This window comes from Prunus persica, chromosome G6 (assembly GCF_000346465.2).
Source record: "Prunus persica cultivar Lovell chromosome G6, Prunus_persica_NCBIv2, whole genome shotgun sequence".
Classification (NCBI taxonomy): Eukaryota; Viridiplantae; Streptophyta; class Magnoliopsida; order Rosales; family Rosaceae; genus Prunus; species Prunus persica.
In genome coordinates this window covers 22,805,113-22,876,576 of record NC_034014.1, presented here as the reverse complement: position 1 = coordinate 22,876,576, position 71,464 = coordinate 22,805,113, and the positions used below count along the sequence as shown (strand labels likewise).

Genomic DNA, 71,464 nt, shown 5'->3' with positions numbered 1-71,464 from the left:
CAAGTTCTCTTCCGAAGGTCCTTCGGAAGGGAATTTAGTTCTCTATGGCAGTTCGGAGGTTACACTGCCGTTCGGTAGGCTCATTTGGGGAGAAGAAAGGATGCTTGTGTCGATCCTTTCGGAAGATATCGTTCGGGAGAGACTGACCTGGGCCCGAGGGGTCGTCGATGCTGAGAGGCGAGAGGGCAGAGAGACGCTTCATCTTCCATGCCTGGCGTGCAGTCGGCGGCGCCATTCGTCGGGTGACGCGTGGCCAGCAAAAGCACGTCTAACGGCGCATTAAAGAGCCGTTTAGTCTTTCGAGGCGTACCGTTACAGCTCTCTCCCTATAAATAGAGGTCGCTCCGGTCGTAAGGCTCACTTTGCAATTGTGAGTTGACGCGAGAGCTCTGTGCGGGCGATTTCCGAAGAGAGTGGACGGCAATCAAGGCGATTTTTACAGCGGTTCTCGGCATACAGGGCGATTTCAGAAGAGAGTGAATGGCAATCAAGGCGATTTTTACAGCGGTTCTCGGCATACAGGGCGATTTCCGAAGTCTCTGATCGGCGATCAAATCATCCCACACTACTCAAGGTAAGATACCGTTCGGTACCCCCAGAATACTCTCTTTTTATGTAATTATACGTCTTTCCATGGCATAGGCTAGCCGAACGTTAAGTAGGATTTTCCTTCGGTAGTCTAGTGGTCATAGGTAGCGATGTAGGTATCGGTAGGGTAGTTTGTGGCACGGGCCTTAGCTTTCCTTTCTTTGTTTTGTAGATGTCCGAACGCCGAGGGTGGAGAAGACAACAATGTTGAGTTATTCGGTGAGGAGGTGAACTCCATTCCTACCCATGGCATCGGCAAGGGGCTTATGACGGGGCAACCGCTACCCTTGGCCGTGGTGCACAAGGACGGTACCCGCGTCGGCCCGTTTGAGCATCAGCCTGAGGCCTCCACCTCCGGTCGTGGTGAGGGCATTGCCGGTCCCTCCCGGCCGAGGGTGACGATCGTTCACCGAGAGCAGCCTAGGATACCGGTGGGTGTGCCTAGGAAGACTCTGTTCGGGGTTGACTACTTGGAGCCCAACAAGATCACCGAACGAGAGCTGGAGAGGATTAGGGCCGAGTACCTCATTCCGGACTCGGTGAAGATGAGGATACCGAGCCCTGTCGAGTCCCTCAGCGACCCAGCGAACGGCGAAGTGACCTTCTTCACCGATGTTCTTTAGCAAGGGGTTCGGTTGCCGTTGCAACCTGCCGTGCAGAAGATCCTTGCCCAGGTCGGGTACGCTCCTGGCCAGTACAACCCCAATTTCTGGGTGACCTTGATGGGGGTAATTGCTGCGTTCGGGATTGCGGAGGAGGGGGAGCCTTCCTACGAGCAGTTCTCGTACTTATACAGCATTACCAAGTCCAAGAGCGCCGATCACGACGGCTGGGTTCAGGCGAACTGCCTGAAGGCTTCTGAGCGGGGGCACTTCATCAGCTCGGTGCCGACTTCTCAAAAGTCGTGGAGGAATCGGCGGGTGCTACTCTCCGGCGATTGGGAATCGCCATCGGGAACTCCCCCCACTTCTCGGTCCCCACGACATTTCAGATTGCCGGTAGGTTCCCGAAATACCGATTGATAGGCCGGCTTCTCTTCTCTCTTCTTTTTCCTTGCTTTATTTTACTAATTTTCCTTCTTCTGACAGGTAAACTCAAGCAGCCGAGCCCAAGCAGAGTGAGATCCAGCAGCTCGACAGAGTGAGGCTGAGAGTACCTGCTGCCGAGCGAGTTTATCCACGCTTCCTCTTCACCGACAACCTCGTCAGAGCCGGCCTCGTTAACCCTGCCGAGAGTAAGTATATCTTTCCTTCTCCCTTTTTTGTTTTCGTGTGTTGCTTTTGTTTGTCGATTGACCGAACGCTTTCGATTAGTGACGGACGCCAGGAAGGCTGCCGAGGCGAAGAAGATGAACGAGTCCTCCAGGAGGCGCCGAATGATGGGCCTGGAGGGCAAGAAGAAAAAGAGGCAGCCCGAAGAGGCTTCCGCTCGGCAGGCGGCGGTGGATCCCGAGGATCAGACTCTCGCCGATCGTATGCGGCAGCTGGGTGCTGAGCCTGTGCTAAGGCGGGTCGGCGATGAGGACTCCGCACCGAGGCAGATGGGTACTGAAGCCGCTGCTTCCAAGGCTGCAGGCAAGCGGCCGGAGACAGTCGATCTGGAAGCCGAGCCAGTCCCCAAATGCCCCCGCCAATCGGAGGTCCTAAGGGCTGTCCTTGCGGTGGAGGACGAGGAAGGTCCTTCCGAAGCCGTCACCATTGCCTGCCCAGCGAAGACGGTCCAGTTCGTCAACCATATGATCCTCGGTTCTCAGATGGAGCTACCGGAGATCGACGAACTACCGAAGAAGTTTCTTCGGGAGGAGGCTGGACGCGCCTTCCGGCTTCAGGCCTCGGTAAGATTTTCTTTCTTCCTTCGTCCCTTTATTTTTTTAAGTGGGGCGTGCTTCTGACTTTGTTTGTTTTGTGCAGGCGTCCATGGACATGTGGCTCTGCGTCAAGCGGGCCATTGCTGCTGCCGAGCGCGCCAAGAAGGCGTACGAGGACGGCAGGACCAAGGTTGCTGAGGCTGGCAAAGCGCTCCAGGACCATGCCCATCTGCTGAAGGAGAAAGAGTCTGCCGAACGGCAGGTTCTCGCTTCGGAGGCGAAGGTGGAGGAGATGAAGGGTCTCCTGGAGGCAGCGCTGGCGGCAGCAAGGGATGCCGAGGCTGCCAAAGAGGCGGTGCAAGTGGCCTTGGAGGAGTCGGAGCGGGCCAAGGCTGCGGAGATCGAGGCTCCCATTCGGTCAGCTGTCCGGGGGTACCGCTCGTCTGAAGAGTTCACTGTTCTCCTGGATAAGGAAGTGGGCTCGGAGATGGCGGACCTGTTGTACCAGTTCAAACGGTACAACCCTGGGCAAAAGCTGAACCTGAACTTCATCGCCGACCCTCCCCCCCTACCGGAAGGGATAACCGAGGAAATGATCGAGGAGTACGAGGGGGAGGACGCCGCCGAAGGCTCTGGTTCTGCTGATGCTGCTGCCGGCGACGAAGCCTGAGGGCCTCTTAAATTTGAGCTTGTACTTGCAAATCTAGATTTTAAACTTTCATGTACTCTGAACGTATTAGTGCCGAGGGCATCCTTAATTTAAAAGTTTATTATTATTTTTATCATCTGTTTCGACAATCTTAGCTTGTTTCAATCGCCGAAAGGCTCCGTATAGGATTTATAACGTTAAAGGGACACTTCGAAATTGATAAGTTCCGATGGAATCTGTAGGGTAACAATTTCGAAAAACATTTATTGCCGTAGGCTAATAAAGATGCCTTAGAACGTTAACTTGCCACTATTGGCTGCCATGGACTAGTAGAGTAATTTTAAAAAGAAGTTCTGAAGTAATAGTGCCGAAGACTTTCTATTAATCTCTGCCGAAGGGCAAATACATTCTAATCGGTTACAACTTTGTCCTACCATAGGCTAGATTACAACTTTGTCCTACCGTAGGCTAGGTTACTTGAAATAGTATTTGAGATGTTCCACGTTCCAAGGAATGACCGAGGGTCTTGCCGTTGGAGTCTCTTAGGCGGTAGGTTCCCGATCGAAGGATACCGATGATCTCATAGGGTCCTTCCCAGGAAGGTCCGGGAGTCCCTTCCGTGGCATCCTTGGTTGCTAGGGATACCTTCCGCATGACCCAGTCTCCGATTCGGAATGAGCGGTGTCTGACCCTAGAGTCATAGTACCGAGAGACACGTTGCTTGTAGGCTTCATTCCGAAGGTTGGCATGTGCCCGGTGCTCTTCAAGAAGATCGAGGCTTAGAGAAAGTGCTTCTTCATTCGGCTTCGGTGCGAAGGTTTCCGTTCGGTAGGAAGGTTCGCCAATTTCCACAGGCACCACAGCCTCCGAACCGAAAGCCAGGGAAAAAGGGGTTTCTCCAGTGGACGTTCAGTAAGATGTCCGAATAGCCTAGAGTGCTTCGGGAAGCTTTTCTGGCCAGGTTCCTTTGGCCTTGTCCAGCTACCGTTTCAGTAGTTTCTTGATGATTTTGTTTATTGCTTCGACCTAACCGTTCGATTGGGGATGAGCTGGTGATGCGAAAAATAAGTTGATTTTCAGGCGGGTGCAGAATTGCCTGAAGAGTTCCGAATCGAAGTGCCTGCCGTTATCGGTAATGATAGCATATGGGATACCGAATCTGCAACAAATGTGAGTCCAGACGAAATCCTCCTTCTTTGCTGCCGTTATGGTTGCTAAAGGTTCGGCTTCTACCCATTTGGTGAAGTAGTCAACGGCAACCACTGCGTATTTTACCTGGCCTTTACCTTGCGGCATCGTACCGATCAGGTCTATTCCCCATTGTGCGAAAGGCCAAGGACTCACAATCGGTGTCAGGGGTTCGGCAGGGATGTGCGGTATGTTACCGAAACGCTGGCATTTATCACACCTTTTTACCAGTGGATTAGCGTCCTGGTGCATGGTCGGCCAAAAGTATCCCTGCCGAAAGGCTTTTTGGGCGAGTGATCGGGACCCGGAATGGTCGCCGCACACACCATTATGGATCTCCCGAAGGACGTAGTCCCCCTGTTCTGCCGTAAGGCATTTGAGATATGGAGTTGTGTAGCCACGTTTGTACAGGACGTCGTTGATGATGGTGTACCTTGCTGATCGGTACCTAAGCTTTCGGGCCTGGGCCTTGTCTTCTGGAAGGGTGCCGTTGGTCCGGTACGAGTAGATAGGAGACATCCATGTATCTTCGTACCGTACGGTACATGTTTCGGCGGCTACTGTGCTTGGTTGGGCAAGAATCTTTACTGGCACCTTTCTTTCGATTTTGTCGTTGATTGCCGAAGCCAGACATGCCAATGCATCGGCATGGCTATTTTCGCTCCTGGGGATCTGCTTGATCTCGTAGGCTCGGAAGCTTTGGAGTAGCTGATGGGTAGACGAAAGGTAGGCGTGCATGGAGGCGTCTCTGGCCGCGAAGTCTGCCGTTACCTTGTTCACAATGAGCTGGGAGTAGCTGTGAATTCTGATTTGTTTGGCATTCATGCTCTTGGCTAACCAAAGGCCGGCCAAGAGAGCCTCATATTCCGCTTCATTGTTGGAGGTTCTGAAGTCGAATCGGAGGGCGTACTCGATCTTGAGTCTGTCCGGTGTTGTCAGTACCAAGCCTGCTCCACACTCTTGTTGGTTTGCCGAGCCGTCGATGTGCAGAATCCATACGGGAATTGAGACGTCAAAGCGTTCGGCGTCTAGTTCCTCCGGCAATCCGGTCTCGGTTACCGACTCGGGTGTTGGCTGTGCTGTTGATGGGGTGAGTTCGAAGATGAAATCGGCAATAGCCTGACCCTTTTCGGCGGGCCTTGGAATGAACTGTATGTCGAATTCTCCGAGTTCGATTGCCCATTTGATCAATCGGCCAGAAGTCTCTGGTTTTAGGAGCACTTGCCGAAGCGGTTGGTTAGTCAGGACTTTGATTCCGTGCGCTTGAAAGTATGGCCGAAGTCTTCGTGCCGAGACCACAAGGGCTAGTGCAAGCTGTTCTAATGGGGGATACCGAAGTTCGGCACTTTGAAGTGCCTTACTGACATAGAAAATCGGTAGATCTGCCTTCTCTGATTTTCGGATCAATACCGAACTGACGGCAGTGCTAGATACCGAAAGGTATAGGGAGAGAATCTCCCCAGGTAGTGGTTTTGATAAAAGGGGTGCTTTGCCCATGTAGTCCTTTAAGTCTTGAAATGCTTTATCACACTCAGCAGTCCATATGATATTCCGTTTGCCCCCTTTCAAGGCTTTAAAGAACGGTACACATTTGTCGGTAGCCTTTGATATGAAGCGAGTCAAGGCCGCCACGCGTCCGGTAAGGCTTTGAACGTTCTTCGTCGTCTTCGGCCTTTCCATATCGATGATTGCCTTTATTTTTTCAGGATTCGCTTCGATACCCCTGTGACTAATCATGAATCCGAGGAATTTCCCGGAAGATACACCGAAGGCGCATTTCATCGGGTTCAGCCTCATCCGGTAGTCTTTCAGTATGTTGCACATGATTGACAAATTGTGCAGGTGGCTTTCGGCAGTTCTGCTCTTTACCAACATGTCATCAACGTAAACCTCCATGATGCTCCAGATGTATTTGGCGAAAATTCTGTTGACAAGCCTCTGATATGTTGCCCCCGCGTTCTCCAGGCCGAACGGCATGACATTGTAACAGTATAACCCCCTGTCCGTTATGAAGGCGGTGTGTTCGCTGTCGGAAGGGTGCATGAATATCTGATTGTATCCCGAATAAGCGTCCATGAAGCTGAGCAGTTCGTGTCCGGCGGTGGCGTCCACGAGCTGGTCTATCTTTGGCAACGGAAAGCTGTCCTTCGGGCAGGCCTTGTTCAGATCGGTATAGTCTTGGCACATTCGCCACCCGCCTGTAGCTTTTCGGACCATTACCGAATTTCCCAACCATACTGGATATGTAGCCTCCCTGATGAAGCCGATAATTTGAAGTTTGTCAACCTCTGTGTGCATGGCTTCGTATCGTTCAACATCATACGAACGGCACTTCTGCCTTACAGGCTTATAAGCGGAGGGAAATGCGGAGTTTATGGCTGATGATCTCAGGATCTATGCCGGGCATATCCTCGTAGGACCACGCGAACACTTCCGAATGGTGCCACAAGAAGTCTATGAACTGCGTTCGGAGGGCAGGGGTGAGTTTGGTGCCGATTCTAACCTGACGATCAGGCTGCTCCTCGCTCAAGGTTATCGTCTCCAGTTCTTCAGCGGGTTGTGTGTGTGGAGTCGGGGACTCATCTCTTGGGTCATCAACTGGTCCACCGTTCGATACCCCTTGGACAGACATGGTCTCGTCGGAGAGTTTGAAAGAGGTTGAATTCAGGGCAGTGGCGTAGCAAGTCCGCACGCTTAGCTGATTTTTCCGGACAGCCCCTGTGCCGTTGGGGGTAGGGAACTTCATCAATAGCATGTGGGGGGAAAGATGTGTCTTGATCCTGGTGAGTGCCGTTCGTCCAACTATAACGTTGTACGCTGTCAGGCAATCAACGATCAGGAAATGATCGTATACCGTTATTTTTCTCGGTACGGTGCCAAAGGTAATTGGCAGTCTTACACTACCGACTGGTTGGACCAGATCCCCAGAGAAACTTAACAAAGGGGTCAATTGCCGGTTGACCTGACTGTCGTTTATTCCCATTTCTCGGAAAGCTTCGGCAAATAGAGCTCACGGAGCTCCCGGTATCGATCAGTACCCGTCCTACATCGTAGTCGGTAATTTCTGCTCGAATGATCATCGGGTCGTCGTGGGGATAGAGGATGCCCTCTTCCTCCTCTTCGCAAAATGTGATTGGTTCCCAATGAACTTTCGGTATTTCATGGTGCCGATTCACCTCTATGCCGAATACCTGTGAAAATTGTGCGGCGCGCACGTATTACTTCATTGAACGGTTGCTCATTCTTGCGATGGTGGGGCCACCGCTGATAGTGTTTATCATGTTTATCTGCTGAATTGGATTCAGTACCGGCGCCGATGGCTGCCAGGCGATGTACTGATCTAGCTTCCCCTCTTTGATCAACCGTTTGACAATTTTTCTTAGGCTTATACAGTCTTCCGTATTATGGCTGTTATGCTGATGGTATCGACAGAATTTACCGGTATCCCGGTTGTCTTGCAATTGGGTCTTCGTAGATTCGGCTTCGGTATTATTTCTTGTTCGTTCATCAGGATGGCCTCGTAGGTAGTGTTTAATAGGGTAAAGACTTCGTTGCCGTGGTCACGATTCGGCAGGGGCGCCCGGTTGTCGTTGCGTCTATACCTCCCTTTTCCCTTCTTCGGGTGTTCTCTTCGATCGGCACGGTCGTCTTTCCTCTTATGACCTGCCAAATATGGGTCGACTCTCTCGTAGGGTAGCGCCTTTGCCGGATAAGCACTTGGTTCGGCATCTCCTCGCCGTGCCGACACCCCGGTTTTCGAGTTGAAGTATTCGGCCTTGGCGTGGATTGCTGCCTGCTTCATCAGTTCGTCGTACGTGCGCCAGTTGCTGCTGTGTACTAGGTATCGGAAATGCGAGGACCGAAGGCCACTCTTGAAGGCGCCGTAGGCTGCCCTATCGTCTGTTTCCGGACATCTTGAGTACTCGTGACTGAAGCGCGCCGCGTATTCTCTCAAAGGTTCGTCCTCTCTTTGCCGAATCGTGTACAGATCATCGGCAGAGTAAAGACGGTCCGTTTGGATCATGAAGTGATTGAGGAAAATCTGCTTCAGCTCGTCTAAAGAATCTATTGTCTCCGGCTCCAACCGATAGAACCAGTTCAGGGCTGCTTCGGTAAGGGAAGACGGGAATAGCAGGCACTGCCCTTCGTCGCTCAAGCCCTTGCATCCAATGGCGGACTGAAATGAGTGGAGGTGTGTTAAGGGGTCCTCCGTTCCTGTATAGAACGGTATACGCAGTTGCTGCACTTCCCTGTCTTGCCGAGAGTCCCGGATGCGCCTGGTGAATGGTCCGGGCCGAAGCTTTCCCCATTCCGGTTCTTGAGAGCGAGCTTTGTCGTTTTCCATTTTCTGGACTTTCTGAAAAAGGAGTCGGACAACAGGGTCTCGGCTAGAGATTTCCTCGAAACCATAATCTTCCGATCGTCTCTGTAGGCTTAATGAATTAACCCCCGAGTACCGTGTAGGCGTTGCCGAACGGTAGGTGGAATCTTGCGTCCTGGAAGGGATATATTCGGATTCCGACTCCTCTGCGGAGTCCAGCCCTCTGACCTTCCGAATAGGCGACTTGCTTCCTAGGATTTTCATCCGTGAGTCCCTTAGTCGAGCGCTAATCCTGATTGGAGACCTCCGTCTCTCTGCTTCCCGATCGTTAATCCGATGTCGACAATCGGAGTAGACTTTCTTGGGGATGTGCGGCTGATCCCTGGGTGCCGGAACTACCAACTGTTTGGAAGGTGCGGGCGTTACCCTCGCTACCTTCTCGTGTTTCTTCTTCCTATGGGGGGTCTGTAAGCTCTCGGAAGAGTGAGTTGTCTGGATGTTCTGCGTGTGCTGCTGGTGGAGCAGCTGCTGGGTTTCGTCCACTTTGGACAAAAGAAGGTTGTTGTGTTCCTGAAGCCTTGCCATGTCCTTCCGTAGGGACGCGATTTGGACTACCAGCTCGGCTTCGGCGGTTGTTTGAGTTGCTGGGGCGTTTCCGAAGGGAGTGCATGGGGGTAGCGCTGGGCTAGCTCCGCATTGCCTACCGAACGGTAGCCCTTCTTCCGATAGGAACGTAGGTACTGAGGTGGTCCCCATATGTTTTGGAGATAGTGGGTTGATGATTTTTCTGGTTTCCCACAGACGGCGCCAAACTGTTGATGCGAAAAAGTGGTTCGGCACGTATTTCGTCAACTTAGTTATATTATGTCTTCGGCAGGTGACTACCTTCGGAAGACGTCTTGCTTCGGAAGGGTGAGTACCTGCAAAAGGACGCGTTCGGTAAGTCCTGGGGTACCAGTGTGGTACCGGCCGAAGGCTCTCCGATGCTTTAGTAAGTACGGTTTTAGTAATGTTAACTGACATATCAATCGGTAGCGTACCGTTAGTTCTGATTTCTTCCTTTTGGGGATAGGGGTCTTCTTATATAGGCCTTGAGAGGTGTGCATTGTGCTCATATTTTCGATGTGCGACTGTGGACGCGGATTGTGAGCATGACACGTGTCCGGTAGTAAAAGTGTCAAGATAGACAGCTTCGGTAGGCAGCATGCCGAAGGGATTCTGCGATCAATATCGATCCTGTCCACGTGTTCAGTGGTCATAGGTCGTTTGTTTCCGATATAAACAAAGAAGAAAATAACTTACTTGCGCTTGCAGCTGCTGCGAATCTTCAGTTGCAGACAGTTGCTGTGCGAAGAAGAGGCAGCTAACTAATGAAGAAGATGATGTTAGGTGCCCTAATTACAATACGCACCGTTTTAGTTGTTAGGTGGCCTATGTTAAAAAATTGTTTTATACCTTTTTAAATCTGATGCATTCATTTGGGCCCAGCCCAAAAACTGAAAAAAGGCATATATGGCCTAGAAAAACATAAGGAACCAGAAAAAAAACCCCAAAATGCTAATTATATATATATGTTTATATTATTTTAATCGCCGTACCCGTATTCTAATTTTTAGAGATTTGCCGTATAGGTGTATCGTATCGTATCGTATCGTCATATTTGTATTTATATCCATATCCGTATCGGTGCAACATAGCTCTCAACAAAAAGCACTTCCAACAAAACTTCTATTAAAAGCGCCTCCAACAAAAGCGTTTATAAAAAGAAGCACTTCCAAATAGACCAGATACGATGCACCACAATCAACATGAGTGTGAATCTAAATTGTGAAAACATGCATGCCTATCTCAGATGTTTGTACTGGATAAAATTGCTGCTGAGCCTCACTATTCATCATTCTCTCAAACTTTCAGCAAAGTAGTGAGGGTGATCAGGTCAGGTGAGTACAGTATGTTACAAGATTGTAGCAAGATTTTCTTCCAACATAAAATGGGTTTCATTCTGTGGCACCTTGTTACATATATATATATATATATATATATATATATATATATACAGACACATGACACAGATTAGGATCGATATAGACGGGATTCGGGATGGTTGTATTTAGCAGTTAATTATTTGCATTTGGATTATATACGTGCATGAATTCCATGACATAAATGAATGCTGAGAATTTTTAAGAAAGTAGGAAATGATTCATCACATTGTAGTTTAGGGACTCCATGTTTCAATCTTCTAATGAGAGCAGATACATTTTATTCTGTTCATCAATTATTGAGTCAAATCTCCTCTGTTTTTATTTCATATTCAACCTCCTCACATGTGATGGGGTAGTCTCTTTTATCTATGGTCTTACTCAGAATTAATGGTGTTTCTCTTAAAGAAATGTCACTCTTGTTTTTGTGGCTAAAACTTCCCCAGACATTTATATATAGTCTTACTCCGAATTAATGGTGTTTGTTTTATAGAGAAATTCCTTTCAGTTTTGTGGCTAAAACTTGTAAGTCTTTTCAAAGCGCCCAGTGAATATGGACACCCATGTTGGTATAAAGTGACAGGTCCAGAACAGCAAAATCCCCAGAGGACAGGTTTTGTTCTGAAAGGTGCAAAGCTAAAATATTGTTGGTTTGATCATGGCCCTTGTAGTAATTTCATATGACCTTGTAGTAATTTCATATGATCACATCTATTAGTAGGTGCTGAGTGTGCAAATTATGTTCTTCCAATAGACCTTCATTTTATTTGTGGCCCCCACTCAAGAACCTTTTTAAATAAAATCAAACACTTCTGTTAGTGTAGGTCTCACATCTTGTCATCTTTCCAAGGCATTTTAGGCTTTTAGCTGCTGCATATAGCTCCACCATTGTCCTGCAGTAGCCATTCTGTCGTGTAGCCCAAAGGGTATACCAAAATTCTTTGGCCCTTTGGCATGTGTTTTCACTTAACCTATTTGTGCCAGGTAGGTCAAAGGAAAAACAGAAAACATGGAAAGCTAGAGGGCAGGGCTTGCTAGCGAAGAAGAATGCCAAACAGAAGAGGGGTGCAGCTGGGTAGGCTGATTGAGGGGCCAGCAAGACTTTATTTGCTGCATTATTTGATATCAGAATCCAATGAGATGATGGGCATGAAATTATTACATAGATTGAGATCAGTTTTCTGCCTAATGATCCATCACCATGGTGAAGGGGCCCTTAATTTATATGATGTGAAGCCACATTCTGTGTGGAGCCCTTTGATGTGTGCAGGTGCTATTGTTTTCTTTAAGTTATGAAGCATCATTTATTGCAGAGGAAATCTATTGACAGTTCCACATACACACACTCTCTCTGTGGAACTGTATAATTCCACTACATGAACTCCCAATTCTATTGTTTGCAAGCAGGTGATGGTGAGGACAGAGTTCTTCTTCCTGATATGCTTAACTGGTAAAATTTACCATTTCCCATGTAGCCAGGAGGGAAAAATAAAGAGCGTCTGTCTGTCTGTCTCTCTCTCTCTCTCTCAGATGTTTTTGTTTAGGAAGTACAGGATTTGATGACAGTGAGGGTTCAAACTGTAAAGGCTCTATACTTTGTGCTCTGCTTTACATTGAAAGAGTTAGAAAGTAAAAAGAAAAAAGAAAAATGATTTTGTCAAAGTCTCCAAATTGCCATTAGTTGTTCTTCTATATCCATCTTTGTCTGAGGTTTCATCTAATTCTTATTTTATGTCAAAACCCACCTAGATTTTAGCAAAAAAGACCCAACAAAAGCCGATACATTAGGCAACTAATCCTCAAATTCATCTACTATGGAAGGCTTCTTACTGTTAAGCCTCGTGGATTTAGAAAATTTTGAAGTAAAATGAAGTTGGGCACCTTTTTTGTGGATGGGAATGTTTCTTTCCCACGTGGATATCATACCTTTAGCCGCCACTTAACATGCAAATCATCTCATCCTTTCCATCCAACTCCCCTATGCCCACACACCACACACACACTATAAGCTACATCCTTGTGTTCTTTTCTTTACCCATGTGCCTGCCAATAATATCACAAATGCCATTGATTTTCAGATCCCTCCTTCTACTTTTACCCCTTGATTTGTTGTCTTCATTCTCTTATTTCTCTTCCCAAAAGAGGAGGCCATTTTCGGTAACTCATGCAAATGTGAAGATTACTTGTGAGGCTGAAGATGGATACTGCAGTTTTGTTAGAGCAACATTGAAAGCTTGAGCTTCAATTTCCTATTCTCATTATTGTAGAATGAGGGCCTAGCTAGCTTAGCTTGGTCAGCTTCTTTACATATTGAAAGTTTGAACGGGGGTCAAAAGAAACAAAAATGTACTCAAGATACCGTACGTACTAGTAGTGTCATGAGCCTTCAGTGTTGCTTCACTGAAGTAATCAATCTCTCTCTCTCTCTGCTATTATTTGCTTCAGTTCACTATATAATGGAGGTTTGAACATGATAAAGATTTCACAATCACTGACATGGCGGATATCGATCGTGGGGAAAGTACTGCTGCACCCACCACTGCCAACATGACTTCTAAGAAGAAAGAGCTTCTTTCTTCTGCCTTGAAGAGAACCAGTGAATGGTTTGCTTCATGAATTTTCTTTTCCCTTTTTAATTACTTCTGTGGGTTTTAACTTTGAAGTGTCCTTGCTAATAAGATAACTTATTTCTCTCTTGTAGTTCCCATGATTTGATTTCTCCTAAATATAGGGAAAAACAATAATTATTGCACTTGAAACTTGCAGGATTTTTTCTCAGGAGATACCCAGTGATGTTAATATTCATGTTGGAGGAGTTTCCTTCTCATTGCATAAGGTATTTTTGTACTTTTGATTCATGTATCAAATTATGTGACCATTAACACCAAAAACAATTATTTGGTACATATAATGAATATATATATATATATATATATGTATAAAGAACAAATTTTTGTTCTTTTAATGTATGGATAAATCAAACAAGCATGGAGAGGCTAAAAAATAATCTGGCATAAACTAATTAAAAGTAACTGATATTGGATTTTAACATCACCTGCCACAACTGCAGTTTCCTTTAATTTCGAAGTGTGGATATATAAGGAAACTGATATCAGAATCGAGTGATGCTGATCTATCTGTCATTGAACTACCTGATGTTCCGGGTGGAGCAGAAGCATTTGAACTTGCAGCAAAATTCTGTTATGGAATAAATTTTGAGATAAGTACAGAAAACATTGCAATGCTGCGATGCGTGGCAGAGTATCTTGTGATGACTGAGGACAATGCAGTTGGAAACCTTGTGGGAAGAACTGATGCCTACTTGAATGAAGTGGCGCTAAAGAGCCTAGCAGGTGCAGTTTCTGTTTTACACATTTCAGAGAGCTTTCTCCCAATGGCAGAGAAAGTGAAATTGGTCAGCCGATGCATCGATGCAATTGCTCTTATAGTCTGCAAAGAGAACCAGTTCTGCGTGTCTGGTATGGGAGATAGTGTAAATGAAAGTGCGGTTTCTTCAGCAGTGTATCATTCAAAACCTGTTGTTGATTGGTGGGCTGAAGATTTAACTGTTCTTAGAATTGATATCTTCCAAAGGGTTCTTATTGCAATGATGGCAAGAGGGTTTAAACAATATGCTCTGGGACCAGTACTCATGCTCTATGCACAGAAATCTCTACGAGGTTTGGTGAGATCTCACTCCACAAAACAATATTTTTCAGTTTAGTAGTTCACATCTTTACTTGTAAATTCTCTTTTGGAATAGGAACTATTTGGAAAGGGGAGGAAGAAAATTGAGCCACGACAAGAGCACGAGAAGAGGGTTGTCTTAGAAACAATAGTTAGTCTTCTGCCAAAGGAGAAAAATGCAATGTCAGTCAGCTTTCTTTCTATGCTGCTTCGCGCTGCAAAAACTCTCGAGACAACAGTTGCTTGCCACCTAGATTTGGAGAAGAGAATGGGCATGCAATTGGCTCAGGCTGTTTTAGATGATCTCTTGATTCCCTCATATTCCTTTACTGGGGACACGTTGTTTGATGTGGACACTGTGCAAAGGATCATGTCAAATTACCTTGAGTATGAAACGGAGGGAAGCCATTTGCTCTATAATGCAGAGGATGAGTATGTTTCCCCTCCACAGACCGACATGGAACGAGTTGGAAAGCTAATGGAGAACTACCTTGCTGAAATCGCCACAGACCGTAATGTATCTGTCTCAAAGTTTATTGGCATTGCTGAACTTGTTCCAGAACAATCGAGGGCAACAGAAGATGGGATGTATAGAGCCGTAGATATCTACCTAAAGGTGCACATTCTTGTATATAATTTTTTTAAACAGTAATGCTACATCTGCAATGGTTATTTAGACTTTCTATATTTGACAGGCTCATCCTGCTCTAAGTGACATGGAGAGAAAGAAAGTCTGCAGCATGATGGATTGCCAGAAGCTTTCCCGTGAAGCCTGTGCTCATGCTGCTCAGAATGATCGCCTTCCTGTTCAAACCGTGGTCCAAGTTCTATACTATGAGCAGCAACGCCTTCGAGACGTCATGAATGGCAATCTCATAGGTGGTGAATCCTCTGTTCTTCCTTCCAAAGGGAACTTGTACTCCACTGACATCCACCCAGTTCCTGATGAGCTCTCCATCTTACGTAGACAAAACGAGGAGCTGAAAATAGAGTTGGTGAAAATGAAAAAGAGACTGAAAGAACTTGAAACATCAACTGTGAGAACATCAATAAGCAGTCCAATGGGAAACATTTCAACATCTGCTGATAAACCTCCTCTGCCTCGAAAATCATTTATAAACTCGGTGTCAAAAAAACTAGGGAGACTTTCTCCTTTTGTGCGCACAGATGGAGTGACACCTTCCATTCCCAAAGGCCGCACCAGAGCTGCCAAAGATCGGCGGCATTCCATATCTTGAGGCATTGGTTTGTTACTGAGCTCTATAATACCTTATGAGGAAATCTAATGCCTTTGTTTGCTTTGTTTCCAAGGCTTGAGAAAATTAGTAGCTTCAATCTATATTCTACCTTTGATCTGCTTGTGTGATGTCAATGTAAATAATATTGTCATTGTGATTTGAATAAGATTGCATGATTCAAAGGCATTGAGTATAAAAGAGTGGAATGGCTGAGTGTAATATTCTTTTAGTTGATGTTTCTCTCCATCCAAAACTGGTAGCCACAGGAATGAGTTTGATGTAATCTCCAACTAGTATGGTCCATTAGATCATCAAGAAGACACTGTAGAGAGATAGCGAGAGAGAGAAAAGAAAAAGAAAAGGTCATAAACTTTAATTCCCATTACATGAGGTCTCCAGGTTATGAGTGTGTCAAGGCCATTCCATTTCTGGAGGAACAAAATAGAGATGAAATATGATAAAATAGCATCCAACATCAGGAAATTACCCCTCTATCAGTACCTTTGAGAGATTTTGTAATTATCAACAATCTGTCATATGCATATGCTTCTGTGAAGATTAGGGTCTTATTGATCAGAAGAAGCCAATTTGATTGAAAGAGTTGCTTCTGTTTTTAGCTACGCAAGTAGGTTGACGTCTTAAGCAATGAATGATGGAGTCATTCTATAGTGAGGGCCTTATCTAAAGTCCTTAGATGAGGCCCTATCTCTTAACCGTTGGATCAAATTAACCAATTTAATCCAACGGCTAACTAATTTGATCCAACGGTTAAGAGGTAGATGATCCAAGTAGGGCCTACCCTCAAACCAAAACTAGAGATTCTGGGCCTCCCAGAGGTGCAGTACCAGATCATTGCTGTTTGTGGGGTCTGCATTGAAATTATTAACTCCTTTGTGATAAAGAGACTTTGAGAAAGTAAAGACTAGCTACAGCAGACAGAGTAGCAGTATAGCATGTTGATCATGTCGGAGGGAAATTATCATGGAACCCAAAAGAGATACTTTCCAATATATGTGACTCCACAGAAGGACTCTGATGACTTTAGCAGAATCTAAAGTTTCACATTATTGTTTACTTTGAGTGTTTGTGGCTTGAAGCCTTAAATGGGAAGGTATGAATCATTGAGAATGTTCGTGTTGTTTAAATTGTTTAAATGACTCTGTTTGCAGATAATATTCCTCCAAAACTTTCTAATTTGATGCCAACTAGGTTTCCCTGCAGAACACAATGAAAGTTGAAATCCCCCAAGTCAATCAGAATTCAAAATTTCAAATTCCATGATGAAATAAATAGCACTCAGAGAAGTCAGACTTTATCACTTCAGTAGCATAGGACTTTAGATTCCTTAGATTTTCACATCATTATTTTACCAATAGTGGTGCTGAGGTAGGTGCAAATGCAATGCAACAAAAAGGAAAGTCAGTAACAGAGAGAATTCTGCATTTGGTCTCTTCTTGATCTCATCATGAATAACTTATAACTGCATTCTGATGGAAATCTACTTAAGAACCCTTTCTGATGAGAACTTTTTCCATGTGATTAGTTATAGCCAGAAGATCTTAGCCAAAAGAAAAGCATGCAAGATGAACAGCTTTATTTATTTATTTATTATTATTATAGAGAATTTACTTCCTTTCAACAAAGGTTGGAGTTCCTCATGGAACATTGATAAGGTTTGACAAGACAATTTCCTTTTATCAGTTGATATTTAACTACAAGATAAATTTCTCTTGTCTAAGTTCAAAATCTTAGCAACAAGATAATTTTCTGTTGTCAGCAGCAGCTGTTTGTGCACAGCATATTGAGATGAAAAGATTCCCCTTATCTGAAAGGACAATCAGACTTATTGGTACACAACAGCAATTGTCCTTGAATCATGATGGAGTTCTACTTCTAATTGTGTTGAGTCTCTTTGGTCAAGTGACTATACATCTCCAAATCATGATTTTCATTATATTTCTTTTAGGCGACTAAAATAAGATAAAAATGAGAATAAAGCAAGGGAGACAAATGATCTTTATACAAAACGCCACCCATCATCACACTAGAAACCAACTAATTAGAATCCCACCCAAAACATCAATCACAAATTAGTCAATAAGAAGCAGTCTAAAATCTTATCATATCAGCCTAGAAGATTTTTTTTTTTTTTTTTCAAGTCATGTTCAAGCTCAAAACTTGGAAAAACCATGGAGGCAGTTGTAGCCTCTCATCCTGTCTCAATTGTTCTTCAACAGGATCAATATTGCTGCTGTTTTTACTTCCATTTCTGTACCCTGAGGTCATGTCAGGCACCTGGCCATGTTTTCTCTGATGGGTCCTGGAACTACTTGTCCTGTTTACATGGCTTGATCCAGTGGAAGAAGAAGAGAAACTTGGCCCTGAATCTGATGTTAGTGGTGCCTCTCCTCTCTTCCTTCTGTTGGTGGTGGTGATGGTGTTGTTGTTGTATCTAGTGGGGCCCAGAGTCAACTCAATCTCACTCTCATCTATGATCTCTAACACCCCATCATCTCCATCTGTCTCTGCAATGTACTCTTCTGCTGCTGCCGCAGGCTGTTCTAAATCTAGTTTCCTTTGTGGGTTAAACTGTTGTGCCTCATGCTGATGATAATTCAACTGACTGAAGCTGGTTTCATTCTTTAAATTCCAACTCTCTTGTTTCTGTCCCTTTGGCCTACTTTTACCAATGGAACTCTTCATCAATATCTTCTGGATATGATATAGACGATGAAGTTCATATACCTGCCGTACACACTCAAGTCTAAGAAAACAATGCTACAGAAACTGATCAACTATAATTATATGTCTGAAACAATGGCTAGAATTATTACCTGCTCTTTGAATGTTTCTTCATGCTTTAAAATGGCCATCCTCATGCACTCCTTATCATATGGCTTAAGAAGCTTCTCCATACTGAAGCTAAATTTGGCTAGCTTGTGCAAATTGCTGATTTCTGACCCCAATATCTGAATTGTGAAAGTCTGACACTTAAATTCCCGAAACTTGTATGCTCAGATCAGATATGCAGCTTGATTTGAATATCCTATCTGACAATGCTTCTCCTTCTCGCCTAGTGTATCTGCCAAATGAAGAAAAAAGGCAGCAAATATATTTAGAGAGCTAGGATTTTAATGCCCTACAAATATGATGGTTTGTGTTCTGCATAGAAACAAAGAGAGCACTGGTATGATGAGTTTCAAAGGATGATAGCAGCAACTGCTTTTGGTATAATTTGTCTGCTTGTTTCCCTATTCTCCCTCCCTCAGCCATTTTGGACCACAATAATAATTTCTTATGCAAAAATATCTTACAGCTTGACAGGCCATACATATCACTTATACCATCACAGTACCACCCTATTATATGTGGCTAATTCTCTGTAAATATTTATGTTCTTCTGATTTTTCCTGCATCTCAGCTTCCTACTTTGGATTTTTATTTTATTTTTCCATTTTGACTTGAGAGGTAATTAAAATTCTTTTCTGTTCATATTTATTCCCGACTTCCCAGATGATGATATCACAATGTCATATACAGTTGCAAATAGGAATTAATTTTCATAAATGACAGTAGTATTCAACACTTTGTGATAAATGGTTTCTGTTTTCTTTACATTTGAAATATGATATTCTTTATCATTTTCAAGAAAGATCAATTAATTCTGTTGTTGAATCATTTTGTCTTATTTGTCCAACTGAATTGTCAAATTGGAAGAATAAGATGCTCTTTCCTTGTGCTGTCAAAATAAATTCACTCTCTTTTATGTGTATATTTCATGTTACTGCGTTATACAGTTTTGACATAATTGATGTTAAATTTAACATCTGAGAATTCTAAAAATGTGCAGAACCAATGAAGTGATCATGAGCTGCAAGCTGAATTACTTTCTTGATAATCAAGCAGATGCAGATATATCAAAACCAGCCTCCAAAATTCAACATGTTTTATGCATTCCAAACAAATTCAAAACCCAAATGCATGATTTTGCACAAGACTGAAACATAAAAAGAATGATCAAGTTTGAATTTCTGACCTGCAGGCTGCAGTAAGAGGTTCAAGAGCTGAGGAGAGAGATGAACTACAACTTGTGTTCTTTTGAAGAAGAAGAAGCAAAAGCCAACAGAAAAAATAAAAGCACTGTTGAAAGAAAGGCAAAAAGCTCCTCACCACACACACACACACACACACACACACACATGTACATACAGTTAGCTCTGTTGGATGGAATATGAGCTTGCCTTCACATTCCCCATCAGTATATACTACAACAACTGCAAGTACATGAATATATATGCGTATATATATATATATAGTTTTGAAGAATTTAAGAATCTCTCTCTTTCACACACACAGAAACCAAAGCTGCTGCTGCTGTTGTTGTTGTTGCACTTGGGTTTTGAGGCATGCCAAACAAATCCCAGTGTCTTAGCCAATGTGATTCAAGGTTTGTGAAAGAGATGCCTCCTCAGACAAGTCCAGCAGTGCAAAACATTATTAAATTGAAATGAATATAATAAACAGATATTGATCAGTTTATATTCTATCTTAATTAATTATATATAATTGCTGTTGAGGATCACAAAACAAAGGTACATAGCTCAACTCAAGACAATGATTAGAATAACAGCTTAAACCTACAACACAGTGAATCACATGCACCCAGGAATTATATATATATCTCAAGCAACAGTTGTCTCGATTAGATATGCACTAATTCTATAATTTTGTGTACAACAGTACAGGGCATGTTAATATGAAAAGGAAAAGACCGTGGTGGCCTGGCCTGGCCTGGCCCGCCGACAATTAGATCACGACCGTACGATAATTGGGTACCTTTCAAACACTCCATCAAGAACAAGGGATCTCAAATCAAACACATACACATATAGAAGCTTAATTGATTGTGATTTTCTATCTTTCTTTTTTCTTTTGGCTTATAATTTGTCCATTTTATTTTAATTGAGGAAGGGTGGAGTTTAAGAAATCGTGCATGTATTCTGTGTATGCTTACATTGTAATGTATGATGGGTGGGTTGAGTTGTCAAAATCTGAAAATGCAAGTATGCTGAATTGAGATCTATAACAAAAAAAATACAAAAACAAAAATTAGGTGGAATCATATGGAGGATGGTCATTTGGTTTAGTGACAGTCAGTCTCCATTTTATTGCATGAGATTATGTATTCAAATTTTATAAATGTCACTAGCATATTTACTGAGGGAAGTCATAAATCGAGCAAGTTAAGAATAGAGAAGATAATTAATAAGTAGACTCAACTACCCCTAATCATACAGATTGTAAAATGGAACTTGCATACTCTTTGATTTCATATGTGTTAATAAATGAATGAAAAATCAGGAATCAAAATAATTTTAATATCAATTTTCAGTAATTTTTAAATAAATAAACATGTCACGAGTGCATACAGTCCTCATCTATTATTTGACATCATAACATTCAACTCATATGATTCCTCATTATATACCCACAAATGTGTACATTCATAAAATAAAAAATTGTTTAAAACATTATAAGATTATTGCTATAATTAAGAAATCATTTATAAATCAATAATGACTTCCAGACTAGTTATTCTGCATGATATAAAATATAAAATCCTGGATAGATATCTAAAAATGAATTATAAGAAAGATATGTTTACAAGTAATGTTGGATATATACCTAAAAAAGAAGCAGCAAAGACCAAGACCCACAGCACAATGATTGATTATAGCCGTTCGTTGAACATGTGAGTGGGGGTGTAAAGAATAATCAAACCGTCCAGATAAGTGGACCCAAAAATACTGAATATGTGCAATGACTATAAAACACAGAGCATGAAAATTTGATGGCAGAAGAAATCAGAGATGGATAAATAATAATATGTTTCTGTTTCTGGTGGAGTGGGTTTTGTCATTTCCTCAATATTCTTAAATATATATTGCAGAAATAATGCAGAAGACAGATTGGAAGAGAAGATCCAATCCTATTATCCAAGGCCATGAAAAATTAGGAAATTCATTCATTACAAAAGGATGGAATATGGATTGGGTTGCATGTTAAGTTAAAACAAAATAATAATATTATTATGTAATTATATGAAAAATAAAAAATGAAAAACAAGTGCGAGTTTTTTAAAGTCGTGATTTGAGTGCCAACGGAGTCTAGATCAGTTGAAAAGGATTTTAACTTGTAGTTGCCGACCAATAATCTTATATTTAAACTCACATGGCACATTGACAGTGTATGTAAGAAAATCTTCATTCCCCATTATCGCTTTTATAAAATAAAATATATTAAAAAAAGTCGTGGTTTGTGTGGAGTTTCGTGATCTCCTCCAGGTATTTTGTACTTTTCTTTATGATCTCGTGATGTATTATTTACTTTATTTTTTTTATTATTTATATGAGAGAGAGAGAGAGAGAGAGAGAGAGAGAGAGAGAGAGAGAGAGAAGTTGGTGGTGGGTGACACGCAAGCACGCGTTGCCGGGGAGAGGAGGTGCAGTCGTATGGGGCGGTGGGTCCATTGGGTTTGCTGCAAAAGCCTGAGCCACTTCCTTGCGCTGTTCTTTGGTCCCACGAGTACTGGATTCATTCATGCTCACAATTTGAAACTATTCACACAAAATATAATTTCATTTCAATTCAAAGAGGAGGGTAATATTTTTCAAACTTATGTTACTAAATAAATAAGACTTGTATAGTTCCGAATGTGGCAGAGTCATTCTTTTTTACAAACAAATAACAATATTATACCCAAAAAAAGCAGTATATCGCGAATGCAAAGAATTATTGTATAATAATGAAGTACGATTCGTAGAATTTAAAGTTGATTATATCGTGTGACTATATTCTAGTATGACACAATATTTACTCCACATGTGTAGACCTTAATTTGCAGGTAAAGAGAAATAACAACATAAGAAAGGTAAAATACAGATGGTTGCGAGCGATGAGGGAAGGAAAGGGTCCCAGACTTTAGAGTGTGTCTCAAGTTTTCAAGACTTGACTCAGCGAAGGAATCTAATGGCTGCCATGCCATGTCGGTGTCCACTGGATCCTCAACCAACACCACCATCTATGATCTATGCCACTTCCAGTTTTTAAGTTCTCTCCGTACGGGAAAAATTAGTTTTTAAAAAACAAAACTATTAACTTGTAATCAGGGTTTTTGGCCAAACAAAGAGATTGCGATCAGGTTCAAATTTGAGTTGTGCATCATCATCATTCATGGATGTACGGACACTTAACCATAGAAAAAGTTATTAATGGTCATATTCGAACTTTTTATTTATTTATGGGCAAGTGTTCTAATTTTATATTTTGATTTCATTTATTAAGAAATTCAAATTTGCGCTTCTACATCTTATCCCAAATGAGTAATTACAGTATATTACGATAGTATGCTATGTGGTGTAATTTGTCTACATGTTATAATATAAGTGAATATTTATTGATACTATTTTCTAAAATTAAGAAATATAAATCATATGTTGGTCACTCATATTATAACACAAGTTATACCACGTGGTCATACTACTGTACTATTACTTATGATTTATTATTCTATCCAGCATGGAAAGAATGAGATGAAAGAAAGATCCTCGTTTCCGATTTAGTATTCTCATTGCAATTAAAGCTATAAAATGTGTTTTATATGTGAAATATGAAGGTAAAATTCATCAAATTATAAAGAATTGAAGAAGATTTTACAAATGAAAAAGATTTCTATAGGAATTATAACAAGAAGAAGACTATATTATAGGGCCGGACCTCCTTGAGTGAAGGATGCATTATCATATGTGCATGCAGCATGGCTGAATGAACCACATGGTGCATGTGTGTTTTGAATGCGCACGTACGAACCTACATTATGAAAGATGAACCAAACATTTATGGAATCTACCTAAATATGTGAAAAGACATTACTACGACTTTGGGTGCAATGTTCTCACATCTCCTCTATACTAGTAAGTTGTAACTATAAACAATTGATGCTCTACACCGATATCCTCTAGTAGGGCGGAGCTACAAGTCAACCCGAAGTGACCGTGGTCCTCTCGAACTCTAGCAGTCATATAAAATTTATGAATTTTCGTAATTATTGGTCTTCTCAAAAAATGAAAGTTAGTTTCGCTACTGTCCTTAATGGCGTGTACAAAATAATCTAATAATTTGTATGAAAAATGCTATCATCAATTGCATCTAAGTTCGTGAGGTATTCTCAGCCATTGATTAAGTAGTATTACCATCGAGTTTTCCTAATTTGTAAATGAAGATTTTATTCTTATAACTGTCAGCGAATCACAAAAATATTGGTATATTTTTGCTGCTTACTGACTTATTTTTTTGTTTATTTTTTTGTTTTTCGTCGCTGGCATGTCTTAATCACACAAGGATGTGAGGTTAATTTGATCCATAAACTGCTAATATTCTTTTGGCTTATTAGGCGTCTTCTTTCAACCAATAAAACGATAAGTAATAATAGTGCAAGATTTCAAAGTGCAAGTGGATTATGTAAAAACAGGGAAAGACAAATTATGTAAAGCATGCGTGTTTGACTTAAGATGCCAAAGAAAAACACACACACACAAAAAGTTATTTTTCTAAACAATTATAAGATACAACAACGGCAAAAAGATAGCTAAATGATCATCTATCTTTTCTCCTTTTACTTTTTCTCCTTAATTTTTTCTACTCAAGCCAACTTTTTCCATAAAGATTAAAAGTTTTTTTATTTAAGTATGGGAGAGTGAAGTTTCTCACATATACACAATTAAGATGTCATGATGGTTCGAATTTGAGACTTCTTATCTACAAATTAAGATATATTTCTATGGGGTTAGACCGTGTTGATAAATTTTTAGTCTACTTTTTTCTTGAAAATTTTAATCATAAAGGTAACTAATAGATAAATTAATTAAGATTCTTCTTGAGACGTGGGCATGTCATGGTTTTGATTTTAATTATTTTGTCATCTGTTGAGAAGATTAATTAGGGTGACGACCTTCTGTCAATGCAAATTATTGGTTGGATTCATTATCACGGGCTTAATTATAAAACTAAAGTGCCAAGCAAACAATAAACTAAAGAGTAATAGTTTTTCCTTTCCATTTTCCGGGGAACCAAACAGAAACAGTCGGGGTTATAAAATTGTTTAATGCTAATGATGATCTATGGTGGAATCTTCGATCTAAGGTAATGTTAAATTATTGTTATGGAAAGCAATGCGTGATTTGGAGTTAGTGGTTGTACACGTGGCGTTTTATCTCCCACATAGCTCACGGCACACCTTCCACTTTTAGGCATTTGTGGAGTTGCTAACTTGCTGGGTACAGTGGCTAGATGCAGTGCATGGTGTGATTGGACCGTACAACCACATGTATGGTATGGGATTGCTTGTCAACCCACCAAGTAAATCTTTTCCTCGCTATGAAAATGAATGTTCAAAAACTTCAAGTTCACTGTATGTACGGCTCTGAGTTCATTGTAAGTTACATGAGTTGTGCCCACCGTCATCAATGGTTCGGAACCACCTTCTACTGACAGTATCAAATCCTTAGCTATAATGTTTTTAACAGCTTGAATTAATAACATGTTTACTTATGACGGGTGAGAATTGGAATTGTTTTAATTTTTACTTTTTTTGTGCGTTTACATTAATACTGGTATTTGAGTTATTTCAATTTCTGACTTTTTATACGTTTATTAACACGAATTACGTTAGTATCTCGTATACCCTGAAACTATGAAACGAGTCAATTAGAGGAGTAGTTGATCAATTCTAATTAGTTAATTCTCCTATTTTTAGAATTTCCCGCTTTAAGTAAACATACCCTAATAGGAAATGAAGCAATAATGTAGGGAGGGCAGCGGGGTGGAATTTCATCTCAACAAGCAAAGAAAAAGGCCCCAGTTACATGTTGTTTCTTGATGCCGACCTTTGGCCACACCCATCATAGCATGCCTTCAAAATCTTCCAACCTCAAGACTTGGCTTTTAGCTATGTATTCCATGAAAATAAGCTGAGCAAAATGGTCCAAATGTCATCACCATGATTTTTCACACACTTCCTTTTCAAGTTTTCAACAGCATCCTCATAGCCTACATACATATAAAATAAAAGACAGTACACTAATAATTCAACATCCCTGACTTGCATCGCAGTGGGAAGGAACCCCACCAATACCTTATCAAACCCGAAATATCTATATCACATAATTATAAAACAAAACGTCACAACGGAATTAATCGTACTGCCCTAGCTTCTAGTGGTAGAAGCACCTATTTTTCTTTTTTCTTTTTTCTTCTTCTTTTTCTTTTTAACGGATATGTGATATATTGGTGTAGACAAATAATTTAATTCCAACCCCTGCTCTGTCTGCTTCTCTAAATTTTCCACCCCCACCATAGGTCATTATCAATGTTCTACCTAGCCACAACTTTTTATGGTCATGTTTTTGTTGCTCAATTGGTGAGTTTTGGATTTGATGTGGGGCCGCTTCTCCTTTGGCTGTAATGGTCCAGGCCCATTCTATAGGTCCAACAAGGGCTCTATCCTTTTCTTATGGGTGATACTTTATGTTAACGAGTCGTGTACGTATCAAGTCATTTTCTCTGTGCTTGAAATTAGTGAATCATGAATCGTAATCACGTTCGTTTGTAATCATGTCGTATTTGGATTGATTCATGCGTCAAGTGAATGGAAAATTTAGCACTAAGTTTTCTTTATTTCCAAACTACACCCTCTTATTTATATATTATTTATAAATAATTGTTCACTCAATCCTAAATACTTACAATTCCATTAAAATGAAGTCAGTCGTGTTTGACATTATCCCGACTCGTTTATTATTCGTGCTAGTATGCCGTGACATATTCGTGTAGACATTGCTAACCTTCCTTTTTCTTGAGCAAATTGGTCATGGGCAGGAAGGTCACACTCCTAAACACATTGGACTTAATGGGCTGGCCTTCTGGAGTTACAGAGACTAAGGCTTGGGAACAGCTTGAAAGACGAGCCCATTTTATACTTTAGGAAGCATTTTAAAACTCAACCTTTTTATTTTTAGATCGAGTTTAGAAACTCAATATATGGGAAAGACTAAAGGAGATTTGGGCCCATTTGATTGTAACATAGTTGAAAATTTGGACTTTTTTTTTTTAAAAAAGGGGTGGCAATGAGTCATTTTAAAATTGGCCATGATTGAATGGGTGTCATTTTAACGATTGGTGTACTGTCATAAACTCTTAAAATGTCATTTTCTTCAACCAAAAAAAAAAGAGTCATTCATTTCATTCAATGTAATAAAAAATTCTCCTAAAGATTTTAAAGAGAGCGAAAATTTCATATGTCCCCTTGAATTATTTTTTATGTTTTATATTGCCTTCTAGAGTTTCAACTTAGTCTTGAATCCTCTTGAATCTTCGAAACGTTGTAATATTCTAATGTTCATATTGATATGAAATTCACGCAAGTTATTTTAAAAATAACTTTTTACGAATTTTGAAAACATGGGAACTCAAAATCAAATTAAAATTTAATGGAGTAAGTAGAACACAACAATCATTCGGGTGGCAATACTAAACTTTTTTCTAAACGAAATTAAATGAACTTTCCACTTGGAGCATCTCACCTTTGAATTTGTGACGTGGCCTATCTACGCTCAGAAGCCAAAATAGACGTAGTTGAATTATAAGATAGAAGACCGGCCCACATCTTGACTTGAGCAAAGTGCGCAATTTATTGTTCCGTGTTGTCTTGTGTAGGGTTTCTTGTGGCTGCTAGTAGTAGCCCCAAGTGCTATACCATCTATCAAACTCAAGCCATCAGTTCCTCTCATCAGAATTTCTTGGTTTTAACTTTAAGACAAATAAATATAAGATGCAGTTTTAAAACCAGACAAGATATATAAGATAAGATGTTGGTTTCTTTGTGGGTACTCTACTTATAATTTCTTTCTCTCAAATTTTGTTTAATTATTAAAATAAAAAAAAAAAAAAAAACGAGTAGTGGACAATTCTGATGATCAATAGGGTGTTAGTTGAATTGACCCAAACTTTTAGTATCTGTGAATTTCCCCCTCATAGCACACGTTTGTGAATTTCTCCATCATCATTTCCTCACTTTTTCCTTTTTGTTTTTTTTATCCTTCAGTTTCATGAAATTCCCACAAATTGTGTTCATTTTATTAACTATTTCAACTTTTTATAAATTGTGCAAGTAACTAGTAATTTTGGGGAAATCAACGAAGACTTTGTCGAAACCAGAGTAACAAACCTGCCCTAGGTCAGACAACAACATGGCAACTAATAATTGACACCATGAATGAGAAACATTATCATTAATATAACATAATAATTAAGTTACGTGCATGAATGATATCCCAAATTTCTAATCATATCCTGTCTTTGAGTGACAACTATAATATTCTCTTGGACCGTCCAAAACCCTGCTTTTTTCTCTTTATTTTTTTCCAGGGCCATGAATATGATCCAGAAAACTTCAATTAGAAAATGGGAAGAGAGATTACTCCATAGTTGTTTAATACTTCTAGGCCAAACACTGACTTGGTATTCATTTATAAATTATGAGTCATCGTTTCACACTCTGTATAAATTTGCGATTATAATAAATAATTATAAGCCATTCACGCGTATATAGACGAGATCAATACCTAATATTAGCTACATAAAATAGAGCAATTATTTTCGTTCGTTTTATTATACAGCAATTTAGTTGGTACTCATCTCAAAATTGGGTCAACTTTCTCATTAGTCTAGTCAGCAAAATACATTCAGCATGATCCATCTTGGTAATTGGCCATTCCCATGTCGCTATAAAGATAAGATTCTGTTGTTAATTATTTATTGACCTGAAAAAACAACAATCCTTTTGTTTTCAGGGTAAACAAAAGAACAATCTTTTTTCATATGTAACAAACTACAAACCTACAAACCTACAAACCTACTATCATGTTTTGTTTTCAACTAAGAATAAGAAAGATCTGTGGCAAGTGGCAGGTCCAGCACCACTATTCTGGTATAGCAAGCCACAGCCCACAGAAACCTTAACGTGCATTCTACGTTCCATTTTACGTCTGTCTATTTTAGCAGCCTCCAAACCCACTTTCTATCTTTATTAGGGTGTTTCTTACATGGACCACGTTTTTGTTTTTATTTTCCTCTAATTAATTAATATTCAAATTATAGCACAAACTCAGAAATTTGGACCAAGTTTGCAGGCATTAATAGCTGGACAAAGGAAGCAAATTGGCAATTTGACAGCCACAAATCAAGGTCTCTTTCAAACACTACATGCATGCTTTAATAGGAACCTTCTTTGTTACATCAAAACGAAAGATGCTTAATCCAACTCGCATAAGGTCATGGAATTATGAGGAGGATAAATTATAGAATATTACAATAGTACGATCACGTGGTATATCTTGTATACGTGTTATAATATAGGTGGACAACATGATTTATTTTCTCTCCTTTTAGGAAATAATATTAATAAATATCTACTTATATTATAACATGTGTACAAGATGTAGCACTAGGTCGTACTTCAGTAGTATTCTAGCCATCATCCAGTTCTTTCTTTTTATATATATTTCTCCAGCCACCACACCATTCAATCTCAGTCTCTCATTCAAAATATATAAAGACCTTTGCTTCTTCTCTTCCCCTGTGTCCTGCTAAATTCAATTTCTGCTCACATGGGTAGGCTCAATCCTATACTCGTTTGGTCGCTTTGCCTTAGTTTGTGCCTCTTTCTCTGTCCCACATCGGCGCAGCTAAAAACAAACTTCTATGCCAACGTCTGCCCCAACGTCGAAAACATTGTAAAAAATGTTGTCACTCAAAAATTTCAACAAACATTTGTCACAGTCCCAGCAACCATCCGTCTCTTTTTTCATGATTGCTTTGTCCAGGTAACTCAACTGCTAAATTTACCATAAGAAACTCAAAGATTGACAAGTTTTTTTAACTCGGGTTTCGATCAAAATCTGATCTTTGTTTTTTTGCTGTGAAAAATAAAATGGTTTAGGGTTGTGATGCTTCGGTTTTAGTTGCTTCCACTGGAAACAACAAAGCAGAGAAGGATCATCCAGATAATCTGTCATTAGCTGGAGATGGTTTTGATACAGTGATCAAAGCCAAAGCAGCAGTTGATGCAGTTCCTCAGTGCAAAAACAAAGTCTCTTGTGCTGATATTCTTGCCTTGGCCACCAGAGATGTCATTGTTCTGGTTTGTTCATGATCACATTAACTTCTGCTGCTTATTATTATTGTACCAATTAAGGGTGGGATTTGATGGTTCAGTTGATGTTAATGATAATTAAACGTGTTAATTATTTAATGCAGTCTGGTGGACCTTCGTATGCAGTTGAGTTGGGGAGATTGGACGGACTAAGTTCAAGTTCTAAAAATGTAGATGGGAACCTCCCCAAGCCAACCTTCAATTTGAACCAGCTCAATTCCATGTTTGCTGCCCATGGGTTGTCCCAGGCTGACATGGTCGCTCTTTCAGGTAAGACCGTGTCTCTATTGACCAATCATAATGTGATGGGTGTTGTGTGTGCGGGGAGAAATGCTTTGGTCCAACGGTTAGACCAAGTCATCCATCCGGCCACAAACATAAACAATAGAGCTCTCCGGCATTGGATGAGCTAGTCTGAGGCCATAGGGACTAAATACAGAAGATTTACATTGTTTATGTGTGGTCAGATAAGTGACGTGACTAATAACCGAATCAATGAATTTATCAAGTGTGCGGATTTTGACACTAAGCGTCCCACCTAATAATTGTCTTTCGATTGGCACACATCACACACTTGAGATTTTAATGACTTTTTTTGCGCTATTAGTAACTGTGTTTTTTACAAAACTTTTCACCAACGACTTGTTATCCTTAACAAAGATTGTGTAGATAACTTTTATGGTGCTAATAAGCAGCATCATGTTTTTGCAGCGGCGCACACCGTTGGATTCTCTCATTGCGACAGGTTTTCCAATCGGATTTACAGCTTCAGCGCAGGGAACCCAGTGGACCCCAGTCTGAACAAAACGTATGCAACTCAACTCCAACAGATGTGTCCAAAAAATGTGGACCCCGACATAGCCATCAACATGGACCCAAACACGCCCAGAACCTTTGACAATGTCTATTTCAAGAATCTTGAACTTGGGCAAGGCCTTTTTACCTCAGACCAGGTCCTTTTCACGGACGCAAGATCTCAGCCCACGGTAAAAACCTGGGCCAAAGACAACGCTGCTTTTCAACAGGCTTTTATTACCGCGATGACCAAGCTGGGCCGGGTCGGAGTCAAGACCGGTAATAAAGGAAATATTCGTAGCGATTGTAGTGTTCTTAACTAAGAGGGAAATTTTTGGGTTTTTTAAAAAAAAACATTGAAGGTCAAACTGAATGTTGACTAAAATTCAGCTTCGGGTTTTCTCTGTTTTGTTTTTTAATTTGAATCATTTTATTTTATTTAGCTGGCGGTATATGTAATAATGGTTAGGATGGCAAGATGTAAATCTGCAATATTAGTGAGACAACTGGACTTGAGAGCCCCATTCAATTTGTTCAATAATTTCCAGATTCTCGTTATAAATTAATTTGCACAAAGAAGACTTTTGACTGTGTCTTGTGCATTATTTTATAAGTCTTTCTTTTGTGGTCATGTAGACCCCAACGCTGAGTCATTTGAAGGAGATTTGATTTTTCCTTTTTGTTTCTTTTGAGAGAGGAGGTTTGATTTTTCAAGATGCTTAGCTTGTCATTATCCTCCAGACTTTCTACTGTTCCTTGATGGTTTCGTGCATGCATCATTGTTTGCTAATCTTCATCTTAATTTGGTGAGACCCCATATGCAATGAAATGCTTGCAAGCTGTTTTTTGTTTTGGGTTTGGTAAACAATCCATCACTTTAATGCCCAGTTCCAAGCCCATACTATTAGACTCGGCCAATACGCTGTTTATTGAACTAAATTCATTTCCCAAACAGATGATTGATATTGTAGGGTAGGTTCTTGACCACTGGCTGCTAGTGAAGGAAAAGTCTAAAACATCACAATTAACAAGTCATCTTCTACAGATCTATACAAATCCATTTCAATCCCCATCTTGATATATGATCACATTAGTCCACAGTCAAGACCTTCACTCGCATTATTTGTATGCAACATGCCCTTGTGTTTATCTGTAATGATGCAAGTAAAATTTGCACTAAGAGGGGGATTTGCGCAACCTTTGTGGTAAACATGGCTGCCCTATAAACAAGCTACTCATAGGGCCAGGGACCACAGATTCAATCAATCTATAGCTCAGGGTGTACCTGGTTTCGAAAGCAATGTTCTCCATGCAAAACAATAGCTCAGCAAGCTTAAGTTAAAACTATTGAATCCCAATTTTTGAAAGGGGAGAGCTATTCGTGCTCTTTGTAGGGGCTCGACTAGCATTCCCCTTTCAAATTTCATCCCTAAATGCACAAGCTGTATGATGAATGATAAAAAAAAGTCAATTTGGTTATAACTTACAATATATTCTATTTGTATTGATACATAACCTAGAAGGGAAGTTGGCTGAAGCCAATCGTTGGGGGAGAGTGCAAATTAAAAGAAACAGGACCCAGATTTGTGAAAAGCTGAAGATAAACTGTTCCACAATTCTAAAATGAGCATTCAGGTGCACATAACAGTCAGTAAATTTGTCTGCAACACTCAATAACAAGAAGACTTGACTCAATGTTTTTTTCTTTTTTCAACTCCTTAAATCACAACTCAAGCATATCTATTTCCTTCAGCATTTGGGTTTGCGTACTCCATCTTCCACCCCCCCACCCACTCAACACACCCCACACACCCCCCCCACCGCCGCACCCCCCCAAAAAAAGTTTACATAATATAACGATGATTCTAGTCCTCATTTTCTTGTTTCAAATATCTGTGTTTGGTGGTGGTAACTGTTTTGGGGATTCACTTCATTTATTTATTTATTTCGGGGACTTGAGTTTTCCCTTTTCTTCCCAGTCAAATGTTCTAGAAGGGAAGGCAGGGTTTTTAAATGATGAATTGTTCTTCCATACACAGTAAAGAATATTAATAACAGAAGTATACGCTATAGGTACTAAACACGCATAAGAAGTTAAATACATGCCTTCCACCTTAAATTTTAGCTTCTGCTTGACAGTAGTCCTAACTTAATTCAAAGTGCTTCATGTATATTTGTGTTTGAGTGTACGGCAAATAATTGATTTGAAGGATTTTCACATAGTAATACTAAAACGCTGAAGTGATTTTATTGCCATATGCAGATCAAGGTCCAAAAGCTTTCAATAAATATCATCTTAAAGTTGATGAATACTGTTAGCAACCACACACCACACAAGCACACGTAGACATACACACACCGCATTCAAACATGGAACAAGTATACTGTTATCGTATCAAATAATGATCTAGAATCACATGTAACAAGAAACTCAACAATTGCAGCCCTGGAAACTTTGAAGATAAGCTCTATTAAGAAAGATAAAATCAATAAAAACAATAGATATATGTTGAGGAGTGCTACTGACCTATTTGTTACAGCTACATTCAAGTCCCCATGTGTCTATACCTCCCAATGTCAAGGTATCTGTTATAATCAGCTCTGAACCTATACAATCTAAACGCCTTGATCTAATTTTCCATTACTTCTACTTTTCTACTGTCTGCCAGTGCTCACTTATCAAAGCAACAAGGTCAGATCAATATTATCAAAACTTATGGCTTGAGCCGAAACATGTACTAGTCAGTCAGTTCTGTTTTATGATGCATGCAAGCAAACCTTTTCAAGTTTGGTTGGCCAATCTTCTCCAAGTAATAGAGGGTTCAAATCCATTGCGACCTGGAAGTCTAATATAGATGCCGAACTGGGCCTGGTGGGTCTCTGTATGTATCTCACTGGACGCATCCCATTTGAACTTGCTTGACTATGTGCTTGATCTATGTGTTTATCCAGAGACCTTGAACCAGCTAAATCCAAACAGGGCTTTATTAATCTCTTTAGGAAAATCTCAAGGCCATTATTCAACAAATTGGCACAATCCTCTGAGATTCCCATTCCCTCCATCGCCAACTTTTGCTCCAACCTCTTCCTTAAAGAACTAGTATCAGGTAGCTCACCACTGCTCTGACAAGTGTCGTTGTAAATAGCAGGTCCTGATCCTTTAATTAACAGCTTTTTTGTCCTTCCAGAATTTATTGAGATGCCAAGAGGAGCTGTGAGAGGGCTCATGCTGTGAATGCTTGGGCTTTCAGCAGCCTGATCAACCTCTTCCCCATCTTCGACAGAGACAGGTGGTCTGCTTCCCAAAGAAAGCAGCTCGGTTGCCTTTTCTTGTTCTTGAATGTTGGAGATAGGACCCTCACATGCACTACTGTGGTTCTTACCCTGAGGCCTAAAAGCGGCCAAACCATCTCTTAACCTGCGATCGCGAAGATTTGGAGTTCTCCCTTTTCGAGGCGATTGGGGAAAATCTCTGCATAACAGTTGAAGACTACTTCTTTGACATCCATTTGGCACTTTAACACTCAGAGAACTTGCAATGTTGCTCTCTTTTGGTGGGGGAGTCCTTGAAAGGCATGCATTTTTGAGTATTGAACGGATGAAATGATTATGAAGACAGACATTTTCTTTCCCAATTGTTGCAATGCAGAGTCTATCAAAGTCGGGTTTGCTAATCTTGACACTCAAATATCTTGTAACAAGATTAAAGTACTTTCCCGCTTTTTGGCTCCCAATCTTCTTCTCAATCTGAGCTTTCAGTTCTAAAGTGTCTATCCGAGAAAATTGCCTGCTTGCTGGCATTCTGGTTTCAAATCAAAACCAAAATTCATTGAATTAGAAATCTAAACCAACCACTTATTCCTTATACTTTTATAAATTCTTTTGTTTTCATCTTCACCGTAACTCGCCAGTGAATTTAAGCTTTAAAAAAATTTGTCAACAGTGCCCATTGATAAACCCAAACATAACTATAGTATAAACTGCACAGAATTATATATTATAAAAACCAAACAAACCCAAATTCTACATCTCAAATCCAAACCCCAATTGATTTTGTTTGATCTTTTTTTACCAAGCTAATTTCAGTAAATAAAATTGACCTGCTGGAACAAGCTGTAGTACAGTGAAATTCGAAACGAAAGGTACAAAAACCCAGATAGTGAGTTAGCTGAAAAGGAAACATTTCAACTTCATTCAACTAACAAAACACTCAACTACCCCAATTACAGGCATAGCACAGAATTTTCTCACCCAACTTAATCCAAAAGAAAAACAACAAACTTTCAAGAACTTAAGCTCAAGCCTTTAGATTCAAAAGACTTCAAAGTAAGAAAAATTCAATTTATTTCGTAGACCCAGTTCAGAATTTGACCAAGAAAATCGAACCCAATAAAGCAATTCAGACATTGAAACGAAAAAACCCAAGAAAAATACAGAAAATGGAACCAACCTGAATTCAGAAACTACGAAGCAGGATTTCCCTGAGCTTCACTGCACGGAACTGTAATTCTTCGATCACGGCATCTTCTACTTCATAGGGCTAGCAGGCAATACGCTGTTCAGAAGCTTCTTAGGTTGAGGCGAGTCAAAGGCACGTGCGTTTAGGAAACTGCCAATCATCGTAAGAGTTCATACGTACTCGTTTACTCCCAGGTCACAAGCACACGTGGGCATTGCTGGTTATCAGCCCACCAATTATTTTTTTGTTTCCGCCAAAGTTGTAAAAGGGCAAAATTTTCCTTCAATTTTAACACGATTTCTTAATCTCAAAATTTTTTTGTTTTGTTTTTTCAGATTTGTCACTTCTTTGGCATGTCAATCTAAATTATCTATAATTTTATTTTATTTTCAACTCATACATGTTGTATAAATCTAAACATACTTTCAACTTGATCATTGTCATATTAATTTAAGTTACATATATACATAATATAAACTTGAGGAAAATTGTAACAATACTATTGAATTTTTACTATTGAGTGTCACTTGACGAACTAAACTTGTCATCGTGCCAATTTACCATATGGACTAAGCTTTGTGCCAAAATGCCACCAACTCTCAAGACCGGAAGGAAACATTTTCGTTAAAAAAAAATTACGTGTGAGTCACGGAATCACTATTTTATTCATTTAACTCTTTAAATGGTATTCAATCTTTAAGGCAAATTTTTCAAAAACTCCGTTTTGGATTCTTTTAGTTTTGATCAAAATGATCTAGGGGTCTAAAATAGTATATTTTGATCATTTAATGGAGTAATGGGTGTTCAAAAATAATTTTAGGACTCATGATTACAGATTTGGGGTTTTGGCTTTATTGCATGATAATAAAAATGAAGGTTATATACAATTTTTAGCCTCTAGGAAACAAAATCATATACTTAATTTTATACACTGAAGCTCTTTAAAGAAAAATCCAAAGTTGGGTGATGGTCATGCTTGAATTTGATAGCAAATTTGTGATTTTTCTTCCAAGAACTTCAAAGTATTATATTCACTACTTGGTTTGTTCCTTCAATTTTAATTTCCTCAGTTTTTAAACGATTTAATATTTATTTTCTTTTTGGATAATAAAAATGCAAGGGTTGAGCTTGCGAGTTGACTCCAATCCAATAAAATTGGGTAACTTGAGTTTATTCGAATCCGTCATAGGTTTGGGTTAAGTTTTCAACCCAAACAAACCCAAACCAAAGCCCAACTCGAAATGTAAAAGTCAAGTTGAGTTTGGGTTAGCCACGTAACCCACACAAAGTTCCACCTATGAATTCCTAGCATTCTAAGGTACTCATGTGTTTTTGTTCCGCTTTACAAATCAGTTTCCTACCAACTTTAGTTTGGCTCTATAATCTATTTTTAACAATCTGAAGCCCCAAACGAAAATATACAAAAACAATAAATTGGCTAATCTTGGATTGTATAATGGAAAATTGAGTTTTACTGAGAATTATTTCGGGTGGAAAGTAAACAGAAGAATATGTTATAAGTATTCCTTATTGCCTCGATGTGAATTACATTTTTTACAAGTGATAATATAAACTACTCTAATGTATAAAAAGGAAAATCAAAGTGAAGTACAAAAGGACAGACGCGCCGCTTAACTGTAATCCACATTTGCGAAAGTGGTTTATATTTGACAGCATGAATCCAAACTTGGACATAGCATAAGACTATCTGAAAAGAGAGGACATAATTATTATAGACACAGACACACATGGAAATTTGCCAAAATAAACAGAAGTGTTTTCTAGGTTTTAGATCGAAATAGTCTCCTATCGAAGTGCGCGAAATTGAAAGTTTGTGAGACATTCATTTTCCTTTTGTGAAACCAATCATAATTTTGTGGAATCTTGTTCAGATTCCCCGTACAATCGAAGCCAACTTACAGTTGGTCCACAAATATTTGTTTTATAAAACGTAAGACAGTTTAAAGAAGCAGGCCATAGGCAGATATTATTAGCAAATAATTCAAAAGAATTCCAACAGCTGGTTTTGGACGCAATTAAACAAGACAGAAGCTAATTAATTATCATTTAATGCACGATGCTGCTGCTCAACTGTTCTTTTTTCTTTTTTTCTTTTTCCTTTCTCTGCATTCCTTTCCTGACTGCAGAGAAAGCAAAATAGGTTCGAGGACTAAACACTTTTTTTGTTTTTTAAGTTGGAAATTAAAAGATGGAATATAATTGTGAAAATATAAATAAAAAATTACACCTGATATTCATCTGAAGAAAGAAAAGAAAAAATAATCAGTTTGCAGAGAAAGAAAGGGAGGGAGTCTTAAGGTTATTGGCACAAACCAACCTTCATCATCTACCATATATTAAAATACTAGTAGAAGAAGATGATTAATAACTAAAATTAGCTAAGAGAAGAAGGAAAAAAAAGAAGATTAATTCTATATAAATTAAGTTGTCAGATCATCTCATCATCTCATCCATGAGAGAAATTCAAACTTGTCAATTTCAAGCAGGCATCCAAGCAGTGGCAAACACAACATTGTGACCTTTCCATGTAAGCACAACATCTTCTTCCTCTCTCTTCAACCCCCAGCCAGCTGCATGCTCATCAAGCATGGCCTTCACTTCCAAAACTGCATCTTCCCCAAACGAAACGCTTTGGAAGTTGGCGTTTCTCATCCGCTGCACCCACCTGCATTTCGGCTCAACCCTCTCCACCCTCTGGAACCCCTCGTACGCTATCACGTTCTCGATCTTCCAACACATATCCGCCTCGTACCACTGCCTCTGCTTGCTCCCTCGCGGCAGAAACGTGTCCACGGTGTCATAAGGGATCCACAGGTAGTTGAAGGCCGACCTCAATCTACAAACTAGATTATTTGATGTCAAATCTGCATCTTCGTCCACCAAAACCACAACAGTTGGATCCAAACCTCGAAGGGCTTTCAGAAACATTGTCCTGAGGGACGAACTAGCACTCGTAGAAGAGGATGAGGCTACATCGTAACCATAAGAGCTGCTCGAACCACAACTACTTAAATTTGGATTTGAGTTGATTGACGGAAGGGTCAATGTTTCTTCAGGAATGTAGTGAAGCATCATGTGGCAATTTACCACAAGCGCCTCACCGCTCTCAGCGTACACTAAATTTTGTACTCGGAGCTGTTGGATTAGGTTGGCAAATCCGTCCGTATAACTGGACGGGATGACCCTAAACTCTAAAATTATATTTCTGGACCTCGCGAAATTTACCAGCTTGGAACCCAGTTCCTCGTAGGAGAGGTCCAGCATTGGGGGGACGTCCTCCGTGGAACCCGCCACGGTGAGCTTCAACAGCGGAGGGCTCACATTACCCTCTTGACGACCGGCAATGGCGTCAACGAGAGTTGGGATTTGCATGCAATGGGTCAAGCTGAGGTCAACAATGTGAATGACAGAATACCCTTCAACGGCTTCAAGAATGGCGGCATTAGCGGCTGTGAATCCAAACCTGTGCCAGGGGGTAAGGTCGATGAAGGAGGCGAGCTCGATGACGGAGAACTTGTGAGTGTGGATGGTGAAGTTGGCCTGGGAGTTGGCCATGGCGGCGAGGAGCTTGCAGCTGCCGATATTGACAGCGCGGACGATGAGGGCGCGGAGAAAGGCGCAGGTGAGGCGCTGGTTGCTGTCGCCGTCTTGCGGGGCGATGTTGTTGAGGACCCAGAGGATCTGCTGGGCGAGCGTGGCGTCGTTGGTTTCGATGGCGTTGGCGCAGTGGACAAGCAGCTGCTCCATGCAATTGGCGTCGCCGAAGTTGGTGCCGAGGGCTTTTGCGGAGGTGGGGAAGCCGGGCCAGGGGCGGGTGCGGTGGGTTTGGTTCTTGTTCATCATGGGGAGATTGGAAAATGGTGCGGTGATAATTTGGTGCAAGGCTGGGGGTGGAGCCTCAGTAAATTGCATCATTGAGAAAGGGAAGTACTTAATTCAGAAAAAAAGAAAGTAAATAAAAGAAAAAGAAGAAGAAGAGGATGGAGTTACTGTGAGGAGGTGTTCAGAAGGAAAGAGACCAGACTGGTAGTGGGTAGGGTTTTTGGCATTGGGAAACTATAAAATTGGTGATAGCAGGAGGGTTGGGAGAATTGATCTGCAAAACTTACGAATGGAAACAAAATAGAGGGTTCAGCTTTTTTTCTGTGAGGAGTGAAAAAATATTGGCGCTGGTGGTTCTTGACATGGGGGATGAAAAGGGACTGATCAGGAGAATTGAAACTCTCATCCCCAAAAGGAGACCCAAAAGGAGAAAAGAGAGAGAGAGAGAGAGAGTATAAATTGGAAGTCAAATTGGGCAAAAGAGACTGATCCTAACTGATTTCAGGCTTTTTTCTTCTGATGGAAATTCAGAACCACTGGTGGAAAGTGACAATATTACAGAGGAGATGGATAGATGTGTATCAGCAAAAGCTAGAATGCTAGGTGGGCTAGGTGGATGGTGCAATAAGGCAACAGAAGATTGAACAAACCTTTTTAAGCTACAAAAGGGTGTAATCCCTTTTCATATCTCCCTTTTGCTGCTTTTTCTTGATCAGGTAATTAGAGAGAGAGAGAGAGAGAGAGAGAGAGAGAGGAGAGAGAAGGGTGAATGAATCTGATATATGATATGATGATGAGATAAAGGAGGAGCAGAAGCATGACGGAGCAGGAGGGGCTGCTGTGGGTGTGCTTTATGTGTATGAGTTGCGTTTTGGTGGCATGTGAAGTTAGCCGGCCAACGGGTTGTCTGTATGTGGAAGTTGAGATTTTGTCATGGACTGGGAGGGGAGGGAAGGGTGGGATCGGATGGCAGTTAATCTTTTTTTTAGGTTAAGGATTAGAGTAGAGTACTTTATCATCACATAACTCATCAACATGTTCATATTGAGGGATGCCTTATAGAGCCTAGTATGTATTGTATTTTTTTAATCCAAACTATATATTTTGTATATATTCATTTAAATATTATCTTTACAAAAAAATAACTTGAATTCAATATCATTTGACCACTCAATTGAATTATTGAAATTTTAGAATTTTTTTCAACCACGGTGTTCATTGATTTTGTATGACACAATTGGATATCAAAACGATTTTCAATTTTTCTAATTTTTTATAAAGATGATCTATGAATGTAGACTTAAAAATAAATGATTTTATTTGTTTAAAAAAATATCATAAGGAACTCTAAAAATATCCCTCAAATATATATATATATATATATATATATATGTATCACGGGCAGCCATATATCATCATCATCATATCACGCATATCATAAACAAATCATTTTTTTTTGGGGAGGGGGGGGACAGTTTCAGTTTTCTTTCTTCTTTTGTTACCATGAATCATTCCTTTCATGAGCAGTACTATTTTGGCGCAATGCCTTTTGGTAAAAGATTCAATATACAAATAATATAGAGGAAATAAAAAATCAAACACAAGCACTCACCTCTTACAGTAATATTATTTGTAACATATTACTAATTACATTGCTACACCGGATTGGTGAACCTCACCTATCGTATTTGGGACTCTTCTCTACTAAAGAGGTATACAGTAAATATGGTACAAATAGCATCGCTTAATCATATAAACTTACAAGTTATAAATAATTTTTAAGATATTTTTTTCAAAAATTCTTGAGTGTGCAGATCACACTGTCACATGATGTTACTAATCCAAATATTATAATATACGTAAATGATATGATTGATATTTCATAAACTTGGGATATAGTTAAAATAACTACATTAATTGACATGTTCTAAGATGACTCAATTTTTTTTTTTTAAGAACTGATAACATGAATCAATTGGTAACACAGTCTAGACTTCATAAAAAAATTCCATTCATACACACCCTGATAACTTCTTAAACAACTAAGAAAATGTGCAGCTCTGGTTTTGAAATTTAATTTTTAGTTTGGGTGATATTTTGCAAGTATAAATATGACAATTTAGTCCCCAAGTGATCCTCAAATAATGTTATTTGAACCTACTTTGAAAAAATATAAATTGGGTTAATCTTGATAGCTAGGGAAAATGTAAAAATAAATAAATAAAAGACACAAAAACAAAAACTCCTCTAAAAAGGAAAAATAAATACAATTAAATTAGGAAAAAATTATTTGAACTTTTCTTAAACTTGCCACTTTGTACATTTTCTTAAATTTACTATCTTCATTATCAACAATGTTGTTGTATATAAAGTAATTATATATGGCATCAAAAGATGTAAATTTTGTCTTTCTTAAGGGAAATCCATTTGGCAAAAAGTGATGGTCCAAAAGTTTCATATAGTACACGTGTATGATCATGGATCTAGCTTGTTGATTGGTCATCTTTATTTTTGAGAGAGAGAGAGAGAGAGAGAGAGAGAGAGAGAGAGAAGATATCTATACAATATGAAAACAGAAGGTCGACCTCATTGTCCTCGACAATGACCATTCCTTTGTCGCATCGATGCATGTAAAACTTTGGCTTGCCATGAGAGAATAATGAAACTTATACATGTCAAAAAACTAACAAATTGTATATCCTTGAATACCTTTTTTTATATGATTTTCTTTTTGTCCTTCCTCTGGTGGATATAATATTATAATTACGCGCATGATCGTATTTATCCAATTTCAAACTCATACAATATATACGACCAAAATCGTTAGGTGTGCGTGGAGCAAATATCCAATAGAACCCCTTTTAATTATACAAGTATTCCAATACCGCTTGAGTTGTTAGGTACGTGAAATGATGTAACGGGTATATAACGAGTTGTTTCTCTTTACTTATAAATCACAATTTGAAATAACATATAGTTGAATCTTAATTATATATTATACCAAATAACGGATAAAATACTCGTATGCGTACGTCATTCAAATTCAGTTTGATCCAAGTCTTGTCCCGTCCAAAATAATAATTCAATCGAAGCTTAGCTAGTCTTAAACTAGACCTTAAATTGCAAGTGTGGGTGAGTTTACAAATAATAGGGATGAGTTGGCTAAAAGATCCAGAGACGCAGCCCTTGTTTTTGTCATGTGCTCACTAATTATAATATGGCATCAACTTGTTAGCTGTCATTACCCCAATTAAGACTGAAATGATTAAAGGCCATGCATGAAAAGAAATCATATATAAAGCTTAGCTCTCAACTCCACCCGTCATTTTATCACTACTTGTGTCTCCTTCCATATTTCATATTCTTTCTTCCCCGAATCTTATACGCATGAAGGAATTATCTTTTATATTCTTATTCTTTCATATTCAGACACTTCTTTTTATACAAAGTGACTCCATTTTCGTCAGCTTACTCTGCCCAATCGATATGCTCTTTTAATTATACTTCAATTCCAACATTCTCTCTCTCTCTCTCTCTCTCTCTCTCTCTCTCTCTCTCTCTCTCTCTCTCTCTCTCTCTCTCTGGATTGCAATATTGCAATTGCACAAACAAATTAATTGGTGATGAGATCTTATCCAGGACCAGGACCAGGACCAGTTTTGGATATTCACTTTTATTTGATGATGCATGTGAATGGCTCGACCATTTGAAAAGGGGTCCAGGGGCTCTCTTATAATCTGCCCTTTGTGTTTGGATGCTATGGACTCGTGATACACAGATCTCTTTTGTTCCTTCTTCTAGGACTGGTCACTGCTCTGTGCCTTGTAACGACCCCAACCCCAACCCCACCTTAAATTGACCACTCAACCTTTAAAACCACCCACAAAGAAAAATGACTCACAGCTTCCTCCAAATCTACACAACCTAATTTACCCTTTCGATATGTATCCCCTTTTCTTTTAGGGAAATTAACCCCTTTTGAGATTTTATATCCGACGTTCTTTTTTTTTTTTGCACAAAGTTACACCCTACTCCTTTATCAAGTACAAAACCCTAAACTTTATATATAAATGATTGAATTAGTCCCTATATCATCATGTTTACGACCTCTAATTATTGATTAACATAATATTTTATTGTATGACTAACATATAACATAATGGAATTGACAGACACATATATAACAAGTCATCCAGCTATGAAGAAATAAAACAATATATATCCCTTCTATTGAAGGGCACCATTTAGGGTCTCTTACGAATTTTTTTTCAACAATCCAAACCATCTAGTTTTCACATCTTCATTTAGAGATCATCCTTGCAAAAAATCATGCAAATTGAAAATCATTAAGGCATTTAATTGAGACTGACAAAATCTATGAACATTGTACTTCAAAAAAGTTCTTAAATTTCAAAAATGTAATTGAGTGGTCAAATGATATCGGATTAAAGTAATTTTTTGTAGATATGATATTTGAATGAATATCTACAAAATAGATTGTTTGAATTAATGAAATACAATGCGAAATACGCCCTACAACTTCAAGAATGTCCCTCAATAGAAGCTCTCTAATATATATACACATTTCTAGAGAAAACTTCCCACGCATGGGACTACCCTTTTAACTATTCTACTTTTCCTTTGAAATGATTGATTTTTTCTTTTGATAAAATAAGACATGCATTAAAAGAAACTAATTCTTAACTGTTTCTTGAAACCTTTTTGAAGTCTTTTCTGGGTCCAGGTTTCAATTTCTAAGGCATCTGCATCCTAAAACAAACTAAAAATATACCATGCCTAAAGGTTTTGTAACCAAATCAGCTCTCTGAAAAGGTCTCAAAAAGGGTTTGTCATGTTTGCTTCCCAACCATGGTTTTTATTTATGCCGCCAAAGTTGAAACTTTGCACTGTTCAAATGAAGAGGAATCAAATTAGACAAAAAGCGACCCACCTTTTTCTTCCCAAATGCAGATGCAGTGAAATAATTTAGGTTATCTTTTCCAGGCTTGTTCAAAATGGCATGCATCTAAAGAAGAGCATTCTCATGAGAAGAAGAATCCAAGGGAAACATATAAGGAGAATGATGTAAGTTAAGGAATTGAATTTTAATAGTTTTGGATGTTTGGAATTTTGAGGAGGATTCCTTAACCTGATGAGAAACAAAGACTAGACGACATATTGGCCAAAGGAAATGCATGAAGCTTTTTTTTTTGGCATTTCTCATTAGAGAGAATTCTCTGGCACCTATGCTCTCCTTGGTTTTTCTCCCATAAGACAACACTAAAAACAAAGGTGTAAGCATGAATCTAGGAATGTAACCATGTGCTTGAGATACCCAAATCAACACATTTCTTTGTGTTTCAAAATTTAAGCACACTGTCTTAGGAGTATATAGTTTAAACAGTAACATGTAGTTGCCCAAAAACATAGCAAAGCCAAAAGTATAAAAACACTTGCTTCGAATGTTGAGCTACGGAAAAAAGGACAATTATTACCACTTTAAACAAAATTTTAGACCTGAGTTTTCTGATGCCACCCAATGATTACTAAGAGTCCCAATTGGATTTAAAATATTTATATGCCAATTGGTCAGGCATCTAATGGCGTTTTAGGAATCATAATCTAATTCGTATATTTGATTTTCAGGGGCATATTCTTGTACTGATGGTATATAATACAGATGATTACATCATGTTGTGGCACTTGAAACTTTTGTCCAAGAGTGATTAAGTACTTGTACGCCTAAGCCCACGCATCCATCCATCCTCACCACTCCTCTAAATTTTTACTATTTTAGTATTGTTTGGTTCACGGAACGGATTTGAGAGGAAATCACTTCTCATATTATTTCTCCAGGGATGGGAAATGGAGATTCTTTTCCCATGTTTGGAAATCCTGGGAAAGTAACTAAGAATTACCACTTTATTTCTTTTTACATGTTTGATTTGTCTAGGAATGTAAAACAAAGTTTGTTTAATTTTCTAATTATATCCATATGAAATTAAATAAAAATTATACAAATTTAGATATATACTCAATCTTAGACATAGTTTTATAAAGAAATCCTGTCGATTTTTTTCAATTTCATAGCTATTTTTTAGTTTATTTGTGTATGTAAAATACCTATATTGTCTTTGTACTATGGATTTGTGAGAGAAAAATCAGATCCGCCAAAAAACCAAATCAGATTCATTTCTCCTTTCTCAGTGTTGGAGCAAGAGGAGCTTCCATTGATGCCTAATCTCAAGTCCAACTATATTCTTCATCTCTGATCTACAATTTTCAATATTTCACTTTTAATTTCTTGTTCTAAAATCGTGCTTCTATTCTTTCTTTTTTTTGGATTGTTTGAAACCTCGAACAAACCTCGATCAGTGACAGTCACGTAATTTATAGAAATTTAAACACCAATTTCTTATGTATGAGTTTTGGGTGTGTTTCTAAAGTGCATTCCATGTGGGGTTTTTAAAATATAATTTCAACCCTTATTTTGGGTATATTAGTGAAGCTATCAAAAAAGAATGTATTTAATGCGATATTGTAATTCTAAATTGTTAATGGGGACAATATGGTCATGAAAATATGTATTTAATGTTGGCTCATTTTTCCAAACTTTCCCATAAGGAGGAAAACAACACCCAAGAGAGGAGGGCTTCACTTTCCCCCTACTTTCCCATAGGGCTCGTCAATAGGCCGGGCCGGGCTAGCCCAACCCAAATTTAATGGGCTTGGGCCAGGCCGGGCTTTAAAGAGGAGAGAGAAAATATCGGGCTGAATTTTTTTAGAAAATTCAAAGCCCAAGCCCGACCCATGGGCCTGGCTTGAGAAAGCCCATCGGGCTAGGCCGGGCTAAGCCCAACGGGCCGGGCCTAAATGGACCTACTTCATTAAAAAAAATCATAAACTTAATCATAAGGACATTTTAGTCCAAATTTGAGATTAAACTCACTTAATTCTAATATTTTCACATCAAACCAAATTCATAGAACACCCAATAAAGTCACACAACTTAATAAGATTTTCCACAAAAATAATAAAACCAAGTATTATTTTTGAGGTTATAACATAATTAGACCGTAATACGTTTTAAAAAATAATAAGTAACCAAAAAAAAATAAATTAAAGGATGGTATGAATAAATATGCAAATATTTGGTGATGTGTTCAAGAAAAGCATGATTATATTTGGTGGTACAATTATATTTCGTGATATGATTATATTTGGTGATGTGATATGTTGTTTATCTTATTTATATATATGATACTAGAAGGGATCTTAAACCAGCCACTTAGGTTGGATGAGTTGCAGACTTAGACTAACTATTCAACACTTAGGCTCTGATACCAGAAGGGATCTAGAACCAGGAAGAGATAGAATACAATCAGAAATAGGTATAGGCACTTAGATAATAAAATAGGCAGAGCTTATGCAAGAATGAAATTAGTGAATAAATGAACATATAGATAACTTTGAAACATAAATATTTTTATTGAAAATAACTTTGATAACTTTGAGAAAATGTAAACTTACAAAATTTGGACTGGAAGATTTTGATCTCTCATAAAGTACAAGAGTTCATCAGAATTGTAGAGCTGATAGAACTTTGAAACTGAGAAAAGTAAAATTTACATTCTGCTTACAACTAAGGCCGAAGCCAACTTAAATGGACTAGATAACTTGACTATTCAATCACGAGCGAGCTATTGTGCTGCAACTTTTGACTGAAAATAACTTTTGCTTTTGCTTTGGAATCTTGACTGTAGAAGCACGCGAAAGCATCTGCTTTTACTGAGTGCAGAATAACTTTTGCTTTAACTTTGTCGGGGCTCATGATGGCAATTAATCTTTGCCAAGATCAAAAGGATTGAAATCATATGGGTCTTGACTATCCACCACTTCTTTGACTTGGAGGGATCCGAGACTAGCTAGTAGAAGACTGGGACTTAGGGGGTAGCATCACTATTAGCATCGCTATCTTCATCATCATTCATTTGAGTCGCTTGGGCCATCAATTGTCTGGCAATGTCCTGTAACTCTAATTTTGATTTTCCTTTGATTGGGAGAGAAGACTGGGATACTGCAGGGGATACTTTTTTCTCTGACTAGAGAGGTTTTACAGGGGGAAATCCGAATAAACATAATCAGCAATTCTCTCAATTTTAAATTTATCCCACCATTTGATTGAAAATTGACGAGAAAGATATCGAGAATTCCAATTGATTTGATATGACCATTTTAGGATCAATGGAACTTTGTATCTAGCAATGAAATGGAGTAAATTGGGGAAGAATAATTCTAACTCATTGAATTTGTGCTTATTGGTAAAATAACTAACTAGTTGTTGCATTTGAGGGGGAATGAGCTCAATAATTGTTTGGACCCAAATTCGGCACACCCAAAACCAAGAGACAAGCCCATGATAAAATTGCCTGCCCAGCCCAAAGACTTGAGAAAAATAAAAATAGGATCCAGACAGATTGGGCTTCACGCCAAGAATGTTGAAAACGAAGCTTCAGCCCAAAGAAAGGCCCAAAGAGGAAACTGACAAGATGGGCTTCAAAAGATCAGCCCAGGAATTATTGATTAGGTTCAGACCCAAGGGGATCAAAGACACGCCCACGTGATTGTCTCAATATTGAAGAATCGGCAATTCCAACTAAGTTTAAAATATGAAGGGAACATTTCTGAAACACTGCCGACAGAAGATCAAAAACCCATCTGTGTTCGAGATTTTGATTCAAATCAGTATACCATCTTCCAAGGAATTCACAGACCACGCTTCCTGAGCTAAAAAGCAGAAAATAGGGAACTGTTCAAAGAAATACAAGAGAGAAAAACCAAACCGTCATAAAAAGCCCACACAGACAAATGGCATCGGTTGAATTAGAGAAGTGCCACCCAGAAAACCAGGGAAGAGACTGCTTTAGGAGGTGACTGCTTAGAGTTTGTCTGCCATGACTGATAAAGATCTTGTTTACTTTGCGTTGTAAGAGATCTTTTATGCCGCCCATTATTTTAAAACCACCTCCCCAAAAAAACAGGTCTCTTATAAAAGGCGAAGGCAGGCAAGGAAGCAGGGACATCAATACAACAACATCAAAAACATACACTCAAACTCATCAAACAAATGAGAAGACAGCTTTAGATCAGAATTCCAAAGTTCAGACTTAGAAAATAAGTCTTCTGAAAACGAGATCCCCCTCGTTACAAATTTGGTTCAGCAAAAGCCAAGACAAACACAGTTTGAGTTTTCACAAAATATGAAAACCTCAACAAATTTTACAGCATAGTTCCAGCCTGCTAACTTCTCGAGAATAGCCACTTCTGTCCCTTCAAACTGAAGAAGTCGCAGTTCTGCCCGCTCAGAAAGTCTCCCAAGGCTTGAAGTAGATTGAAGCTCTGCCAAAATCAAACTTTGGTATCGATTTATAGCTGAAGCCAAGAAGCTAAAGTTGTGGACAGTACAGTCCAGCATAGACGTGCCCAGTCCAGCCTAGATCAAAAGTTTCTACCCAGGCAGAAATGGGATTTCAGCCATCCTGTTTGCCCTTCTAGAGTTGATTTCTCCCTGTTTAATTTTGTAAAAGGCAGTTCTGCCTGAAACAGTGCTTTATTATTATCTATTCTGGCCAGAACAACCATTTTGATACTGAGATAAATTGTGAAAGTCCTCACCAGTCTGAGGCAAGAAAAGAACTTACTTGGGAGATATTCCTCACCCAAATTCACAATCGTTTGTTTTAGAAGTCAGTAACTTGAGGCGCAAGTTATCCACTCTAAAAATAAGTCTGCTAGAATTTGCATTGCTAGCAGTGGCACGCTCGCACACCAAAGAAAGCTGACTTGTCGACCAACAAGTGGTCTCCAAGCCAGTGGGGAACTTCACCCTTCCACATAAGGAGTTAACCGCGAAAACGGGTGAACAATAACTGGACCATGTTTTTCCCACCAGTGAAGGAAACTAGAAGGGAAAAGGACTCCTGAATTTACTATCAAAATTGATGAACCAAGAGTGAATGAAATCGACTATTTGGTGAAGCATAATCGAATACCAGGCTTCAATATAATCATAGTAACTGAATTGAACTTCTGACTGAAGAAGTTTGAGATCATAGGGGTGCTTGCTAAATTCGTTTTCATTGAGAATTCGATGGATGTACATGGAGTGATAAAGGATAATAGCTGGATTATTTTGATCTTTGATTGGCTTTATTTCAATTGATTGGGTCTCAAGGAGAATATCTCTGTAATATTTTAAATTCTTCTAAGGGGCTTGAGGAATGAAGTGGCAATTAGGAGGGAAATATGACTTGGCGATTGTGATTGGATTAGCAATATTATCATATTTGGATTCAACAATAAAGAGATGACTGTCACTTTTGACCATGTAAGGGGATGACTTTTGGAAAGAGACAACTGGAGGGGTAGACTGGGTAGTGACTTAAAATGGGTCATGACTTGAGACTAAGGCTGACTGGAAATTGGGACGGACTTGGCCTACTGTGTCTCCTAAGGTGGCAAACCTATTACTGATTTGAATGGGAGAACATTCCGGGTAAAGGACGATCTGAGAGGGTGACTCTGATTTGGGTGTATTCATGGAAGGGGGGAGTGTTCTGTATGACTGGGATGACTGAGAGTGACTAGCTTGCTCTTTTTGCTTGTATTTCTTTCTGTCTGCCATTGTTTTTCCTGGAGAAATTCTCGAGTAAGAAAATCAGGAACATAATTCTCACTTCCTCTCAAATATTCAATATCAATATAAAAAATACTTAAAATTGCTTGCCATCGTGCAAATATTTGTTTGGATACAATGTTTTGAACATATTTTTCTAATACATGCTTTGCAGACTTACAATGAACTCTGACTAAAAAATTTTGATTTAATAAATCATCTTGAAATTTACTAATGCATAATACTATAGATAATATTTCTTTCTTAATAGTGCTATAATTACTTTGTGACTGTGTCCAAATTCCAGAATGGAACCGAACGATTTGCTCAGAATGACTCGGATTGACTCTTTGCTTGAGAATACCTCCGTAACAAATTTCAGAGGCATCAGTTTCGACTATTTTGAAGGAATCTACTGAAGGAATACCAAGACAGGGAAGTGTCTTGACATGGATTTTAATCTGTTTGACTATTTCTGTATGAATAGATGACTAGGGAGGAGGATTGCTTTGAACACGATCAAATAGTGGCTTACATTGTTTTCTCAGATTTTGATAAAAATCATGTGCATAATTCAGAGATCCTAAGAATCTTTGGAGTTGACTCTTGTCTAGAATTTGATCTGGAAATTTTTCTGCAAACTGAATGACTCGATCGATTGGACTAATTTGTTACTGACAAATATTGAAACCAAGGAATCGGATATTAGTTTGAAATAACTTAATTTTCTTAGCCGAGACAACTAGTCCATTTTGTTTAATTATTTGGAGGAACTTATGCAAATGTTTCCAATGTTGTTCTAATGATTGGGAAAAATTAGGACATCATCAATATAAACTATGGAGAAATTATTATAAGGATTGAATATCTCATTCATTATATTTTGGAACTCACTGGGCGAATTCTTAAGGCTGAAAGGCATAACATTCCATTCATAGTGACCAAATGGGGTAACAAAAGATGTCTTATACCTATCTAACTTATTAATCTGAATTTGCCAAAATCCACTTTTCAAATCAAACTTAGAGAAAATGACTGCATTTTCTAATCTGTTAATTAAGTCTCGTTTATTAGATATTGGGTACCTAATCCATTCTAAGACTGTATTAAGAGGTTTGTAATTGATAACTAGTCTCGGGGCTCCGCGTTCTAACTCAGCATTTTTCTGGACATAAAAAGCGGGACAAGACCATGATGACTTGCTTTTGCTAATTATTCCTTTTTGGAGTAATTCAGAAATTTCAATTTTATAGAATTCCATTAACTCTTGACTCATTTGGATTGGCCTGGCTTTAGGGGGAATATTTTTTTCACTAAAGTTTTTAACATAGGGTAAACTGACAACATGCTATTTCCTATGCCAAAAAGCGTTAGGTAACTCAGAACATACTTCATTTTTTAACTTGTCTTCAAATTTTGAATATGTGACTGGACAGAGGCATCATTAAGCTGTTGTTCAACTCTCCTAAATTTAACTTCTTCTTTGTGAAAATCTAATTGCTTATTCTTACTTTCAATTATTTTAACTGTCTTTGAAACTGTGCTTTTCTGTAAGCTTTTAAATTGTGCAACTCAAGTTTGGTTAAAAACTCAAATTTGACATTTTCACCTAAATGGGTAGAAATGACTCCATCATATTCTACCTGGAAAGGATACAAAAGGGCAATAAAGGGTAATCCTAAAATAACTTCATCAGTGATATTTTTAACTAGGACGAATGTGGTCTTAAAACAGATTTTATTTTGACATGCATGGGCTTTTGGAATTTCATAGTTTAACTGAAGTGACTTTCCTGATGCGGTACTTAATGATTCTTTTGATTTTTTATAGTATTTAGTGGGAACTAAACCTTCTCTAATGCAGTTAAGGTCGGCTTCTGAATCAAAAAGGGCAACTGTGTTTAACTCAAAATTATTGACAAATATTGAGACTTTAGCGTACCATTTTCTAAAACTTACTTGTTTGATTAAGTTAATGGCTTGCTCATTATCGGAGTGATGGGAAGGCTCATCGTCTGAATGTATAGGGGAATTTGTGGGGGTTTCCATATTATTTCAAAACTTAGAGCTTCCTTTTTCCATTAGATTAACTAAGTCTTGTTTAATTTCAAAATTCTCGGCATGCAACTTATGACTCCTTTGTCTTAACTCTATAATTTCTTTTTTGACTAGTTTAACTTCTAATTGTAGATCTTGTAAAGTAACTTCTTTTCTCTTCTTGTTGAATTTTTCTAAAGTAGTATGTAGACTTATCTTTTGGGGAATTGACTGACTAGGTTCTTCCTGACTAATGACTTTTCTTAATTTTTTCAAATACTCATATTTTAACTCAGGATTTTCCACTTTACTGATTAAATCAATTATTAGTTCTTCCTGTTCCTCTTGCTTAGTGAGAACATTAATTGTCTTACTTAAAATGTTACAACACTTATCTTTACATCCTAACTGAATATTGAGAGAACTAGGTTGGGAATCTGTTGACATATAAAATGCTGACTCAGTGTCAGTGACTATAGTCTCATTTTCACTAGACTCAGAATTTCTTAGCTTTAATACTTTAATCAACTTTTCTTTATCTTCATCCGTCTGCTTTATTGTAGCTTTTACTTTACACTCATTAGCATAATGACCAAACTTTTGACATTTGTAACATTTTACTTTTCTTTTGTCGGTATTTTTCTTAAAGCTACTTTTCTTATTGTTCCCGTGACTTTTGGACCAATTCTGCGTAGGGTGAAATTTCTTTTTATTATAAAACTCATTATGATCATTATTGTGTCGGAATGACTTTCTTTTACGTGAGTAGTGGCGATTCTTACTAAACTGCCGGCTGTGGTGACTAGGCTTATCTTTTCTAGATGGGGGAATCAGTGCTAAACCATATTGTTCACAGAAATTTCCTAATTCATATTTAGCGGAATTTCTTTCTGACTGTATTTGCTTACCTATTTTCATGTCGACACACATTTTCATACCAACTTGATTAATTGTGCTAATAATATTACCATAAGTCAGATTATCATAATCTATGTGACCTCGATCATTACCAAGGTCTTAAATATCGATAGTTTTGGAAATATCGGTGGTTCAAAAACACGGAAATATCGATGAAAATATCGGAAAAATATCGATATCGATAAAAATTGGATAAAAACCACAGAAATTGTGATAAATACATGGAAATTTTTTATAAAACTTTAGAAGAAGTTTATTTAGTCAATCATCTATTATTTTGACACAAAAAATTGGAAGGAAATGCATTGCATAGTGGGTTTGAGTGATTTAAGTTGATTATATTGCGAGCTGACAAACTCCGTGACTTAGAAAATATGGAATAATTAATGAAGAGAATTAAACACCCCATAGTAATTTATTTATCATTTTTTAGTACAATATTTTACACTTTATAAATTGCATGGTAAGATACATGTGTAACCTTATTTCACATTATTCATTGGACATGGTACACGTTCTTATATTTATTATTTATCAAAAATTGAAAAATAATTAAACCAACTTGACGTTTCTTGAAAATTAGGCACTTTACCATACTTAAAAAATAATAGTGAAGATTGAAAATTAACTAAGAACATAAATAAATTTATCAAAGGAAGAATTAAGTAGTAAACAAAGTAAATAATTATAGAGATTTAAGTAATTAAGCAACAATTTGAAGGGAAATTTAGTAATGTAAGTACTTATAATGAATAATAAAATAATCAATAACATTTAATGGATTAAATAGAAAAGAAATAAATTATATTAAGTAATTAAGTAACTGATCAACAATATAAAACAATAAGTAATTATGTTAATTTCTATTTTGAGAAACAGCTCGCATGTATTATAAATACATATTCCATAGCTTATTATAACAAAGTGATGACTGGCGTGATGGTTAAGTAGCTGCAGACCTTAGAATGGGGAAGGGGTTCGAACCCTTGAAAGTTCATGCGTGAATATTATCACCATTTAAAGCTGCCATTATTGAGGAAATTATCGATAAATTGACGATATATAGCTGAAAATAAAGACATCTTTATACCATCTAAAATCAGACAATTTTGGGCATCTTAGTACTAAGTTGATCATGTATTCTGGTAGTAGGGGAGACCTTCTTCATTAAGTTTCACTGCATGGATTCTGTCAAATGCTTATCCCACCAAGAACGTAGGGTTCCGGTGAAACCGACTTCTAACAAAGGTACTATTTCGGACTGCCTAAAACTGTGATTGGTGACATAACTGTTGGCAACCATAGACATAGGGTTAATTTGTTTAATATTTCTTGCTCAGACATACCATCTATATTCCATTCGTATAATTTATCAGTGAAAACTGAAAACTAACTATGAGTGTTTCTTTCTTCAAATTAAAGGTCAGGGGGGTTGGCTTAGGATACCAATTTTTAGTTAGGCTTGTGGAGTTAACTCTGTTGATTAACCTTTTAAGCTTTGGATCATTTTCTATTTCTAGATTTTTAAAAGCATTCTCAATTTTTGAAATATTACTGGTTTCTGTATCTATACTAGTTTTTGACTCAGACTCAGAGGTATTAACTAAAACATTAGATCCTAAGACTTTAAGACTAGTTGTTTCCTCAACTTTCCCTTTGTCTTTTTTCTCTTTCTTTGGGGTTAATTCTTCGAGCATTTGTTCTATTTTTCTCATGGTTGGTTTTGTTTTAAAAGTTAGGTTTGACTCGGGGCCCTGGAATTTAACTAAGGGTTTCTCTTTTCGTATTTCGGAAGTAATTTCTAAAGGGACTATTTTGTCAATTTTTGTTTCTATTTTATCTAATTGATTCCCTATGACAGTTAGACTTTGGTTAGTGTAATTGTTTTGTTCAATTATCTTTTTGTCATTGTTGTCGGAGACTTTGAAAGGACTGGCAAGTATTTTTGACTTCTTGTGGGTAATGACTATTATTTCTACCGGAGGGTGACTGGTTATAACTTTGGAGCTATCTTTTTTTTCCCAATTCTCTTGGGTTAAAGTTTTTAACTCATTAGGTAGATAACGGCTTTCAACAAAATCAAGGTAGAAAATTTCTAACTTAGCTGTACGCATGAAATCTTTCCATTCCTTAAAGATTTTCTGGCGTCTTTCTCTACTGGGATAGGCATTATGATACTCGTCTCTTCTTTTTTGATTTTCAGGGGCATGTAGATGACTATTTAGGTGTTTCCAATTAATCTTAAATTTTTTATTAAGAGTTCGGAACTGGTTATCAATTTGAAAACTGGTTTCGAAATCTGTTTGTGTAGGTGACTCAGGAGATTCAGACTTGGCTTTTTTTGTAACTGGTTGTTTACCGTAACAGGGTTGGTTTATTTGGGACGATTTTCTCAAAGACTCTAATTTTAAATCTATTAATGCTTTTTCTACTTCTAGGTCTCATTCTAGAGTAGAGGAGGAGGCTGTGTAACTATGTCTTGCAGGGACATGTCTCTTGGATTGGTTAGGTGTGGGTAATTGTTGTAACTGGATTGAAGACTTTTGTTGATTTTCAAAATTAATCTTAACTATGCCATCTAAGTATTGTTGAATATAGTCTAAATTCTTTAAACTATGTTGGATTGGAACTAGTGGAACCTCAGTGACTAGAGTCCAATGTAATGGTAGACTAATCTCAGACCACTTAACTATTTGTGGGACTCTTATATGCATCAGATGTATGACTTTAGATTAATAAAGTTTGATCTTTTGGGCTTTTATTAAGGGCTTGAAAATTCATATTAGTTCCTGTAACTTTGTAATAGATTCTATAGACTAAAGCTAATGGTTGGGTACCTGGTAAAACCTTATAACCAGAGGTCTTAATATTCAGAGTTAATGACTTTAAGATATGAGGATCACTAAGACTCACAGTAAAATCTGGATAACAATCAAAATGTATTGGGCCATTAAACAAACTAGACTCAATCATTCCTAAAGTACTATCACTGAATTTAGTAAATCTAGCATCATGAAGACAGAGAAGGATAGAAGCTTTTAATCCTAATCTGGTAAGGGGCTTGACTGCGACTTGAACTAAACCAATATGCAGGAAATTATTACCATCATTTTTATGTTTCTTAATTGACTCAAGATTAAGTAACTGACAAGTCTCATGTTCTTTGCTAAGGGCATAAACTTGTTCAACTGTCTTAACATGTGTGGTTGACTTGAAACTAGATAATGACCAATTTTTCTTGTAAATTTTTTGACTCGGGATTTTAGGGATATTCGTCTCTAAAATCTAATTGTTCATCATTACTAGAATCATATTCTAATTGTTCTTCCTTAACTATCTCAGGGAGGCGACTAATACTGGGTCTAGAGCTGCCAGAGTTACAAGAGTTGGTTCTAAATAAGCGACTCATTAAACTCAAGGTTCTGGGTTTGGATTACTAAGAAGAAAGTAAACAGGGACTCCTAAAACTGACTCCTAGTAAGACAGGACACCTAGGGATTTTCTCTCTCTCCTCTTAGGCAGCAACCGCTCATGTCTCTATTTGGGACTTACTGTTTGGACCAAAGAGAAAAGGACAGGTAACCTGAAAGACAAGGAGGAGTAGAAGAAGAAACTGAAATCTTCAACTCAGAAATCTTAAACCAGCCACTCGGGTTGGATGAGTTGCAGACTTAGACTGACTCTTCAACACTTACGGCTCTGATACTATAAGGGATTTAGAACCAGGAAGAGATAGAATACAAGCATAAATAGGTATAGGCACTTAGATAATAAAATAGGCGGAGCTTATGCACGAATGTATATATATAATTGTTGAATTAATAATTGACACAAATTAATGTGCTAATCATTCAATTATAAACTAGGAATGAGTAAAGAAAATTAAATGAAATGAAACAAATTATATATGTGATTTAAGTGATATAATTCTAAACCTAAACTCTTATTTATACATAATTATATATTTATGCAAGCCTAACGGGGCGGGCTTTTGTGGGCGGGCCGGGGCGGGCTTTCTTGGGCTTAATCGGGTATGGCCTATGGGTCGGGCATATGGGTCGGGCTAGGCTTCAGACACCCAAGCCCAAGCCTAAGCCTAGCCCAGTCCAAGGTGGGTCGGGCCATCTCAAAGCCCATAAAGGGCTGGGCCGGGCTTTTTTTGATGGGCCGGGTGGGCTCCCATTGGCCCATGAGCCCGCGGGCCAAATGATGAGGCCTACTTTCCCATATGCAAGGCAACGATTTTCCATGCTTAGATTGTTGACCTGCCACTAGCAATATCAATATTGTCCCCTACTTTACCACCTGTTTTTATACAAAATGCCTCGATGTTATTAGGATTGGAGCCATTCATTATATTGGACTTTTTATTTTGTTAAGTTTTTTATATGGGATTGTGTATTCTTCAACATGGACTTACCAAACATGAGAAATCAATTGATTTCTCATCCTCAAGTCTCCTTTCCCATGAATCAAACGGGGCCGCAAAGGGCACAAATAACTCATTTTGATTTCTACTCTTCAACTATTTTGACCCATGATAGTATGTATAACTTGTACAATTTAAAACTCTTTGAGCCAGTTCTAGTCTAGACCGAAATACTCTTGATTTATACTTGATATGTTTAATTATTTTTTTCACTAGCCGTAGCCGACTGTCTGGCCATTTTTCACTAGCACATAAGCTAAAACTCCAAGCAACCCAAGGGCATAGCCAAGACTGAATTCCAAATACTCTTTCATAGTGCCCTCAAATTCAGGTCCATACTTATTTTGAGAATACGTGGAAAAACAAAACAAAAGCTCAAGCTTGGGCTGGATCCATAGCTTTATCTCCTCGTGGGCCTTGGGCACTCTTTTGTCCCAAGTAAAAACATATCCAACCCATTTTGTAATCAGGTTCAACCGTACCCATATGTCCTCGTACAAGAATTCTATAGCGAGGACCTTATACATGGCCCTATCTCTTAACCGTACTCTATGAATGTAGCCTGTAGGGAGCAAAGAAAAGAAATATCTAACTTGTATAAATAAATAAAAAACTAAATGTGAACAAAGAAATTTATATATATAGAAAAAAGAGTAGTAAAAGAAATAAAAATAAAAAATAAACTGAAAGGTGATGGGCCTTGAAGATGGCCAACATGCCAAAGGCCTTCATCGCCTTAAGGTTGGGTTGAATGAATCAACTAGAGTGAGAGTTGGAGGCAAAAGATGGTGCTCTCAGAGTTGAGAGTTGGAGGCAAACAAGGGTATTGGCAAGTATTTCACAGTTTATTGGTTTTTATCTCCAGACGTATGAATGAGTCGTGGACTACCCAACCTCATGCGCAGCACCGAATTGGACAAAAAAATGGGTTGGGCCCACCGTGCCATGTACTGATCACGTGCTAGAAAACATTCCATGACGTCATCACATGCATCCTTCAAAAGCCGACGGTGTTTGGGTCAAGGAAATCGGCGCATTGGATGAGGTCGTTGCTTTTGTAATTTGTACGTTCCGGCGATTGAGGGAAATGTCACGTGAAGTCTCGTGTCCTACACCATTCCATGTCGGCTTATGCTCATACACTGCACTGCTCCAATTTTGCAGGCCGGCCTTCTTTTCTTTGAAATCCATCTTTGCTTTAAAAGTTATATATCAAACAAAAATGGTTATCAAATCATTCAAATCCAATGGTCAAAAAGTAATACTACTAAATTATCAATGCGGTGTTAGTTGAACTGGTTGACGTTTTTGGTATATTTTCAAGTGGTTCTGAATTTAAACTCTCACATATTCCGTACGTGTGTGAGTTTTCCCCCTCCTCTCCCTAATTGGCCATAAAAAACAGAAGGTACAAATACACAAAAGGAATAGTCTTCTTGGTCAATACAATTCTGTAAACCCTAGAAATGACATGCGAAGAGAGAAATTCGAATCCAACCATGTCAACAGACTTTAGTCCAGCATACCAGACTATTGTCAACTTAACAAGTTTAGTCCAGCATACCAAACTCGTAAAACATAATGGAGTTGTGCTGTAAGTAAATAAAGGCTAGTGATTAGCTTGCGGCCTTTACTTAACTACTCACTGCTTCACGGCACTCATAATATTGCAAATTGAAACTGAGTCTATTAAAGCATCAAAGTCAAGGAGATAATTGCATTCAACTACCAATATAATGCAGAGATTTTACTGGTGCATATGTGTTAATGAACCGACAAAGAAATCAAAGTTGGTCAAATATGGGAAAGTTTTTACACTTCCCAGAAATTTGCGTGAAAGGGAAATTTCAGAGCAAGGCAGGAACTACGTAGAAGTAAGAGCCACTGACTCCAAAGAGCTTTTTTCATAACCTTGGCATTGATGGATATATCACCTTGAGAGTTGAGACTGCTACTTCTAGGGTTTTTAGTAGCCTTCGGATTGAAGCCAAAGAAAATCTTCAACGGAAAGGATCTTAAATTCTGTTTCACACATGAACTATATACGTACTTCGAAAAATGCTATAGATGACTAGGAAAAAGCAGACAATGAAATGAACTTGGATTTTTCATAATTAGATTTCTTTTTTCTTTTTTCAAGCCAAGCATATCCAGCATTCCGAATCTCAAAGGGCCAGCATGGTGATGTTCACTTGGTTGAAAATGAGGACTGAGAAAATGTCACCATATCAAATACAGACTGTGGAAATGGAACCTAGGCTAAATTTTGTTTCTTCTTAGTTTTACTTGCAGAATGCAATGATTAGTTTTTATTTTATTTTAAATATGGTACGAGCAATAATCTAAATTATAAGGGAGATTACTAGGCTAGATCCATTAGAATGAAAAACTGCACGAAAACTGTTACTCATGAGTTTAAAATAAAATAAACTTTTGTCGTTGTTTATGTGTTTTCTTGAAGTTAATCTAAAAGCACCAAGCCAAACTACACGCAACTTAATTGATTAACAAAAGAAATTGTTTAATTTTATTAACACCTCTTTTCTTGGCAATTTCAGAGAATCAACCCATGTAATAAGAAACCATTACTTTAACAGCAGCAATGACCTGGCCATGGGCGAAGTAGCATAGTATATTTGTTTCACAAGAAAACGTTGATGAGAAAGGAACAACTCAAAAGATTCAGCATACAAAATGCAGTAGTTTTCCATGTCGATAAATAATATTTCTGTGGCGTTGGCTTTCTTTTAATTTTATTGAATAAATTATTGTGGATACGAGTTCTGGAAATTAAAAAAAATGGGGGAGTGACAGGCAGAAAGCGGCAGCCGCTGCACCAGGAAGCTTGGAATTTGTCGTGGTTGCCTAAATTCAATGAAAGGGAGCGGTGGTGAAATTCGCGTCACACTTTCTCCCTCTAATTGTCTTCTCCACAATTATTTTGATGCCCACTCATGTATGACACATCCATAATCCACCTCCACGTGTCATTCGTTTGCCCAAGCCTAACAATTGCTTTTGGTATTAGTTTAAAAAAAATTATAAATAACAAGAGGAGAAAGATGCTTCGAATTTCTTTCAACGTTGAGAAGAAAAATATTTATAAATAAGAGCTAGTTAAATTTAAATTATTAATCCATTATATTTGTTAAAACGAGTTCGATTCTATACGTATGACTAATGCCCATAGAATTATTATAGTATATAATAATATTTTCAGGGATTTGAAATATTATGATTTCATTCTAAATACTAGGGCACATGCTCATGCATGTGTCAATTGGTTTTTTTTTATTTAAAAAAAATTGTTTTTTAGAATTAAAAAAAGATAATATGGGTAGTTATGTTCCATAAAAGTAGGACCTATTATCTGATTTTGTTTTTTATTTTGTTTTTTTAATATGAAAAAAATGTGAATTTACCATATTATTTTTATTTAATTAATATTTTTAATTTTTAATGTTTGAATTAACTAAAGGCATTTTCTGGTATTTTGAATGTTTCACCATTCTCTGCATTTTGCTTTATATATACTAGCCCCTTGGCACATGCATTAAGAAAAGATAACATGGGTAATTATGTTCCATAAAAGTATGACCTATTATCTGATTTTGTTTTATGTTTGAATTAACCAATGTCATTGTCTGGTATTTTGAATATTTCACCATTCTCTATCTTTTGCTTTATATATACTAGCCTCTCTGCACGCGCTTGCGAGAGGTTTTTTTAAAAAAATAAGTAAATTTATTTTAGAATTAAAAAAGATAATGGGTAGTTGTGTTCCATAAAAATAGGATTCATTATCTGCTTTTTCTTTTTCTTTTAATTTTTTTAAATATGAAAAAGTGTGAATTTACCATATTATCCTCATTTAATTAATAATTTGAATTCTTAATGTTTGCATTAACCAAGGGCATTTTCTGGTATTTTGAATGTTTCACCATTCTCTGCCTTTTGCTTTATATATATAGCAGTCCCGATCTCTTGGACCACAGGAGTCCAAGAGATTTGTGGTCACTCACCGTTGGATGTAAATTCAACGGTTCACTCAATCTTGAACTCCTTTTAAGAAACTTTTTTGAACCATTAGATTAATATCCAATGGTGAGTGACCACAATCTCTTAGACTCCTGTGGTCCAAGAGATCAGGACTGATATATATAGATAAATATCTATTTCACACAAAACTTAAAAAAGGGCCGGCTGTAATATTTTTAAAATTTGAATGATGGATAAAATACCATTTTTATTCTTACTTACTAGCCCTTGACACATGCTCACGCATGTGCCAATTGGTTTTTTTTTTTTTTTTATTTTATTTTTAGAATTAATAAAAGATAACAGGGTAGTTATGTTCTATAAAAGTAGGACCTATTATCTTATTTTGTTTTTAATTTTAATTTTTTTAATATTAAAAAATGTGAATTTACCATATTATCCTCATTTAATTAATAATTTCAATTCTTAATGTTTGAATTAACCAAGGGCATTTTCTGGTATTTTGAATGTTTCACCATTCTCTGCCTTTTGCTTTATATATATATAGATGATTGTTAGAAATATATATATGGATTGACTGTAACAAGTGAAAAGCCCAATAAAAATCTACAGCCAACAAAAATTATCTATAGATAAATATAAAATAAAATAAATAAATAAATGGTTTTTAGGTATTGTCCATGAACTTTGACCAGATTCACATTTTGTTCCCTTAATTTCAAAAATCGTTCTCGTGATCCTTCAACTTCACTTTCGTTAGGACAAATGGTCTTGCGATTAATTTTGTTATCTTTTCTGTTAAATGTAGGGGCAAAATGGTATTTTTGTATTATTTTTAATTTCCACCGTATGAATATTCCTTTCAACAACCATCACCAAGCCTTCCTCACCCTCACCATCTCACTGAGTCCCAACTCTACGATGAAATATTCAATTTTTTTTCATCAACAAAATCAACAATATGAAATAGAGTGAGGGGCAGGAGTGAAGCAATTTTCGATTTTGACCCTCAAATTTAACAGAAAACGTTAACAAAACTGATGGCAGGACCATGTTCTAACGAAACTAAAGTTGAAGGACCACATGAATGATTTTGGAAATTGAGGGACTAAAATACGAATCGGGTCAAAGTTCAGAGACCATTAAACCCAAAAATCCATGAATTATTCATATTAACATGCGTATGAGACAAATTGAGAAACTAATATCTATTTACCGTTTTAATCGTTTTGATACGGTATTTTCAAACATTAATATTTTTTGTTTGGGTCAAGCACATCATAACCAATCATGTCATTGTAAAACTGTTCCCTATGGGTTGGTGGTAGGGCACGGAATGAAACTACTCTCTTGAAGTCACACTCATTTGATGAATAATGTAAGGAAGTAGCACAGACAATGTGTGCTTCCTCAGGTGAGAGCATCAAAGACCAGCAACAACACAACACACCACCAAGTGGGGAGGAGCCTTGGGAGACTGAGGCACTAGGGGAACCCATATTGTTGGGGATGAGAGAAGGTTCCGTGGGGCCCATGCCAAATGCGGCGAGACGCAGCTCTGCAGCACCGCGGGATGCAAAATCCCCATTTCACCCTTCCCTATTCCCACGCCTCTCTTGCTATCAATCTATTATTGTTTTTATTTTACTTCGTTTTTTTAAAAGGTAAAATGTATGCTGATGTCAGATATTCCCTCTCAATAAAAATAAAAATAAAAACATATTAATATTTTTAAAAAATAAAATAAAAATTGGTAGTGGATGGTGATGAAGAGCGGACCCCACGCACTCCCAAGATAGGAGGAGGAGGAAATGCTGATTAATGTTCAAGTGGAGGGAAACGCTAAAGAAAGAAAGAAAATATAAATAAAATATCTAAATAAGGCATATTTTTAAATTATTATTATTATTATTATGAAATAATTAAATTATAGATAGGACAGCCAAAATCGACGCTGACAATGGTCCGTACTATCTTGGCTTGCCATTGGCTGAGAGAGACGCACAAAACTACAAGCCTCGTAAGCAGTGGGCCCCCACCCAACTCAAAACCCAAGCCCTTTTGATTCTTTCCGCTGCCTCTATCCGTTCTCCAAAAGCCGCCTCTACCGAAAGCTCACCCACAAGCTGCTACAATTTTTTTGCTTCTTCATCATTGCTTTCCTGTAAATGTGATTTTTACCCTCTCCACTAGGCAATTTTTACTGCGATAATTTCACTCATATCTCATCTTAAAATAAAATAATAACAATGTTAATCATCAATGGTATTGTACCTTTTGTTTCTTTTTGCATTATTCAATTCAGTTTTTTATTTATCACTTCCTCGAATAGTATCACTTGTAGTAATCTGGTAATTTCATCAATACAAGTACAACATATCGACACAATGATATATTGTCACATGCGATTACGACAAAACGAGCTATCCATTTTGATAGCTATATTGACTTAACTCTTATACAGTTGGAGGATGGCAGAAATTAAAAGCTGAATTCTGTGACTAAAAATGAAGCTCGAGTATAGATTCATGTACTAACTAAAAATTCTAATAATTTATTATCTAATTTGTTAGATTATTAACGATAATGTGACATGTGGAATCAGAAACAACATTAACATTTGTTGAAATACTTGAGGATATGTGAAGATTAGATACGTGTGGACCATTTGTCTAGTGAGTTTGGATTATTAGGAGATTTTGTTGTTCCAAGATCTAAAGGTTAATGAATCAACTGGATTGATCATCAATTAGAGCTTTGTGATTACCAATTAGAGCTTGTGCAGGTTTGAAACGAAACCCACTGAAATTATATTCTGGATTTGACTAGGAGGAGGACAATGATCCAACTAATTAAAGCATCCAAAAACGTCAATGATCTAGAAACCAGCTCACTAGAATTCTTGACCAAATCCAAAATGCAGTAATAATTAAAGGGGTAATTGGGTTTGGTGTGACTCAGCACCAACACATATTATGCAAGTTTGATGAGTTAGTTAATAAAGATGAAGCTGGACCAACCAACCAGACAAGTCTCTGCATTCATCTGAGAAGTCTGAAACCAGAAATGAAAAGGAACAAGAAGAGGAAGGAAGGAAGGAAGGAAGATATATAATTATAATTGATGGAGATTATTCATATAGCTTATACTTATAGGTAGGTTGATAGTACTCATGGCTGGCTACTAGCTAGCTAGCAGCTAAAAAAAGACTAAAAAAAAACGACTACAATCAAGAAGCAAAGGAAGGACCACCGACAAACTCTCATCTTTCTCTCATCTTTTTCCATCTCTAATAAACAGTAAGAAAAAGAAAAGAGAGAAATCCTGTGCCGCCGGAGATCAACAAAAACTCGCCGGACATGGATTCCGGGGAAAACCCATAGACAAAACAAAACCACCAAAAAAACTAAGAATTTTACAGCAGAGACAGATGACTCGCGTGAGTATATGGCCGCGAGTGTGAACGTCACATTCACAAAAAAACAAAAAACAGAGAAAAATGGAGAAAACTCAAGGGAATAAGTTGAGTAGCTTTCTCTCTGCTCCCACTCCATAAGAGTGCTGGTTATACTGATGATGATTATCTGGCAAGCCGCTCTCGAAGCACGTGGTGACCACCGACTCCTCGGAGTTCATCGACGGCGTTCCGGCTCGTCGGGTCTCGGGTTTGGGCTTCGCTTTGAAAGTCGGGCTCGGAGTCAACCGCAGATCCAGATCCGCATGGTGCTGGAGCTGAAGCACCTTCGTGGACGACTCCTCGTCGGCGGATCGCTTGCGTTTCGGAGAGGAAACCCTGGCGGACCGGGAGCTGGTGAACCGGGACGAAGAACCGGAGTTGTGGCTCGGATCTCGGAGCCTCCACATGTCCGTACAGTTGTTGACGCCGCCTCCATCGGCGTCGGAGGCTTCGTCGGAAGTCGAGCCGCCGCCGAGGAGCTCTGGTATCGGCCGAAGCGTGCCGCCGCGGAGCACGGTCTCGACCGCGGCCTGGCACACGTGCCAGTTGCCGGTCCAGAGCAGCCCCACGGCGCCGTTGACCGGGTTGACCGTACGGCCGCAGGCTTCAAACAACAGAGACTGGAACAAAACTGAAAGAAAACAGAAAAATCAGAAATGAAAAATCGAAAAGAGAGATGTGGAGATGGAAAATACGAGATTTTGGTGGGTGTAGATAAAGTACCGGGACGCTGAGAATCGGGGACGGCGGAGATGAAGGACATGAGGCCGGCGCGGCCGAAGAACTTGGCTACGAAGACGGTGGCGTGGCTTGGGCTTCGGGGGTTTCGATCCACTGGAGGCAAGGGCGGAGCATGCAGGATTCGCTGCAGCCCTTTCGGAGAACTCGGCATCCGTTGCAGCTCATGGTTTATGAAGAGGGTTTGGTTTGTGAAATATCAGTCAGTCAGAAGTGGGAGATTGAATTACATGAATGAGAGCAGGTTGAGGTTGAAGGAGGACTGGGATTTCTTTGCGCCCAAGAAAAGTAAAGAGATGAGAGAGAGAGAGAGAGAGCAGGAAATTAAGCTAAGCTGGCCAAAGAGAGCTCAGGAGGGTGTTATATAAATTGAAAACAAAGACTTGAAGAGAGAGAAGAGAGAGAAGAGAGAGAGATAGCAGAGTGCGTGGATTGAGAGTTTTAACTAGGGAATTGGGTGTGGTGAGAGAGAGAGAGAGAGAGAGAGAGAGAGAGAGAGATTCCAAGGAGTTGGGCGAGAGCGGCTCCGTGTTTCCGCGCAGGATGTTCTCCACCGTTGGATTCGTTGCTTTTGATTGTGGAAACAACACTAGACTAGAGATAGAGAGAGGGAGTGGAATGTGGATTTATATTGATGGGGGAGGCTTTGCTTAGCTGCTTTCCTTTTCATCTTATGTTTTTGCCCCTTGCCCCTTTGCCCCTCCTTTGGCCCCTTCGCTTTGCTTTTTTCTATCTTCAACTTGCCAAGGTGGTTCCGTCACACACTAATTAAATCAAATCAAATCAAATCAAAATAATAATAAAATGTATGGTAGATTGTATTAGATGCTTCTTGCATTGGATTAAACAAATGACCTCCCTTCTTAATACGAGTCGTTCATTTTGACAGACAAATCACAGCTTGACATGATTTATAAACTTTTTTTTATATGTCGGTTATAATTTATAAGTAAGTAAGTCGACTTCTTTCTTATATGTAAGGAAGCATATAATGTTGTTTTAACAGAAGGGGTCTTCTTCATTCTTCATTATTCATATACAAAATAACAATAATAATATATTGGTGTTAGTAACTTAGTATTATAATTACCATGGAAAATTGGAAATGAATTGGTCCATGACTCTACTGTATTTGTATGGTATGGCGTGCACATGCAGGGCAATTGTTTATGATTAATAGTTAATTAGGGGGTAATAGATGGTATTTGGTAGTGGGAAAGTGTCCAAAGGATATGGTATTTAAAAGGGGATTAATCATTGAGGAGGGAGCTTTGCTTGGTGCAAGATCAGGAAACACACACACACAACACTCACACAAAAGCACAAAGCGTTGGCATTGCAAGCGGTGCAGAAGAAGTTTTAGGACTTTGAGGAGGAAGTTTTTAAAATCAAAAGTGGTGGGAATAATATGAGGTGCAATCAAAATGAAGCATGTAAGTGATTGCCTGGGTGGGGGTGGTATGGGGGCAGTCACCAATTAGGGTTCATCTTTATTCTTTTTGTTTTTGTTTTTAAATTTATTTATTAATCAAGGGAAAAATAAAATAAAAAATATTTATATATTTTGTTTGTATTTTGTGATGCTACCAAACGTGGAGTAACATGTTGAGATTCTTTAAAGATTTTGGAAGCTTTCTTTCCTCCACAATTTTAAAAATCACGTTATTCTTTTTGAGGTTTCAAGTAATAGCAAGCATTTGAATAAACACTTAGAAAAGTAGTGGTTCACAATTATGCATCACAAAACATTACCAAATTACCATTTTTATATTAAGTGTGGACTAATTTCCACCAAGGTTCTTTATGATAGTTTCAGAGGACATTGATATTTATTTTATTATATTGAAGCACATGAGTCTTGACTCAAATGGTATTTGGTGGGATGGGTTAAGGGTTAAATTCTAGATTCAAATCTCGATGTATTCCAAATTAACATAATGAAGTACCAATCAATTAAAGAATTATTCGACACTTTTAACACGTTTTGAATTATCATAATTGATATAAGAGTACGTGTGGCTGTTAAGTTAAAAACGTGAATCGCTCGTTTTAATATTATGAAAGAATTTAACCATCCAAAGGAACAACAATTAATCTATGGGCTGATTTTCTCACACATTCAACATGAGGGTTTCCATATTGTAACCAATAACTCATGCTAATGGTTCTTGTGTTCAAAAGTATAGTGGGATCGAAATCAAGCTTATAGCAGCCTATAATAATAAGCAAGAAAACAAAGAGCATTTGAACTTGTAAAACTTTGGTTTATGTTGATAATGATTAGATTATCGTGTTATATACTCGAGGAATGATGAGGGATGGAGTGTGGTGAAGACGCAATCATAGATGTACATGTAGGAAAAGACACAATAAAGGATTTACATGTTGGGGTCCGCGTGATTAGATTAGGTGTCCCACATTGTATAATCTCCACCTTTGGATCAAATACTAACTGGCAATGATCTTCAAACACAATCATCATCAAATTGTGGAAAGATCTCAAGAGATCTCATTTTGGAGAATCTCTCGCAATTTGCATTGATATTATCTAAACCGCATTGTAGCATTCATCTGTGAAGTTTTTGAAGCATCATATTTATTGATTTTGTTGGTCTATATTAATTTGCATGAGTTTTTGCAAATATGATCTCTGAATGAAGATGTGAAAAGTGTAGGATTTGGGTAGTTGAATTTTTTTTCGTAGAGAACCTTAAATGGTGTCCTTTAAATAAAATTATTTAAAAAATCATTAGATAGAAGAATATATGTTTTGAACGCAATTTCATTATTGTTTGGTTTTAAAATATACGTGTGAGGTTTTATTAAAGTGGAGAAGCATAACATAATCCCAAGGCTTGTCATGTAATTTACTTTGGTCTATTTTACTATTGTGAAACCTTATCATCATCGCCGCATATAAGTACTTGTCGCCTCTGAAAAGGCATCAAAACTATAATATATATATAGACACACAATAATTCCATCGTTAAAATATTGAGAAGAAAGAAAGGGTTCATTTCACTTGGGAGAAGAAAGCATCTGATTGAAAAAAATTATTATTTAAAAAAAAAAAAAAAACTAATATTGTTGTTCTTTTCTCTCTTTCTTTTAGGGTTATACAAAGCATCTCATTGACTTGTGAACAATTGAAATTTTAGTCCTTCACGGTTTGTACTAAGAATACTTGGGGATTATAACAAAAGTGTTTTTGAGTGGAAAATTATCCTATAATTAGTCATATTCAGCTAAAAATAAGGCAAATAACAAATATTTGGAACTCACACATTAAAAAAGTACAAGAATGACATCACATCAACACAAAAGCACAATTTCTTCATTTTACGGACGAGATTCTTGAAATTACGGAATCATGTAGAATCTTTGCACAATCTATATGCGAGATACTTAATGTAAGAGTTTGAGATGGAACTAATTTGTATAGCATTGCTCATTACACAAATTGACAAGTAACTAATGCATCTATTAACTGAACAATTTTGAGCCTTTCTTTCTTACCTACAAACCAATCTCTTACATAACAAGTATTAGAAACTAATTGAGAAATACAAAATTATAAAATTTATACAGGCTATCAAATTGGAATGTGGCCATTATTGATTCACATCACAAGGAGTGAAGTAATTTTAAAATAGAATGGGGGGGGGGGGTGGGGGGGCACGTAAGTGGGGAAATGTGAGCAAATTGGAGTGTCGCTTAGTCTGACAGACGTGGCGTTCTTATCCCTATAGCGTGAGGCATGTCACCCCCCAATCAACTTGCAGGTGCCGACAATTACCAAGCAAAACCAAACTTCTCAGAAAAGAAACCAGATTTGCCTCTGCTCTCTCTGTACCTCTGTATCTATGCTTAATAATTAATGCCTGCCCTAATATAATATATAGATATAAAGGTTTATATTATCTTTCTCTTTCTCTCATAATCTGATCTGATTGGATTAACTAATAATGACTGTGTTGTTTATTTTATTTTAGTGGCTTGCAAAAAAATGCGGTGTTTGGGGACTCGATTGACTTATTAATCCCTCCCTCAGCAATGGCATGGGATCTGGGGGTCGTTTTCAGAATGACTTATGAAACAGCTAGCAGCACTGCAACATTGCAAAAACAACACGTAACTTGATGAGGGTAAAGGTAATGCTGCTTTTAACAGTCTTCCAATCAGACGTGACCCATGAAAGGGGAAGCCTCTTCCCAGGATGAATTTCAACCTTGCGTAATATAAACAAGAAAAATACTATCATCAGTTGTCTACACGCACGTGAAAGATTATAAGTCGTTAGTGTACGAATTGATAAGAGTGCTTGTGAGTTGCTGCATTGTGCGACCCACCCACGTGCTTCAACGACTCACAATAACTAACTCATGCTGTCATAATTCAGACATAAATATACATATCTAAATAATTATGGAAATAATCCATTCCAGCTAATCTCAGATAAGAGTTTAATTACTATCAAGATGTCCTCGTACGAGAGCATTTTGAACCGCCAATTTAAAGTTTTAGAATCTAGACTGACAATGGCCTCATTTTAAATGCATTGCAGCAGCAAACAAATACATAATATAAATTTGAAATAGAAAATTAAGACATGCAGTTTTGCATCAATTTTATTTCAGAAATACTTGATATAGAAATTAAAGCATTGGGTTCTCTCCATCCATCAATGTGGATTAGCTTATTCAAAGCTGATTTGGAAGAACAAATGAGCTTAGCTAATCGTCCGTGTGTAAGTGCCTGTTTGTTGTTAATAATTGTGATCTAATCTTATATTTATATTTATTAACGACTTACAATCAACCACAAACGATGTAGCTTTTCTCCAAAACAAATAATCAACAATCAGTGGCTTTGTAGGTGGGGACACAATTATAGACTGTAGTCCAATTCGTCAGTCACAACATAACAAATGGAGCTTTTGTTTTTGGTGAATTAATGACCTCATCTACAGTACATAGATAAGGTCATTTGACAAAGAGTCCAATTCCGTACACATACCTAACTTAATTGTTATTTCCTATGGGGATAATGTTAGTATTATGATCAAGTATTCATCCAGATGCTACACCAACTTAATTTATTATTAGTTCCTAATATTTCACATATTATGATATAATTGACATCATAAACATACCCTTATCATTTATTGGGATAAGAGGCATTGCACCATTTAAGAAAAAAAGGGATGTTGTTGACAGTCATGAAAATGACGACAATGGTCCTAAACTTGAAGTAACATGTTCATTGAGATATGATTCCCTTAGTCTAATGTAATTATGCCATTAATACTATGGCAGCAGTTTGTACACCATAATCCTAGGCCAAGTTTCCAATTTGCTTGAATAACTCACTAAATTTAAAGGCATATTAAAGGAAGAAATGGATCCCGACACTTAAATTTTGTCCATTTCAGTTTGTGAAAAATACTAGGATATCAACATTTGCTAATACATTCTGATCCCTTTTATTCCCCAAAATGAAAAAAATCTTTAACTCTACCTTCATTTCTTACTTCAACATGCCTTAAATTTTATGAATTATTTAATCAAATCGAATCCTAAGTACTAATGTGACCCTAATGAAATTATTACAAAGCCCTACAAACAGCTGTTGGGACCAGCAATCAAGTAAAGGAGAGCAGCAAATTTCCTCTGTAAGAACAAACAAAAGCTCAAGTAATCATAAATAAAAGAAAAATGCAGCAAAATCCTGAAGATTCCAATTTGTGGGGTCCTCTAAGAAGGCTACTTGGGTTAGCTTAAAGCCAATTTCCCATCTCAGAACCATGATGATGGATAAGTAGCACCTTAATCGAGAAATGTTTCCCCCTTCAAGCCAATTTGTAATAGTCAATTGGCCCATAAACCAATCGGATTGGCATCTGCTGCAGTAGAGTTTCAAACTTTTAGGTGTTAAATCAAGGTGTACGATGTTGGAATGAAATCAAAGACCAATAAAAATTAACCACATAGATCAAAATAAAGTTTCCCAGTACAGGGATTATTCTTTAATCAGTGGCTAAAACTTTTGACAGTGCACCAGAGCAGAAAGTTCTTATTCTCAGGCAATGGCACCAGTTAGAACTCTGGTGTTACATCTCTCATGGCTATTCATATAACATGAGCACAAAAGAAACTTGACAAAATTTCAATCAGCTCAATGTGGTCCACCCACTTGAATGAAAAGAAAAGTATGATTAAGTGGTGTACCTATCAGGGCTGTCAAACTCCATCTCAAGATGAAAGCTGCATTTGATGACTTCAGCCACAACAAGGAATCTTTGCATCTTTTAATCTTACCTTTCCCAATTGCCTTCATCAAAATCAAAACAGCAAAACTTGGACATAGTTATGGCATCTTATGGACCA

At 38.2% G+C, this 71,464-nt stretch overlaps 8 protein-coding genes across 10 annotated transcripts in view; 3 read left to right on the top strand and 5 right to left on the bottom strand.

The window, feature by feature from the left end:
* On the bottom strand, window positions 4,071-6,530 carry LOC109949730. Its single transcript, XM_020565849.1, has one exon. The coding sequence runs from the start codon at window positions 6,528-6,530 to the stop codon at window positions 4,071-4,073; it is 2,460 nt and encodes an 819-aa protein (XP_020421438.1).
* Window positions 12,475-15,689, top strand: LOC18775438 (BTB/POZ domain-containing protein At5g67385). Its single transcript, XM_007208103.2, has 5 exons — window positions 12,475-13,138; window positions 13,302-13,371; window positions 13,606-14,220; window positions 14,299-14,838; window positions 14,918-15,689. The coding sequence occupies exons 1-5, from the start codon at window positions 13,032-13,034 to the stop codon at window positions 15,458-15,460; spliced, it is 1,875 nt and encodes a 624-aa protein (XP_007208165.1). The 5' UTR covers window positions 12,475-13,031; the 3' UTR covers window positions 15,461-15,689.
* LOC18772494 lies at window positions 17,388-20,041 on the bottom strand. 2 transcript variants are annotated; one of them, XM_020567369.1, is made up of 3 exons: window positions 19,497-20,041; window positions 18,295-18,542; window positions 17,388-18,205 (listed from the first exon to the last, which is right to left on the bottom strand). In XM_020567369.1, the coding sequence occupies exons 2-3, from the start codon at window positions 18,373-18,375 to the stop codon at window positions 17,615-17,617; spliced, it is 672 nt and encodes a 223-aa protein (XP_020422958.1). In that variant the 5' UTR covers window positions 18,376-18,542; window positions 19,497-20,041; the 3' UTR covers window positions 17,388-17,614. The 2 variants fall into 2 exon arrangements, with proteins under 2 accessions (XP_020422958.1, XP_007208561.1); XM_007208499.2 differs by lacking the exon at window positions 19,497-20,041 and having other exon boundaries at window positions 18,295-19,465.
* LOC18773443 (peroxidase 73) lies at window positions 29,078-31,137 on the top strand. The gene is made up of 4 exons (XM_007205465.2): window positions 29,078-29,400; window positions 29,517-29,717; window positions 29,834-29,999; window positions 30,441-31,137. Exons 1-4 carry the CDS (start codon window positions 29,185-29,187, stop codon window positions 30,845-30,847), a joined length of 990 nt encoding a protein of 329 aa, XP_007205527.1. The 5' UTR covers window positions 29,078-29,184; the 3' UTR covers window positions 30,848-31,137.
* Window positions 32,963-35,232, bottom strand: LOC18772130. The gene is made up of 2 exons (XM_007206466.2): window positions 34,975-35,232; window positions 32,963-34,326 (listed from the first exon to the last, which is right to left on the bottom strand). Exon 2 carries the CDS (start codon window positions 34,323-34,325, stop codon window positions 33,282-33,284), a length of 1,044 nt encoding a protein of 347 aa, XP_007206528.1. The 5' UTR covers window position 34,326; window positions 34,975-35,232; the 3' UTR covers window positions 32,963-33,281.
* Window positions 37,307-39,942, bottom strand: LOC18772728 (scarecrow-like protein 32). The gene has a single exon (XM_007205070.2). The coding sequence runs from the start codon at window positions 38,917-38,919 to the stop codon at window positions 37,483-37,485; it is 1,437 nt and encodes a 478-aa protein (XP_007205132.1). The 5' UTR covers window positions 38,920-39,942; the 3' UTR covers window positions 37,307-37,482.
* LOC18772176 (LOB domain-containing protein 38) lies at window positions 63,974-65,714 on the bottom strand. Its single transcript, XM_007205717.2, is given in 3 exon segments — window positions 63,974-64,971; window positions 65,064-65,150; window positions 65,153-65,714. Coding segments are annotated over 3 exon segments (759 nt in total). The 5' UTR covers window positions 65,247-65,714; the 3' UTR covers window positions 63,974-64,393.
* LOC18772580 (formamidase) overlaps window positions 71,106-71,464 on the top strand; it is a 7,884-nt gene continuing 7,525 nt past the window's right edge. The window contains exon 1 of one of the 2 annotated variants that reach the window (XM_007205119.2): window positions 71,106-71,464. This exon is cut by the window's right edge and continues 201 nt beyond it. In XM_007205119.2, coding sequence (XP_007205181.1) covers window positions 71,447-71,464 — 18 coding nt within the window. In that variant the 5' untranslated portion in view covers window positions 71,106-71,446. The other variant, XM_020566192.1, reaches the window with a different exon arrangement.

Excerpts from the sequence above, each read along its gene's own strand:
- LOC109949730 (XM_020565849.1), bottom strand. The coding sequence starts at position 6,530 with ATGCACACAGAGGTTGACAAACTTCAAATTATCGGCTTCATCAGGGAG.
- LOC18775438 (XM_007208103.2), top strand. The coding sequence starts at position 13,032 with ATGGCGGATATCGATCGTGGGGAAAGTACTGCTGCACCCACCACTGCC. Across the intron at positions 13,139-13,301 it reads TTGAAGAGAACCAGTGAATG|GATTTTTTCTCAGGAGATAC; the intron begins GTTTGCTTCATG and ends TGAAACTTGCAG. Across the intron at positions 14,221-14,298 it reads AGAAATCTCTACGAGGTTTG|GAACTATTTGGAAAGGGGAG; the intron begins GTGAGATCTCAC and ends CTTTTGGAATAG.
- LOC18772494 (XM_020567369.1), bottom strand. The coding sequence starts at position 18,375 with ATGGAGAAGCTTCTTAAGCCATATGATAAGGAGTGCATGAGGATGGCC. Across the intron at positions 18,206-18,294 it reads AAGAAACATTCAAAGAGCAG|GTATATGAACTTCATCGTCT; the intron begins GTAATAATTCTA and ends TGTGTACGGCAG.
- LOC18773443 (XM_007205465.2), top strand. The coding sequence starts at position 29,185 with ATGGGTAGGCTCAATCCTATACTCGTTTGGTCGCTTTGCCTTAGTTTG. Across the intron at positions 29,718-29,833 it reads CCAGAGATGTCATTGTTCTG|TCTGGTGGACCTTCGTATGC; the intron begins GTTTGTTCATGA and ends TATTTAATGCAG. Across the intron at positions 30,000-30,440 it reads TGACATGGTCGCTCTTTCAG|CGGCGCACACCGTTGGATTC; the intron begins GTAAGACCGTGT and ends ATGTTTTTGCAG.
- LOC18772130 (XM_007206466.2), bottom strand. The coding sequence starts at position 34,325 with ATGCCAGCAAGCAGGCAATTTTCTCGGATAGACACTTTAGAACTGAAA.
- LOC18772728 (XM_007205070.2), bottom strand. The coding sequence starts at position 38,919 with ATGATGCAATTTACTGAGGCTCCACCCCCAGCCTTGCACCAAATTATC.